The 72089-nt window shown below is 33.8% G+C and overlaps 5 protein-coding genes and 2 long non-coding RNA genes across 9 annotated transcripts; 3 read left to right on the plus strand and 4 right to left on the minus strand.

The window, feature by feature from the left end:
* Positions 1-5061: 5061 nt before the first annotated feature.
* On the minus strand, positions 5062-6282 carry LOC145956051 (uncharacterized). The gene has a single exon (XM_083071608.1). The coding sequence runs from the start codon at positions 6280-6282 to the stop codon at positions 5062-5064; it is 1221 nt and encodes a 406-aa protein (XP_082927734.1).
* Positions 6283-17869: 11587 nt separating this feature from the next.
* On the minus strand, positions 17870-20535 carry PTAC13 (plastid transcriptionally active 13). Its single transcript, XM_020360292.3, has 4 exons — positions 20046-20535; positions 19582-19760; positions 18672-19032; positions 17870-18498 (listed from the first exon to the last, which is right to left on the minus strand). The coding sequence occupies exons 1-4, from the start codon at positions 20445-20447 to the stop codon at positions 18418-18420; spliced, it is 1023 nt and encodes a 340-aa protein (XP_020215881.1). The 5' UTR covers positions 20448-20535; the 3' UTR covers positions 17870-18417.
* An 802-nt stretch (positions 20536-21337) lies between these two features.
* Positions 21338-22068, plus strand: LOC145955539 (uncharacterized). Its single transcript, XR_014432172.1, has 2 exons — positions 21338-21449; positions 21556-22068. It is a non-coding gene; the product is annotated as an uncharacterized LOC145955539 (long non-coding RNA).
* Positions 22069-30212: 8144 nt separating this feature from the next.
* On the plus strand, positions 30213-35525 carry LOC109799549 (putative disease resistance RPP13-like protein 1). 3 transcript variants are annotated; one of them, XR_014432173.1, is made up of 4 exons: positions 30214-34139; positions 34297-34357; positions 35084-35140; positions 35252-35525. XR_014432173.1 is itself a non-coding variant. In XM_083070411.1 (2 exons), exon 1 carries the CDS (start codon positions 30268-30270, stop codon positions 34117-34119), a length of 3852 nt encoding a protein of 1283 aa, XP_082926537.1. In that variant the 5' UTR covers positions 30213-30267; the 3' UTR covers positions 34120-34139; positions 34297-34353. The 3 variants fall into 3 exon arrangements, 1 of the variants encoding a protein (XP_082926537.1); XR_014432174.1 differs by lacking the exon at positions 34297-34357 and having other exon boundaries at positions 30213-34139; XM_083070411.1 differs by lacking the exons at positions 35084-35140; positions 35252-35525 and having other exon boundaries at positions 30213-34139; positions 34297-34353.
* A 9407-nt stretch (positions 35526-44932) lies between these two features.
* On the plus strand, positions 44933-46361 carry LOC145956505 (uncharacterized). Its single transcript, XR_014432768.1, has 2 exons — positions 44933-46009; positions 46225-46361. It is a non-coding gene; the product is annotated as an uncharacterized LOC145956505 (long non-coding RNA).
* Positions 46362-48746: 2385 nt separating this feature from the next.
* LOC114915952 (mitochondrial uncoupling protein 1-like) lies at positions 48747-49629 on the minus strand. The gene is made up of 5 exons (XM_083071609.1): positions 49622-49629; positions 49442-49520; positions 49139-49345; positions 48946-49044; positions 48747-48857 (listed from the first exon to the last, which is right to left on the minus strand). Exons 1-5 carry the CDS (start codon positions 49627-49629, stop codon positions 48747-48749), a joined length of 504 nt encoding a protein of 167 aa, XP_082927735.1.
* Positions 49630-63474: 13845 nt separating this feature from the next.
* LOC109799516 (uncharacterized) lies at positions 63475-70605 on the minus strand. The gene is made up of 4 exons (XM_020360090.2): positions 67088-70605; positions 66519-66774; positions 65031-65249; positions 63475-64881 (listed from the first exon to the last, which is right to left on the minus strand). Exons 1-4 carry the CDS (start codon positions 67238-67240, stop codon positions 64385-64387), a joined length of 1125 nt encoding a protein of 374 aa, XP_020215679.2. The 5' UTR covers positions 67241-70605; the 3' UTR covers positions 63475-64384.
* Between the last annotated feature and the right edge of the window lie 1484 nt (positions 70606-72089).

Raw genomic sequence — 72089 nt, forward strand, 5'->3', positions numbered from 1 at the left:
CTACGCCTACATGTGTTGGTTTGAGGATCTCGGCATGACATTGCCCTTCGATGATTTTCAGATGGGAGTCCTCTGTGCTTTGAATGTGGCGCCGACCCAGTTGCACCCTAACGCTTGGGCGGCCATGCAAGCGTTCCGTAATCTATGCTTATGCCTCGGTCTAACACCTCGACCTCTCGCCTTCCTCTATTATTATATTTGCCGGCCGAGCAAGCCGGTAAAATGGGTGTCGTTAGCTCGAGTGCCGAAGTGTGGATTTCTCCGAGCATTCACCTCTTCTTATAAGGGATTTAAGAGTGGGTTCTTTAAGGTTCGTTGGGGTTCGGATTTGAGACATTGCTTCTTTGACCGGGAGGACAATCCGCTATTCCCCTTCTATTGGACGAGGCGGCCGACGCGCTTCGAGGCGATACCTTTTTCCAAGCTCCCCGCCGAGGATAAAGAAATTGTGGAGCTTCTTAATAATTTGCCGAAGGGCTTACCTGTCCGAGGCCTCTTGGACGTATTCGAAACGTCTCACTTCGAGATGACCTTGCTAGGTATGTTTTTTAGGCTTCGGTAGTGTAGCAGTGTTTTGAATTGATGTTAAAACTTCTTTCGTTGCAGGATTGATGGCCGGAGGGGATCTCGACGTGACCGCCATGCTCGCCAAGCGAGCCAAAGATACCAAGGCTAGTGGAAAGGGTCCACCGGCGAAGTCGGCATTGAGGAGTACGAGGGATAAGCCCTCGCCTGTAATAATTCCGTTGGCCGACCAGAGAAAGAGGACCGGGACCTCTCAGCCACGTCAGACCGACCAGAACGTGGAAACCGATCAGCCGGGCACCTCCTCCAAACGCCAAAAACAAATAACACTGGAACAGTCCGGATGTGGGGGGTTTGCTATCCCGGCCGTTGTTGCAGGGTCAAATTTTTTGGCCCCGGCCGTCCAGTCCGAGAACTTGGTTAGCCCAGACCTCGCTACCGGAGGGGGGCTCCAGTATTTGGAAGGTATGTCTATGGAGGCCGAGTACAAGCTCTTCTGCGAGCTCGACGTGCGGACTTCGCTGGTGGCCAAGCACATGATGACGAGGTCAGCGGCATCGACTGAGCGACTTCAGACCCGGTTAAAGGAGGCCGAGGCAACAGTGAAGGAGGCCTTGGCTGCGAATGCTAAAGCTGCAGAGTCGGCCGACGAACTAAAGAAATCGGCCGATGGCTATAGGAGGGAGGCCGATGACTTGAAGCTGTCGGTGCAGAGGATGAAAGTTGAGGTCGCGGCTGCGGCGGCTGAGATTGCTCGGTTGACCGAGGCGCATTCCAAACTCAAAGCCGAAGCCACCGAAAAGATCCTCGAACAACATGATGCGGGGTTCCAGCAAGCAGTCCGGCAAGCCCAGTACTTCTGTGAGATCCCGGTTGACTTTAACTTTGACGTCAGTCGATATTTTTACGGGGGTAAGTATATCAGTTATGGCGAGTTCCCAAAGGGAGCCAGCCCTGATGACGAGGCTCCTCGCCGAGGCATCTCCATGCAGGGGCCGGTACCTCCGCCTTCGAAGGAAGATGATCCAATTATAGACGTGGTAGGTGATGGTAATCCGGATGTCTCAGCCGCGGTGTAGGAACCGATTCTGGTAGAGTAGGTTTGCTTGCTTTTTGTAACCGGGCCGTTAGTGCCTTTTTGTAACTTGGCCATCGGTGCTGGTAGATGTTAATTTTTTGTAAGTAGCCGCTTTGGTCGGCAATACTTAATTGAATTTGCTTTTCAACTTTCCGTGTTTACGTGTTCAATGATATTAACATAAACCGAGTTGTATGTGTGGCCGAGAGGTCGGATTTTGTGATTTGTGACGGTTCGATGCGCGTTGTGTTTGTTTATACTAGTGTGTTCCGTTTCCGTGAACGTTAGGTCATCGAAGCTTTGGCTTGTGTTTATACGAGGATTATTCGGGTTTTAATACGCGTTATGTGTAATACTCGGCCTGGGGCATGAGTGTGTGTTTAGTCGTCGACATAGTGCTCGGCCCAGGCACATCCTTGGCCGAGGAGGGTACTCGGGAGGGAAACCTGGGGCGCGAGTGCACATTTCAAACTTGACCGAGGATTGCTCGGGTTTTAGTACGCGGTGTGCGTAGTACTCGGCCTGGGGCGCGAGTGTGTGTTTAGTCGTCGCCGAACGTTGGTCGGTGTCATCGCCGTCGACATAGTGCTCGGCCCAGGCACATCCTTGGCCGAGGAGGGTACTCGGGAGGGAAACCTGGGGCGCGAGTGCACATTTCAAACTTGACCGAGGATTGCTCGGGTTTTAGTACGCGTTGTGCGTAGTACTCGGCCTGGGGGGTGAGTGTGTTTTTAGTCGTTGGCCGAACGTTGGTCGGTGTCACTGCTTCCACGCGTAGTGCTCGACCTGGGCGTACAATAAAATTGAAACGATATAATAAGATTTTGGAACTTTTATTAATGAAGTGCCTCGTTAAAAACCTTGCCGACCCAAAACCTTCCTTAGGGAAAAAAGAGTCGGCTAAGGAAAAGAGTGCACCTTACATCAGCTGTAATACATTTTCAAATGAGAAGAATTCCAAGTTCTCGGAATTGGTTCTCACGATAGGTGCTCCAGCTTGTACGCTCCGTTGTTCAGGTTGTGTCGGATTCGGAAGGGACCGTCCCAGTTTGGGGCGAGTTTGCCATGTCTCGGATCTTTCCTTGCCTCGCCTGTGGCTCTCCAGATGAGATCGCCTATGCGGAATTCTCTAGGCTTTACCTTGCTGTCAAATCTTCTTTTGTAACGTTGTTTGGTGGCCTCGGCCACAACTTGTGCTTGGTCTCAAATTTCTTCCACGCTATCCAGGTTTGCCCGGAGCTCGGCTTCGTTGTTCGACTCGTCGTAGTGGGCTCGGCGGAACGAAGGTTCCCCGATTTCCACTGGGATCATTGCATCGGATCCATAGACTAGGCAAAAAGGAGTTTCTTGCGTAGTCGACTGGGGGGTGCATCGGTAGGCCCATAGCACTTCGGGTAACTGCTCGGCCCATGCCCCTTTTGCTTCTCCAAGGCGTTTCTTCAACTCTACCAAGATGACTTTATTGGCCGACTCGGCCTGACCATTCGTCTGCGGGTGTTCGACCGACCTGACCTTATGTTGTACGCCCAAGCCGTTCAGGAATTCATTTAGTTTTCGGTCGGTAAATTGAAGGCCGTTGTCGGTCACCAGAGTGTGTGGGACACCGAAACGGGTAATGATGTTCCTCCATAGAAATTTCTGGATTTGATGAGCCGAAATGCATGCCAAGGGCTCGGCTTCGATCCATTTGGTGAATAGGTCGACGACGACGATGAGGAACTTGCATTGTCCCTTGGCAAGCGGGAATGGTCCGAGTATGTCGGCCCCCCACGTGGCGTACGGCCAGGCTGGAGGAATGCAATGTAGCTGCTCGGCCGGTTGATGAATCAAGTTGCCATGTCTCTGGCATGGCTGGCATCTCTTTACGAACGCTGCACAGTCGGTGTTCATGGTCGGCCAATAGTACCCGGCACGTAGAAGTTTAGAGACGGTCGTCCTCGCCCCTGAATGCAGTCCGCATATACCCTCATGTACTTCTCGCGTCACATAGTCAGCCTCGGCGAGATTTAGGCACTTGAGTAGTGGGGTAGAGAAACCGCGTTTGTACAGCTGGCCGGCGATGACAACGTATCTACTGGCTTGGGTTCTTAATCGCTTGGCCTCGGTCGGTTCGGTGGGTGCGATTCCGCTGGTGAGGTATGCCTTCAGTTCGTCCCACCAATCAGGGGGATCGTCACGATCGGCTAGCTCAGCGTCAACATTTGCTACCATCTCGGCTTCAATGCTGGGGTGGTTGATCTCTTGTTGAATGATCGTTCTCAAGTGGCCCGACTTCTTGGTTGCGGCCAACCTAGCCAACTGGTCGGCCCGTGTATTGTCTTCGCGGGGGATGTGTTCGACCAACACTTCCTGGAAATTCGCCTTCAATTTTTGATAGGCATGATAGTATCTCATCATGTTGTGGTCCTTTACTTGGAAATTTCCGCCCACCTGCTCGGCCACTACTTTGGAATCGGTGCGACACTTGATTCTTGATGCACCCATGTCCTCGGCCAACCTTAATCCGGCCAATAGGGCTTCGTACTCGGCTTGGTTATTTGAAGCTTTGAACCGGAAGCGCAAAGATTGCTCTAAAGTTATCCCTCTCGGTCCTTCTAATATTACCCCTGCCCCGCTCCCTTGGTTGTTTGAGGATCCGTCTACATGGAGGGTCCACCACTGTTGTTCAAATTGGCCGTGAGGATGAAGTTCGTTTATGAAGTTGGCCAAGCATTGGGCCTTGATCGGTCCCCTCGGCTTAAAGGTAATATCAAATTGCGAGAGTTCCATTGACCAGGCCATCATCCTTCCGGCGAGTTCGGGTTTGCTTAATACCTTAGCGATTGGACAGTCGGTATGCACGATAACTCGGTGGCTTTGGAAGTAATGACGTAGGCGTCGGGAAGCATGTACTAAACTGAGTGCCACCTTTTCTATCAATTGGTATCGGGTTTCAGAATCCTGCAGTTGTCGGCTGATAAAATATATAGGAGCCTGGGTGCCTTCCTTTTCTTGCACCAGAACCGAACTGATCGCCTCCTCGGACACGGCCAAGTACACAAGTAGCGGACTCAGAGGATCAGGCTTCGTGAGGGTCGGCGGGGTCGCCAGGGTTGTCTTCAACGTTGCGAAGGCGACTTCGCATTGTTCATCCCATGAGAAGGCCGAAACCTTTCGCAAGAGCTTTGTCATCGGACTGATCTTGTCGCCTAGCCGTGGGAGGAATCGGGATAGGGCGACCAACCTTCCCGAGAGGCGCTGCAGTTCCTTGAGGTTGCTCGGGCTTCGCATGTCTAACACAGCCTGGAATTTGTCTCGGTTCGCTTCTATGCCTCTCGCGGATAGCATGAAACCTAGGAATTTGCCTTTTTTGACCCCGAAGGTGCACTTCTCGGGATTGAGTCTCATGTTGTGCTTGCGGAGCTCACCGAAGATTTCGGCTAAGTCGGCTAAGTGTCCGGACAGAGAGTTGGACTTGACTACCATATCATCCACATATATTTCGATGTTTCGGCCGATTTGACCCTGAAACACCTTGTCATTAACCTCTGGTAGGTCGCTCCGGCGTTCTTCAACCCAAACGGCATCACTTTATAACAAAAGTTGGCGCTCTCGGTTATGAACGCCGTCTTCTCCTCGTCGGCTGAGTGCATCCTTATTTGGTTGTAACCGGAATAAGCATCCAAGAAGCTGAAGATTGAATGTTCAGACGCTCCGTCGACTAGTCGTTCGATACAAGGGAGTGGGTAGGCATCCTTGGGGCAGGCCTTATTGAGGTCGGTATAGTCGGTGCATATTCTCCATTTCCCATTGGCTTTTTTGACTAACACTACGTTGGCTAGCCAAGTCGTGTAAGTGACCTCTCTGATGAACTTTGCATGTAACAATTTTTTCACCTCGGCATCGGCTGCCTTTCTCTTTTCGTCGCCCATTTTTCTTTTCTTTTGTGCGACTGGCCGAGCGTCTCTACATACTGCTAGTCGGTGACATAGGAATCTAGGGTCTATCCTTGGCATATCCGACGCTTTCCATGCAAACAAGTCTCTGTTGTCTTGAACCGCTCGCTTCACCCGGTTCGAATCATTTTCGTTCAGCTGAGATCCTATGTGTGTGACCTGTTCGAGTGTTTGCCCGAGTTGGAAAGGAACGAGGTCTTCGGCTGGCTCGATTCGATCCTCCTCACCCAGGCGTGGGTCGAGATCTAAGCCCTCTGTCATCTGTCTTATTACATTTACGCCTGACAACGTTGACGGGGGCTTGGATGCGGGACGGACCTTTAGGCTAGAGAGATAGCATTCTCTTGCTGTCTTCTGGTCGGCATGAACGGTTATTACCTGTCCATCTCTCGACGGGAACTTCATGCACAGATGAGGGGTCAAGATGATGGCTCGGAGTGCGTTGATGGAAGGTCGGCCGAGCAGGACATTGTAGGATGTGTTCGCATGCACAACGATGTAACGGATTTTGATTTCTCGGGAAGACTTTTGGTCGAAACCGAAGCGAGTGTACAAGTCGATGCACCCCCTCGTCATTACTCTTTCACCAGAAAACCCTACTAACGGTTCGTGATATGGTTCTAGGCTTTCTTCTGGAATTCCTAGTTGCACGAACGTGTTCCAATATAAGATGTCGGCCGAGCTCCCCTGATCGACCAACGTCTTCTTCACGATGCAGTTATGCATTTCGACCGAAATTACCATGGGATCGTCTTGTACAGGGTCGGCACCACGAAAATCTCGGTCAGTAAAAGTGATGGGTGGCATCTTTGGCATTCTTGGCTGGTTCACATTATTCACTGATCGGATAGCTCGGAGGTGTCGCTTTCGTGCTGAAGAGGAGGAACCGCCTCCGGCAAAGCCCCCGGCAAAGCCCCCGGCTATTGTATTGATCACCTTCCGTGTTCGGTCATTGTCCTCCCTGGGACGCTGTGATCGGTCTCGGCGTTCAGCCAAACGGGATCAGCGGCGTCAGTCCCTCGGTGGACGAGTTTCACGAAAATGCTCTCTTTCCGTTGACCCGTGATCTTGGGAGGTGGTAAAACTTTTGAGGTGACCCTGTTTGATGAGGTCCTCGATCTTGTCCTTCAATGCCGAACACTCTTCGGTGGAGTGCCCCCTGTTTCGGTGGAATCGACAATTCTTTGCCTTGTCGGCTCTAGGGGGCGTGTTCGCTCTTTTCGGCATCGCCAGGATTTCTGACGCAAGAGCCTGCTCCATTACTTTGGCCCTGCTTGCATTGAGGGGAGTATACGCTGTATAGCGGGGTCCTCTCGGCTATAACCCTCCTCGGCTCTGGCCTGATTCTGGGTCTCCGCCAACTCCTCCATTTGCATGTATTTTTCTGCTCGACGTCGGAGGTCATTCATATCCACCGGCGGTTTTTTGCACAAACTGTTTACGAAGGGTCCGGGCCTGAGTGCTGTGCTCAGCCGGTCCATTGCCACGGCAGGGTTGAGGTCGCTGATTTCCATATCGATTTTATTAAACCGGTCCATGAAAGTCCTCAGACTCTCTTTTTTCTCTTGACGAACCCCCGCTAAGGCTAGTGAGGTCGTCCTGTACGGCTTGCTCGTTACGAACTGGAGAGTGAATTGGGAAGACAGTTCATTGAACGAGTCAATGGAAGAGCTCGGTAACCTTGTGAACCAAACCAGGGCCCTTCCTTTCAAAGACGTGGGGAATATTCGGTACAAAGCCGAGTCGTCTTGAGTGGAGAGAGTTGCTTGAGTCAAGAAAACATTCAAGTACTCTTCTGGGTCGGATGATTCGTCATACTTCTCGATCGGCATGCTCTTCCAATGGTCCAGCAGTGTTGCCTCCATTATTCTTCTGGAAAAAGGATGCCTTAGGGAGTGAACGGTGGTGTTGGCCTTGTTGGCTATCAAAGAAGTGACTGGGGTTCGGGTGACCTGGTCTGTCGGGGCGTGATAGGCGGACTCTTCCACGAGCGTAGGAGTGGACGGCACGTATGTTTGGTTCAGATGCCGGAGCTCGGCGTTTTGCCGGCGTAGCTCGGCCAGCTCTCGGGCATCAGCTTCTCTTTGCCTTTGGATGGCCGCCATTTCCTCGCGAAGTGCTCGCAAGTCGTCTTGAAAGTTCGGTTGAGTTTGACTGGTGTTCGGCTAAACTTGCTGTATCACAGGTTCCAGTTGGGTCCGAGGCATCCCGTACGGGTAGCGCTCTTGGTTGGTCATGACGGGGTTGCTTTCGGGGTTAGGAATCGGGTGAGTCGTCGTCGATTGTCCTTTGCGCGTTGTTACCATATCTCGGTCTCAGTCGTAGAGTAAAAAGGGGCTGAAAACGTCTCTTCGGCCCCACGGTGGGCGCCAAATGTTCCTGTGTTAGGATACACACTCCAATTATCCGTGTTGTAGCGGGTCGGGTCCGGGGTCTAGGTCTTCTCGTCCTTCTCCGAGTAGTCCGAAATGAGGGAGGGTGCCTGCAAAGACACTCCAACGCTCAAGTAAGTGCTCGGCGCATTAAATGCGGTAGTTGAAAAGTTGGTTACGTACCTCGTTAGGATTCTATTTATAGGACTTCTTATTGGGCCGTGATTAGGGACTAGGCCCCGGGAAATTAGGGGGCTAATCCAATGCATTACGTTAATTAAGCTCTTTGAAATCATCTTGGGGCCGGCACATGGTTTTGGCCGAGCATACCGACGTACTTCGTTCGATTCTCGGGTGATCGGTATGTTAGGGTATTCGGCCAAGTGTTTGAGGGTATCCGGCCCAAGTGTTCGAGGGGTCGGGTATTCGGCCCAAGTGTTCGAGGGGTCAGGTGTTCGGCCCGAGTATTCGAGGGGTCGGGTATTCGGCCAGGTCATCCCCCATACGGTATACATTATTTTAAAAAATTAAATTTGATTTTTTATTAAATAAGTTAAATCAGAATAAATTATAAATAATTTAGACAATAACTTTCGTTGAAGTTCTTATCCTTTCTTATCTCTAACCAATAAGTCTCGATTAAAATAAATAAAAAAGAATTAGCAGAGTGATTGTTGGATTTTGCTGAAAAGGGTTGGTATTGATACGTAATATCTCTTGTACACTCTCCATGCCTCGATGCCACTCACGAGACACTTTTTCGTTTTGCGTTAGACATGGAGAAAGTGGGTGACTTGTGCCTCGTGCCCACTTTCGCATGGCACAATCTCACGCTTCAAACTAATCTTCGCGTGCTTTCTTGTCTTCTTCCTCAACTCAACGCACCATACATTTTCCTTCACCCACACCACTCTTTGCTGGCTTCATCATTTTTAATTTCTTTTTCTCAAGATAAATAATTACCATCTAGAATTTTATTTCTATGATTAATCACGCATTTTTCTAAACTTATTATTTGGCTTGGAGGTTAGTTCATGCCTTAACAATTTAGTTATAAGTAGGTTGTAACATTTGAACCACTGTGCTCACAGTTCACATGCACGCCAACAAACAAGTGCTGTTAGATATGACATAATTAACTACGACATCATATGAAATCCACATGTTCTATTAACGATGGTCAATAGTTGAACTAGTATACAAATTTTAAGATTACTTTTATAGAGGGTATTTTTGCAAACACTAACTTATTTTTGCACACTCATTTGTTCAAAAAAAAGAAAGAGAAGAGATTACTTGACTCTTTTCCTTTCCCTGGCTTGAAGTGTTTCTCATTTGGTCTCAACCGATTGGGGTGTTGCTCTTGAGTCTCGACACATGTTTGCATCAAATGTCAAGTGAAAGCAATGAGAGCAATATGCGGTTTGACGTAGGGCCAAGACTTTGTGTATTGCAACATTATTGTCAATAATTACATTTAAATAATAATATTATAACAAACCCAATAATTTGAATCGCAATTTAATAGGAATTGATGAGATTGGGTGAACTGGATGGAATCCTACCTAGCCTTCTTGTAACATTCAATGTCTCCTTCTTAGAGGAAAAAAACATACAATTTATTTGCACAGAGATTTTTATAATCGTTTCCTCTCTCTTAACACCTATCTTTTTGGTGTTAAACAAAACACACCTATCTTTCCGACTTTGAATTAAGGGATGTTGTTTAGAATTATTATTGAAAATGACCTTATATTTGTTATTAAGTGAAGTTAGTAAATATTTTACATTAATAATATGAAAAAATTAATATTTTTTTATACAAAATATTTATTGACTTTGTTTATAATTAATTTTTCTTGAAAAACTTGGAAGATCCGTCTTTGGTAGAATAGAAGTTAGTACCATGAAGTATGAACCAACAACACCTTTTTGTTTAAAAAATTAAAAACTAAATGATTAACGTGTTTCTTTTTGTCTGTTTCAAGTCAATCCGAAATTTTTGTGTTCTCGTAATGTTATCTAGGTGTATTAGAAGTTAATGATATTGGTTCAATGTCATGTCATGTTGGTTAGCATGTTTATGGTAGTGATATTTATGGCCGACCTAATTTAGTGGCTTAGTGTGCACGTTGAACAGTTAACCTATTTCTCAATTACATAATTTCTTTCTTTACTTTCTTTGTACACATAAACAATAACCCAAAGGAAAAAAGTTAGAATCAAACGAAGATCATGCTTTTTCCGGGGGCATTTCAGAGCTATCTATGGAGAACATAAAGAATAAAAAGTTAACATCCTTAATTAAGAATTTAAGGAATCTATATTCATAGTACTACTAGACCACCAGCGATGATGATTTGAATGATAAAGGTTTCACTCCCACATTTATAGTCCATGTTGTTGTTTGATGAAAATAATGATAAGGATTTAAGGGAAGAAGTCTTTCATGGGTCAAGACAACAAATACTATTTTATATTTTTATCTGTATTAATGTTAGTCTTATGATTGAAAACCCTAGGAAGTATGAACTACCCTGAATTGGTCAAAGGAAAATGCCTTTAGATTCTAAACTTTCTATAAGAGAGTTAATTTAGTTTTATTTTTTCCATACATTTCTACGTCACTCCCTAGAACTTTTGTGCTGGACGATCGAAAAGCAAAGAAAATGTAATTCCCACCTACTAAATCTCATGAGCATCAATTTCATCTATTAGTCAAATTATTTATCTTTGATAATCAATGTGTTTCATTTTAATTAGATTTCAAGCAATCTTAGATTTCCCTCAAATGCTCAAACCATGGAAATCAGAAGTTAGCAACAAGAGTTAAGTTTGTGTTTCGAACCAAATCACAAATATAGATCAAACACTTTTTATTTTATTTTATTTTTTATATTTACAAAAATAATATAAAGTAACTTTTTCATGACGTGATTCCGATTTAGACGTGTATACATGTGGTAATACTATATAGAAAAAGACTTTGTTTGAGATAAATATGGTTTAAATTCCGAAGCCTAGAGTCATAGGTCTTGATCAGGTTCATGGTAATTAAACAATTAAGTGGAAATTAAACCTACAACATAAGAGTTGAGGAGATACATATGAAGAAGAGAAAAGGACATCACTGTTTTTACATATTATAACTCAAAGTATTCAATTTAGAGAGTACTTCTTCTACGTTCTCAATTAAATCTTTTTTCCTCTTTTTATTTATTTTATTTTATTTTATTATGAACATGTTAGATTATACATGCGTAATAAACAAAAAAACTTCTCTCTCTCAAATCATCTAAAGCATCTATACTTCTTCAACGTATGCTATTTATTCATGAAAATCCATCAGATATTAAAGGGGTTCACAATGCTCATGCACATTTTTTTTATATACTTTTATTTGCATATTTTGGTCTTAATAAGACTATTTTACAAAAAAAATCGTAGATTTATTGTGCTACATTCTTTTTCTTCTTCTTGACAGAAAGTAGTTATACTCCGTGTGTATTTATGTTGGTGTTGAAATCCTTTTAAACATATGTTTAACTCAAAGTAATAGCAACTTTTTTCATGTTTTTATACATTAAAAAGTGAGATATTTTTGCATTAACGCAAACGGTTTCTAAGCATTCCTTACATCCTTAGTCTAAAAAAAAAAAAAATTGACAGAATAATCACTTCCAAACATTCACAGAATTACATTATATAAGGATGGTCAATATATCTCCTAATTTTAATTAAATTATTATATATATTTAAAAATATATTATTTTATATTCTTTAATTTTATATATTAAATTTATCAATGATTATTTTCAATATTTGTGTTTTGTTGTTTATATATATATATATATATATATATATATATATATATATATATATATTTTTTTTTTTTTGATGATAACCATTAATATTTTTTTATAAATTTTTTTATCTCTATTCACCTAAGATTTTGGATCTGCCACTTTGTTTTTCACGGTTTTCACTATCTTATCTATTACTTATGACTTCTCTTATTGTTAATGTTAGACATGAGCGATTTTCTTTTCTTCTTCTTCATAATTAGTCTTATTGAAACAGAAATTTATAACTTCTAATAGCATTTGCAATGATATTACTAACCGCTATTTATTCATTACTTATGACAAATGTTCAATACATATTTTTAATATACGAAATTATTATTAATTTTTATTCGGTATGCGATGATTATTTATTTTAATATTCATCTTTTTTTTAAGTAACAAAAAAAATATATCGTTTTATTTTCACATCTTTTGATGATTATTTATCCTCTTTTATCTATCTTGGAGTTAAATTTCTATAAATTTTCAAATTTATTCATTAATAATTAAAATTATTTTCTATATTCAAAAAAAATATTCATCATAAATTCAAATATAATTTATATAATTTGTTATTATTATTATAATAATTTTTTATTATATAAAAATAAATACTTAACTAGTACAATTGCCAAGTTAAAATAATAATTACCAACAAGTGATTAGTACAAATAGTAATGTAGTAGTAGTAAGATCTTAAAGTTTGGAAAAGAGATCCCACCAATAATGACGAATCAAGTTTTTTGAGAAGATTAGTTAATAACTTTTTGACAGTGGTTACTTTTACACCGATAATGTATCTATTAAATTTCAAATTAAAATATTAATTACAATAAAACATGAGAACCCGTTGAAGTAGAATTATATGAAAAATATCACATTCTCCTCAAACGTTGGAAGTGAAAACTATTCTGCAATGTAGACTAAAAAAAATATGAAATAATGTTCCTATCTTCTTTGTCTTCTTGTCTGATATGTTTCACTTGAAACGTGGGAGAATGCTGGTTCCCCTTTGGATTTAGTATGTTCTTATCCTTCTATCGCCTTTCGCGGGACAGTGAAAATGTGTGATTGCAAAAGGCTCAAAGGTCACAACCACACACTGGTTGGTGAAGAGAGTAGGCCCATTTGTCCCTTTTCCTTGAGTTATTAGCTTTATTTGATTTGTGTTTTATCTTCTGCAAAGAAACCTTCGTTACCCAGCAACATCGTATTCGACTCCAATTGTCCAAAAGCTAAACATTAACCAGTGTGTTTAGAAAGGCTTTTACCCCCTAAATTTAAGCTATTTTTATAAGAAAAAAAATGTTTAGGAATTAAACTACATGTTTGGAAAAGATGCTGAAATTTAATTTTAATTTGTTTTTTTTTTTAAAACTGTTTTTTAACATCTTCAAATTTGAATGTGTTGTCTAGGAAAAATTATTTCTCACTTTTCAGTTGTTATTATAGAAAAAATACTATTTGGGGAAAAAATGGTTTTCTATGGAACTAGCTAAAACTTATAAATAGTTTTTTTTTTCTTCGAAAAAATAAGCCTATACCTGCATACGAGTATAATAGTAATTTTATCCTTCTTCCTATAATTCCTAATCTTTGTTCTTCAAGTCTTCAATCCTTTGTTCGATATATGGTTGCCTTTGGTCTTATTAGTATGAGGGAATGTAAATGTCTTTTTCTTTACCTACTCTAACATGGTGGATGTCTTTGACCTTACTTATCCAAGAAGGGAAAAAAAGTATTTGCAAAAACTACTCTAACGCTCAAGTAACTACTCAATCTCAATCAAAATGATGTAATTAATGTTTTAATAAATGCGAACTAAAAATGTCTTTTCATCTTAATATGTTATTATTTATATTAAACCTTTATTGGGCCTGAGCCTATTTAGCAAGCTTAATGGTCATCTACTTACCTTTAATGCCCCATCTTACCATATCTTCGATGTATTCACTAAGATGGTCTTTGGCAAAAATCCAAGGAGTCTTCGATTACCCCCTAATCAAATCTTACCAGTATGCATACCCTTATACTTTTAAGGTTTTATTATTTATACTAAAATCAAAGAAAACCTCACGATGGGTCTCTTTAATTCTCCTCGATAAATGTTACATTTCATTAATGTTTCTGATTATGTCCACGTTGACACATTTTCATCATGAAGAACTTTTGCCTCTTCATTTTCTTTTCTGCAACGAAGTGTTGCTTTTGTTAACATATGAAGAGTTGTTTGTTGGAAATTGTTGATCTTGTTTTGATCTAATAGTTGTTCTCCTATTTCTACTCTTATAAATAAGAGTTCATTTTACTAAAAATGCTTACTCTGGAGCTCACAACTCTCTTTACTTCCTTTCTGACTCTCTTGCTCATTTGAAGGTAAAATGAATAACTCTTCTTCTGATGGTTCATCCTCTTCTTCTTTTTCTAATTTATCCTCCTCTTTTGAGAGCAATCCTCCCAACAATATAAATGAGTCTTTAGTTCCACTTGGGGACCCAACTCTTGAATCCTCTAAGGACACTACAAAATCAAAAATTGTCCCTAGTTTTAAGTGGGTCAACAAGGTTGTAGCTACTTACAACTCTTGATTCAGTGACTCGAGAACTCTTGAAAGTTGTGTCTCTTCTAAAAATCTCCACCTTGCTTGTCGAAGAGGATCTTTTTCCAATATACATTAAATGTTGTAAAATCAATGCATCTCCTAGCCCATATTATATCTTTGCTAAAAAGGCCCCACAAAACAAAACCCACTTTTTCTTTATGTATTTTGTCCTTTTAGAGACCTTAGTATTAGTATCCCTTTCAATTGATTCATTACTAGCGTTCTTAGAGGAATTTGGATCCTCTCCTGCAATATTCTCTTTCCAGCCTCTCTCCAGCAACATTAATAATCATTGAATATATCTAATGACTTAAATTTAATCTTATAAAAATTATTTAAGAAGTTACATTAATTATAAGATTAAATTTGAGCCATTACATATATCCAATTGTTGGGGCTACTCGAAAGCCATATCACTCGAAAGTTACACCTTGAATCTACTCGAAAGAAAGATAAATAAATAGCTACCTACCAAAAGAAAGGATTACAAGCCTTAAACATACAAACTCGAGAATGGGTCGAAAAATGAAAGAAGCGAAAAGTTCTCTGTGCAGTTAAGCAGTTACACTAAGGTAGTTACCTAGACTTGGTCGAAGAAACAAGCAACGTGGAGGAGACAGTTATTGAGAAGTTACCTTGATTCCACGAAATCGGTGTAGTGGTCAGCGATTACACACCCACGACTCATCAATACGAGATTAACCGCTCTCAAGTAAAATCTATAAATATGAGAATCATACCCCTCAAAAAGGGTTGGAAAAATCATACTTGCACTCTCAAGCACTCACTGCCTGCGCATATGGCCTTCGTGCATGGAATTGCTGGGTATTGATTTCTTGATCACATTCCTTTTTCTTTTTCTAGGATTAGTGTAGTTTCTTTAATTTTGTAGTTCGTAAGTTGTTTAATTCTAATATTGTAACTTGATCATTATGCAAACTAGACAATGATTTGTATTGCCAATGTATTTATTGTTCATTCTGTTCAATTAAGTATCTACATGCATGCAAATTATTATTTGATTATCATTCATGAAAATCTGGAAACAAACGTGTATTAATCAATTCTGTCTCATCTATTTCCATTCTTAAGCGAGTTTAACGAATTTACTGTAAGATACCTAAATTGAAACGTTCTCGTGCTAGTTCGAATAAAAAGGATCTATAAACTAATTCCACCTCAAACACCAATGATTATTAATGTTGATGGAGAGAGGTTAAAGAGAAAATATTACAGGAGAAGATCCAAATTCTTCTTAGAGTATGTAAAGTTGTTCTGACTCAACTTCCTCAACTTCATTCGAATAGTTGGACAACTATGCAAACTTTTTGGTATTTATATAAATATACTAATGTCAAACCCATGTCTAATTTGTTTCTCCACCATAATTACTTTTGTCCTAATGATAAAGCCAAATGGGTGTCTCTAGCTCAGCACTATAATCGAAAGCTCCTAAAATCTTATACTTCTTACAAAAATTTCAAAGTTGGTTTTTTCAAAGCTGGGATTCATCCTTCAACTCATTCATTTTTCTTATAATCAAAGCAAACCTCTCTTTCCTCTTTACTGGACTCACATTCAAAGATGATACGACGAGCTTTTTTTGGTTGATTATCTTACCATTGAAGAGTGTTCGGACTTGACTTTTTAAAACTCCTTGCCTTATAACCTTCATTTTAGACATTTGATTGAATTACATAGATCTTTTAAACCCATAAGAAAATATTGAAGGTAAATTTCATTCTTTTGAATTTCTTGTTTACACATTGTTTTGATTGTTGACTTTTTTTGTTTTGGGTATTATGGCTTCATTTGGTGTCAAAGTTGCTTCTTTCCACCAAGTTCGCAAGGAACGTGCCCATACTAAGGTTGTTGCTATTGCTGCCACTATTTTTGGGGGAACGCATCAACCATGTCGAGTGTTCCTCAAGACCCACCACTTGATACCCTACCCCCCAAGTTCAGAGAAGAATCCTAAGGGGAATGGTAATGTGAAGAAAAACCCTAAGCACAAAGTCATTAAACGCCCTGAGATTGAGGTGGAGAAAGAAAGAAAAGAAATTGTCTTCTTATGTGGGGACTCATCCCATACCTCTTTTAATTGCTGTTGACACTTTCCTTTCCCCAAATGTCAACACCAGAGAGCTTTTCAACTGAGGTATCCTGTTAGCGCGAGGTCGTGAGTTCCTCGCTTAAGAAAACTCTATGACCAAGTGATTAATTTTGTGTGAGCTAATGGTTTCATCTCTTAGAATTATTCAAACCTTGTTTATGGAACCCATAACAGAGACCCACCAGTTATGCTCCAAATTAAAAAAATTGGAGATTGCCCTTGCCTTTGCCATTTCCACCAACCACGAGATTCGTGCCAATAATGAGAAGATTGAAGTTCATTGAAAACGGCTTCAAGATTTGGTTGATAGCCTGAAGGAGGAGCTTAAAGAAGCAAATGCGGTTAAGACTAAGTTGGTTGAAGAGCTTAAGGTTTTAAAAGGAGAGTTTGATTTTGTGAATGCTGAAAAAGATAAATTCTTGCTAACTTCACTGCTTATAAGGCCAATGCCGGTTACCAAATATATAATGAGCATGCAAAAGGCTTCAAGCATGTCGTTCGACAAGCTATTCACTTTCTTGAGGTGCCTTCAAGGTTTCAATTTGATCTTAGAGAGGTTTTCTACGAAATATCTTGATCTTGATGATGTTCTTGATGAGGTCACCACCGAAGATGTTACTCCTTATCCCTGCCAAAATTCTCCTGTTGTCAAAGAGACCAATGAAGAGGAAGAAAATATTGAAAACTTTGACAATGCTGAAAATGTTTTAGACAGACGCCCCTTCCTCTCCTTGATTACTTGTTTCTTTAATTTCTTAGACAAAGATGAATGTATTTTGCAAACATATCAATGAAACATCTGCTCTTTCTTTTACCTATACTTTGCTTTTTCTCTTGTTTAAAACTCAATGACCGAAGATTAAACTTTATAAAACGATCCTAAAAACTTTTTCTAAGTTAAAAAATCATAACCGGATAATCTTCATTGTTGTGAAAAAATTTAAGAACCTTTCAAGTCATAACCGAGTGGTGTTCGTTACTTAAAAAGGATCTCAAGAATTTTTCTCTAAGTTAAGAAATTATGATCGAATAGTCTTCATTGTTGTGAAAAATTTTCAGAATCTTTCAAGTTATAACTAAGTGGTGTTCGTTGCTTAAAAAGGACCTTAAGAAATTTTCTATGTTAAGAAATTATACGGTCTTCATTCACTTGAGAATATATGTTACTTACGAGCGTTTGTAAAAGAAAATGAACATTAGACAACATTTGTAAGAAATTATATGTTCACAACATTAGACAATCCAGTAACTGATGATATCTGTTAATTTCTTTCATTTTCCAATTGATACAGTAAAACGTAAGACATTATATCAGGTATCAGTTAATAAAATAAAGAATTAATTAGAAATGACACTAAACCTAAGGCATTAAAAATGAAATACTACAAAGACTCAGAACTCAGAAAAATTCCTATTCTTATTTTTCCCAAAATTAATTCAAGCAACATGTACACAATGGATAAAAAACCTCGGTCATGTCATCATAATTTATTTTCAGTTAACAGTGTACATGTCCAAATCATGCTTTTTAACTCGATCATCACCAAGTTTTTTTAAGATATCAAATTATCAACCCCTTTTAAAGAGTCAGAGGGAATGAGGGATTCAGTCGTGAAATGTGCATTAGCAATACCATAATGCAACTACAAACCTCAGATTTTAGGCCTTCGGTGCATACATCTCAGATTTCAATTTTGGGAATGATGCATCAGCAAAAAGCTTCCACCTGTCCTGCTAGGCTTACTAACAGTAAATTCCTTAACTTTGCATGATTCATAATACACAAGTAAGCTCTTGGTAAGATATAAGAATGCATTTATTTTTCATCCACAAATGCAACTCTTGAAAGCATTTTTTTTAATACCACTAAAGTTATGTAGGTACTAATGCTGTATGATTACCGCCGAACAAGTGAAGCATACCATCAGTGGAGAAAATCTACAGGCATCAGTTTGTCTCTAGAGCAATTTCATTAACGTCTATGTCTGCTATGTTCTCTTTCCCAAATAGAGTGAAATGGACAGTGGCCTGCATCAAAAAGGTTATTTGAGTATACAAACACAGGAGGAAAAAAATTCACATATTATTTACAGCATTCATGGGCATTTTCATTTCACATTGGCATTCCAGCAACTTTAATTAATTAACTTGTGTGTCTCTTGAACAGAAATCTATATGTCAATTTACGCTTGCTCACTCACCATTTTGGTTTTTCGGTTCAGCTTCTTGAGGGTGCCTGTAAACCCTGAAAATGTTCCAGATACAACTCGAACAGTGGAACCTGGAACAAAGAGTTTATAATCTTTCCTAGTAGATGATGCATCTGTAACTGTGACCTGATTAGAAGTTTTTCTAGATCCCCTTTTAGGCTTAGAATCAACAATATCATTTACAACATCATCGAGTTCTAATTCTGTATTTTTAATCTCAGAGTTTAGGGCAGCATTTTTCTCTTCTTCCTCAAAAGCTTGGTCAGTTTTCTCTTGTTCTTCTTTGGCACGTTTGAAGATTGCTTCCATATCTTTCCCAGATACCGGCTTCGGTCTATTGATCTGTCTCTTTCTGCAAATGTGAAAATAATTAGGAGTTTTCACTCAGGCTAAAAAGGAACAGGGAAAAAAAATGCATTAGAGACATCAAATTTAAGATATTCTCAGCATCTGAAATCAATAATTAAAACTTAAATGTTAAAAGTAAATGCAAACTTGAAAGACACTGCCTGTTTGAAATCTTAGAAAACGTTAACAACTCAATCCATCATAACTTAATCTAGTACCCACTATATATACCCCTCAGTTCTCAAAGAAAGTATATCCATCAAACTTGCCATCCAGTAGAGTATAACTTTACAAAATTATACTACAACCATTGTTTAATCTGTCAAATAAACCAAGAAAAACGAGAAATTTCATTCAGATCATTGCTTTCTGAAATTGTTTTCCAGATTGTGGTCAATTCTCTTCGTCATAACTAATGAATTGAAGACATATATTCAACGTCTAATTTCTAAACTACCTTTATGCATCTTGCCTTGCACAAGAACCCAGCTACGCATAAAATGATTTATAACAAAATTCTAAATGACAAAAGGTAGAAGCAGCAGATGCTTACGTGTTTCCAACCTTGGAACCAAGAAAGCCTCCAATACCATCATACTCTCTTACGAAGTCATGTAGTTCTTTGTTCATCACACATCTAAAGAAAACACAACCTGGGAACAGTGGCTTTGGTTTAACAGAGTAGGAACCGTTCTTCAATCTCCTTTTCACATTGACAGATGGAGCATATATCTAAAACCAAACACTACCACATCAATAAGTAAACTAACCTTAAATGAAACATGAAACATCACTTCTCATTCACTCCTCAATTTAATTTTTATTTTCTATCCCCTAAGCTGGTGGGGTTGTTTGCTACAAAAACCAATTAAAATGGCCATTCTCTAAAACAAGATCCTAACATTTTTATTTATTTATATAAACTTATAATTATCATGAATTCTAACCATTCTTCCTTATCCACCAAAGAAGCAGTCACCAAAACAAGATTTTTAAAGCAGAAGAGAAAGCAAGAACCTTAAACTCGATGTCGGGGTAGTTCTTAGCGAGCGAGCGAGCGAGGAGTTGCGCAGTGTCGTGACCCATGACTCGCGAAACCCGAATGACCCACCATTGGGGACCCAACTTGGCGAGGTTGTCGAGGTTGAGTTCATCCATCCACGAACCCTTCTGCTTCTTGGGCTTCACCATGAGCCTCTCTTCCACCTCCTCCCTCCAGTTCGTGCCGCTCTTTCTCTCTCTTCTCTCGCCCCTCGCTCGCCTTCTCTCTCGCGCGCTCAGCTGCTCCGGGGACTCCACGGAGGCCGAAGCCGAGAGGGTGAAGAAGGGCCTGTTTGGGTGGAGACAGAAGGAGTGGGAAGGAAGAGAGTGTGTGTGGAAGAAGCGTGGTGGATTCCATGGTAGAAACACCCCTCTCATATCTTCTTCTTCTTCCACCTACGATGCTCGTTCCTCTCTGTTCTTTTTCCGTTTTCTTTATCTGAACCAGTACTAGGAATTCAAAGGTTTTTTTTTTTTTTTGAAATTGGGATTTCAGATTTACTGTCTAAGAAATAAATGTTTTTTTAATATAAAATGTGTACTTTTAATTATTTTTTTTTATTAAAAGAAATTGCAGTTGGATATTTATTTATTTATTATATTTTTATAATTTAGTTTATGAGATTAGATATTCGTATATAATTCATAAAATTTTGATGGAATATTATTTATAATTTTATATTTGAACAGTCTCATTAAATTATTATTATATATCATATAGGATTTTATTAATTTAATCCTTATTCATTGATTTTTTTAGTACTTCAAAATTTCTGTAACTAGAAAGATTATGACAGTTTTTACGAGTAGAGATTAAAATCCAATAAATATAAATGGTAATTAAGATGATGATATAAATAATAATCTAGTGAAGTTGTATGAATATTAAATATAAATAATATTTAGTTAAATTTTACTTATTATAAATGAACATTTAAATTTGAAGATTAAATTATAAAATTAAAAAAGATAAAAGATTTAATTATACTTTTCTTTTTTTAATTTAAAGAGCTAGTTAAAAATTTAACCAAATAATATATTAAAATAATAATAAACTAATAAAATTGTGAAAGATGTCTTAACAAAACTAATTATACTTTTCTTGTTGTGGGGTGCAAAAGGAAAAAATCTTTAGAAAAGCATCCTATACAGTTGTATAGCATGAGCATGTGATGTGGTACCCACCACCACTGAGTGAGTCAAAGTAAAGAGAGTTGACCGATCTGTTTACCTAATAAAGAACTAACCGAGTTTATTCCAACAAATTCCTTACCTTTCTCATTATCACTTGTTCTTGAGATCATGGCTGCAGCAGTCGTAGGTGGTGCATTCCTCTCTGCCTTCCTTGATGTTCTTTTTGAAAGGCTGGCTTCACCTGAGGTAGCACAGTTGCCGTCGTCGAAGATGGCGATGCATTTCTAGTACTGGACAAGCTCTTAGGGAATAATCTAATTCTTATTTCTTCCTTTTTTCCCATGACGACTAGGAATGGGCAAATAAAATATTTCACTTCAAATTTCGAGTCTCAACATCCTGCTGCTCATGGTGTTTCACAATCAGTATTAGAAATGAACGGAGAAGTGGTGGAACGTGAGGAACCACAAATTGGATCACTTTAGTGCGGTACGAAGGTAACTAAGCTGCTGACGCTGAGTCGGCGGCAGTGCAAGAGGAGGGAGCTGACGCGGAAGTTGCCGGCAACGTCAGAATGGTGCAGGATCCGTTCGGAACAGCGTCGTGGAGAATGGTGATGGTAGTGCTAATGTTGCTGTGGAGGAGTTGACTGCAGATCACGACGAGTATGTTGTTGTCGGTGCTTCGGATGTTCAAAACGGCGTCGTTGCAGAGGGTAAGGTTAGGGGTGACGAGGAGAATGAACGTTTTACAAGAGAGTAATATGATAAATACAAAAATTACTTCTTTCATGTTACCGGTAATAAATCTAAACCGTTTATTATTATATTATTAAATTTAATGATAAAAATTAATGTTTCATGCATGTACTACATTTTATACTGTTTCATGTTAGAATTTTTGTAAAAATAACGTTCATCTTATAAGTTAATTTTGACAGATTTTAACATAAAGTACGGAAAAATGTCCCTCATAGATGAATCATTAATTTTACTCATTAGATATATTAATAAATAAAAAATCAACGTACACAATTATTTTCTCAACTATTCTCAACTGATAAGGCAATCCACATAATCGGTAATTTGTTTTCTCAACTCATCCTCGTCGAACCACCGTGGTTGCGCTTATCCCTGTCGAACCCTATCAAACCACCGTGGCTACGCTTATCCCTGTCGAACCATCGTGGTCACACGCGTAGAGACATCACCGTGGCCACACGCCTAGCGGCGGAACCTAGGGTTTCCAATTTCTTTCCTCTGCTTGTAATTTGATTTTGGTATGGCTTACTGGAGAGAACGAGATTTTTTTCACGGCGACGCTAACCCTCGAACGACGAGGGTTTTCGACGATCCCTCTTCGGTGGAGAGCGACAATGCCTTGTCATCGCGGTCGCATGCGCAGCGGCGTCGTCACCGTGGCTGCACGTGCAGAGGTGGAACCTAGGGTTTCCAATTTCTTTCCTATGCTCGTAATCTGATTTTGCTATGGCTAACTGGAGAGAGCGAAATTTGTTCCACGACAATGCGAACAACGAGGGTTTCGACGATTCCTCTTTAGGGGACAGCCGCAACGTCATCACCATGGCTGCACGCGCAGCAACGTCATCATCGTGGTCGCACACGCAGCGGCGACGTCACTATGGTCGCACGTGCAGTGGCGATAGCGCCACCATGGCTCTCAAATATTTTTGTGATTTTTTTTATTTTTATTTTTATTAAAAACCTATTATTCCCGGTTATTTTAGTGCCTCATCCATGAGGGACATTTTTCCCTACTTCATGTTAGAATCCGTCGTTAATTTTATAAAATTAAGTTAAAATTATAATTTACATTTTAACAATTTAAGAGGTTAAGAATCACACGTTGAAGGCACTGCAAATTCATTCATGATGATTTAGATGAATTCATTAGAAGTATTTAAAAAACAATGAATGAAAAATTATCAATGGTAATTTGACACTTATAGTTATGACAAAATTTTCGGTGAATTTGAATTTCAACAAAAAAATTTGTACAAAAAATTACTTGTAGATTCTAAATTTGCAAAAAAGTGTATGTAGATAATGAATTTACAAGAAACTTTTTGCATTAATTTTTTTGATTTTTTTTGTAAGAAATTTTTATGTCAAATTTCTTGTGAAAAAATTCGTAGAAAAGTTTCTTGCAAATTTTTCATAAGAAATTATGTAGAATTTTTTTTTGCAAATTTTAAAATTTGTAAAAACATATTATCCATAAAAGTGGTAATTGAGAATAAAATCTCGCAAAAAAATTCATAAGAATCATGTTTCCTACAAATTTCTATGCAAAATTCGCATGAAAAGTTACATGTAATAAGATAAATTCTAGTAATACTAATTAAAGTGAGAAACTAGATTGTTATTAGCACTCATTGAAGTATTTTGTAAATAATCCTATGTCGAGACATTTTGTCTTTCTATTTATAGTAAGAAATGAGAAGAGTGGGTGCATGATTATGAGAAAGCGTGTGAACGGAAGATGTTGAGAATTAAATGAAGAAAGAAGCTAGGAAGAGTGTTGTGGAGAAGAAACACTACAAATACAAAAAGTTTTTAGTAACATTTGAAAAATGTTACTTAATTGTGTATAAATGTTGCTAATTTATTTTTGCAACATATTATCAAATAGTGTATAATTCATGTTGCTAAAGACTTTTAATAACATTTTTACACAATAAGACAATATTTTTCAAATGTTATCAAAGTGATATTTTTTGTAACATTTTAATGATGTTACTAAGTTTTTGTTAACTTTTATAAAATGATAATTAGTTTTAACTTAGATATTATTGTAATTATTATATTTTTATGGCTCCTAAACTCCTAGGAATGCTTTAAGAGAAGGTTAAAAAAATTCTTAATTAGTCACCACTAATTATATATCAAATATCAAAATTCATTTATCTTAAATATAACTATATGATTATATATATTCTTTAAGAGTCATTCATTTATTTGATGTGAGACTTTAATTATAGGTAACAATTGGAGATGAGAAAAATATGTTTTTTTTTATTCGATATAGGACTTTGATTTTAAAAACAATTAGAAAGAATAATGTTGAGATAAAAAATGTTATTTATTTGTAATAACATTTTTCAAATAAATGTTGTAAAATAACCTATATAACATTTTTTTACTTGATATAGGACTTTAATTTTAAAAAAATAATTAGAAAGAATAATATTTAAATAAAAAATGTTACTCTATTTATAAAAACATTTTATAAAAAAAATGTTATAAAATAACCTATTTATTTAATATATAATAATATTTTTAATAAATATAAGAAATAAAATGTTATTAAAAAATTAAAATGTTGCGGTGAAACAATCTTGACGAAAGAATGACTACCTGTGGGACTGCATAAGCCATAATGGATTCAAAGTGGATCGAAGTTTAATGTCATATTGCCTTAATGATCAAAATCTTGCAGCGGGTATTGTTTTTGTTGGGTAAGTATGTGTGAAAAATGCCAAGAGTAAAAAGTGATGTGCGAATTAAAAAGAGTAAATTATTGTATCAAATAAACTTTTTTTTGTAATAAAATTAGTTTTAAACTAATAATTTTTTTTTCTTTCAAATCTCTTACCATTCACTTAAATATGTTTTTTGTCATGACTCTTTTAGGGTAGGGATCTAGGGTGTTAACAAGCATATCTCTCCATCTACTAAAGTACGTGGTTTTTCTTTTTACCGATTGTCAAACATCAATAATCATACAAGTTCTATGATTATAAAAAAAATGATAGGAGTACATTTACTTTGAGTTTGAAAATGAATTGAGTTGAATCGAGATTTAATTTAATTAGATTCAACTTGATAATTATAAGTTTAGTTTGAGTTTAACTTGAATTTGATATGAATTTTTTATTTTTTTATTTTTCTCGGTTTGAATTAAACTCAATTCAAGTTTTTAATAGCTTGGTTTATCTTGTTAATTCAAGTTACATGAATTAAGTGTTAAATTTTTTGCATGTTATATATTTTAATTCTTTTAATTAATTTATTAATTGATTTTAGATAAAATAATTATTTAATTTTTTTTTGAAAGACAAATAAATTTATTCTTTGCAAGACTATAAGGTATGATCTCAACAAAACATAGTTATAACTAAATGCATAAATAAAAATTACTTTACCTTGTACAAAATAATAAAAAACTCAACCCATAACTATAAAACTCTAAGGTGTCCATTTCTTATATTATTATTAATTTATAACTATGTTAAAAAAGTTATTTCAAATTTTAATAAGTTGAAATTAAATAGAAAGTAAATTATATATATATATATATATATATATATATATATATATATATGTGTGTGTGTGTGTGTGTGTGTGTGTGTTAAGCTGATTCGTGAATTAAACAAATCAATTATAGAGGTGTCAAACGAGTCAAGTTGACCTAACCTAGTCTATATCATCTAAATATTATTTTAGGTTAGATTAGGTTAGCTTGACCTATATTTTTCTTCAGCTTGCCATTTTTTTGGTCCAACCTTGTTTATGTCAAGTCATAAAAGTCAAATTGGCCTAATTAAAAAAAATACATTTAAAAAAATTAACATAGTTGGTATTTTGCAAGAGTTGGAACTAAGGGAGCACCAACAACAGACAATAAAGCAACATATGATAACTGAAATGAGATAGGAAAAATGCCATAACTAAAAGACTTATTAGCTAGGTAAATACATTTGAATAGTTGAGTGAAAAAAAAATTTATATGACAACAAGAAAGAAGATTTCTTATATAGTGAAGTGGTATCTTGTAATTTTGTGGTTTGAGCAATTGTGTCTTTGTCTTTTTCAACAAACGAAATAGAAACGATGAATCACAAGGTCAAGCCATCAAGGAGGCAATGAGATTATGGGAGCGGTAAATACAAAAAAGTGAAAGATTATAATTGTTATAGTATTATTATATTTTATTCTATTATTTTATAACGCATTATTGTTAATTTAAATTATTTCAATTATTAATTTAACAGGCTAGCCCCACTTGAGCCCATTTGGCTTATCAAATTTAGCGAGCTAGGTCAAAATGACTTGATTCTATTTAAGTCATCATTTTTAATGCCCAACCTGACCTTTTTTATGGGTTGGTCGGGCTAGCCCATCTGATGGAGCTCAAATTGACAACTTTAGTCAACTATATGCAATTTAAGATCGACTCATTTATTTATCAAACTCAATTTTTAACTGAAGTTCAACTAATTAATTCATGAACTAAGTTTAATGAGCTAATTATTAAATCAAGTTTCAAACAATTTTTGAGTTAGTATTAAATTGCCCACCATCACTAAGTACAATTAATACTATGAAGGCCTTGTCTTAAGAAGAATCTATAGTTAAGTACAGGGAAGTTGATCACTTTGATTAAAATTTCACACTTTCTTATTATTATATATTATCCCTTTCCTTTGGGTTATTCAGCTTGTCACATATGCAATTATGTTTTACTATCGTTAGGAATGTTGACAGGATGGGATGGGTCGTTATCTATCCTACCAAATAAATTTTCACTTTGTACCCATCTGCATATCTATGTGGATATTTGTTAAGTGAGTATCTCCATATTTTTTTAATATTCACGAATATTCATAGATATTATTACAAATTTTATAAATAATTTTAAAAAATATTTTAATAATAAAATTTTAGTTATTCTAAGTATTTTTTTTTCAAAAATTAATATTTTAAAAGTTAAAATTTAAATTATTCAAATATTATACAAATTTTTATTAATCAAGATTCATCAATTTAAAAATTAAATTAAATTATTAAAGTACTTTATTCATATAAGTTAAAAAAAAACTTATTAAACTAAAATAATTCAATTCCACAAAAAAAAATAAAGTTTAAAATTATAATATTTCAATCTCACAAACCTAAATAAAAGAAATTTAAGTAATATTATATTTTCATTAACATATGATATATATTTTAAATTTTTAATAAAGAAATTTAAGTAATTTTATTATAATACATCTTCTTACCAAGATAAACATATATGAAGTACTTATCTCATAAGATTATCCTTTTGTCTTATCTTTAAAAGTTGAAATAGATCTCCTTGTCTTTTTATTCTAATTAGTGTTTTACCTGCAAAAACTACTTCAACGATCAAATTAGTCTAATTTGTCCAATCTTTCTTATATTCTAGTATACATACTTTTTTTTATGTTAACTATCATTAGTAGTTTATATCGGTTCCATGACTATTATGTTTGACATATTTGTAAACTTCTCTTTGTTGATGTTGTATCGAGTTAGCATGTTGACCTAGTTGTAGTTATTAGTCGAGATTGGTATTTTAAATCAATAACATTTATAATCGAGTTCATCTTGATGCACCACCTTAGTAATATATGTATATAATTGAGTTCATTTATTCAACTAGATTGGTACAATAAATATTTAGCGGATATCTATATGACGAGTATCTTGATATCCATCTCCGTTTCCATTTATTAGTGGGTACAAATATATCTATTTAAATTATTTGTGAGTACCTATTTAAATATTCATTTATTATCTAAGTAATTTTATCCGTGGTATGGATTTTGTTTTCATCCTTAACTGTTACATACCCCGCAATTATTATATGATAAGAGGAAGATCATTTGGATGAGGTCTTTGCCTCAATAAATAATATAATGGATAGATTGTTCTTGAAATATATTACAGTTCCATTAACCTTTTTGCCTTCACTATATACTAAATCCACCCAGATACATGATCTTGAACAATAATTAATTTTTAAAATCTATAAATTTTCTAAATTTGAAACAAATGGACAATAAAAAGAAATTGTCCGAGTATGTCTATGTTTTGCCGTTGATATGACAAAATTACATTACAAAGAGAAGCTACCAAAATGTTTAGCAATCTAGTAAATGAAACGTTTGTGATCAAAGTAATTATTGAAAAACAAAATAATTCTTTATACAGGTAAAAGAGAACAGTGAGATGAATATTTAGAACCAAAGTATCCACAGTATACCTTTCTAATTTGGAGCAGCGTCTTTGTGTATGAACTCAGCATTAAATTTATAAATTATTAAAAAGAAAATGAAGCATTTAATGGAAAATAAAAGGAAAGTCATATTAGGTTGGCAATATCTATAATTTACAAACCGCGTGAGGACGTGAAGTCAATTAAATGCCTCGTACTATACTGTTCGAGATAATTAATGAATTTTATAAATGTGACCAACTTTATATTAACCGGTGATGAAATTTTTACTTAAATAATATTAAAAAAAAAAAATTTACAAAAGTATCAACTGTGCATGTTTATTTACCAATATAGAACTGTTTACTGTTCATGCTCAGAATCTTATTTTTTTTGTTTTTTCAACTCAGAATTCGGTTCCCGGGAAACCGAATTCTGAGTTATTTTAAAATTTTTTTCTTCGTGTTTCTGGCGCATTTTGGGCAAATGTTGGAAGTGGAACGGCCCGTTCCGGAAGTGGAACGACCCGTTCCGGAAGCAGAACAGACCGTTCTGCTTAAAGACAAAGAGTCCTTTTTTTTAAAATTAAAACGGGACCAGAAAGACCCGTTCCAGAATAAAAATTTTAACATTTTTTTGAATCTGGAACGGCCCTGGAACGACCCGTTCTGGAAGACGTTTTCAGGAAGTAGAACGTGGTTTGGAACGGGCCGTTCTGATTTTGGAACGGTCCGTTCTGGGCACAGTAAAAAAAAAATTAAATTTTTTATTTAAAAAAAAAAGATAATAAATAATATCAGTTATAAATAATATATTTAGATAATCACTTAAGATAATATATTGCGTTTAAAACGTACAATTATCCCTGAACTATAGGGAATATATTCTCTCCGACAATATAATTATCGGATAAAATTTTAACTATTCAATCAATTTTATTAAAATAATATATTTAGATAATCACTTAAGATAATATATTGCGTTTAAAACGTACAATTATCCCTGAACTATAGGGAATATATTCTCTCCAACAATATAATTATCGGATAAAATTTTAACTATTCAATCAATTTTATTAAAATAATATATTTTGTTATAAAGTAAATTTAAAAAATTAAGGGTCAAATTATCACACTTCACCGTCCAAGTGTTCTCTCTGATATGAAATTTCTCGTCCGTCAAGCATAGTTTAAAATAATCTCAATTAATATTTATTCTATATTTTGCGACTTGAAATTATTGAGATTTGAAATTTATAAAACATTAATTACTTTGAAATAAAAATTAAAGACTAAAACACTAAAAGTTTTAAACGCAAGATATTATCTTAAGTAATTGTCTAAATATATTATTTATAACTGATATTATTTATTATCTTTTTTTAAAAAAAAATTAATTTTTTTTTACTGTTTTCCCAGAACGGGCCGTTCCAAAACCAGAATGGCCTGTTCCGAACCACGTTCTACTTTCTGAGAACGTCTTCCAGAACGGGCCGTTCCAGGGCCGTTCCAAATTCTAAAAAATGTTAAAATTTTTATTCTGAAACGGGCCGTTCTGGACCCATTTTAATTTTAAAAAAAGGACTCTGTGTCTTTAAGCAGAACGGCCCGTTCTGCTTCCGGAACGGGCCGTTTCACTTCCAACATTTGCCCAAAATGGGACCGAAACACGAAAAAAAAAAATTTTAAGTAACTCAGAATTCGGTTTCCCGGAAATCGAATTCTGAGTTGAAAAAATAAAAAAAAAATAAGATTTTAAAGCTCAGAATTCGATTGCCTGAAAACTGAATTCTGAGCACGAACAATAAACAGTTCTATATTGGTAAATAAACATGTGGACAATTCATACTTTTATAATTTTTTTAAAAAAAATATTATTTAAGTAAAAATTTCAACCGTTGATAGATCCTCACTTTATCACTTTATTTTAAGTATCCAATACAGTTGTATAGCATCAGCACGTGATGTGGTACCCACCACCACTGACCAAGTCAAAGTAAACTCTATAAAGAACCAACCGAGTTAATTGCAACAAATTTCTTAGCTTTCTCATTGAACTCTTAATATCACTTGTTCTTGTGATCATGGCTACAGCAGTCGTAGGTGGTGCGTTCCTCTCTGCCTTCCTTGATGTTGTTTTTGACAGGCTGGCTTCACCTGAGGTTGTCAACTTTATCCGTGGAAACAAGCTTCACAACAAGTTGCTTCAACAGTTGCAGACCATTCTGAGAGTGGTTAGAGCTGTGCTTGATGATGCTGAGAAGAAACAAATCACAGAGTCCAGTGTCAACGAATGGCTCACTACTCTCAAAGATCTTGTCTACCAGGCTGATGACTTGCTCGATCATGTTTCTACCAAAGCTGCCACCCAAAAGAAGGTAAGAAACTTCTTTTCTCGTTTTTCCAATAGGAAGATAATTACTAAGTTGGAAGACATAGTTGTCAGATTAGAGAATGTTTTAAGACTCAAGGAGAGTCTAAATCTGAAAGAGATTGCAGTGGAGAACAGTGTACCATGGAAAGTTCCATCAACATCTGTCGAAGATGGATCTCACATATATGGTAGGGATAATGACAAGGAGGCCATAATCAAGTTGTTGGAGAATAGTAGTGATGGTGAAGAAGTGTCTGTCATCCCTATTGTGGGCATGGGTGGAGTTGGAAAAACTACTTTGGCACAATTGGTGTACAATGACGACAGTTTGAAGGATATATTTGATTTTAAAGCATGGGTTTGTGTTTCTGAAGAATTTGATATTCTAAACGTCACAAAAATTATATCTGAGGCAGTTACTGCACAACCTTGTAAAATCAATGATCTAAACTTACTTCACCTTGATTTGATGGACAAACTGAAAGATAAAAAGTTCTTGATTGTTTTGGATGATGTTTGGATTCAAGATTATGTTAATTGGAGTCTTCTTAAGAAACCACTTCAACGTGGAATTAAGGGAAGTAAAATTCTTGTTACAACCCGCAATGAAAATGTAGCAACTGTAGTCCGTACTGTTCAAGCTTATCATCTAAATCAATTGTCGGATGAGGATTGCTGGTTAGTGTTTGCAAAGCATGCATGTTTTACTCCAGAGTCTAGTGAGAATTCGATGACTCTAGAAAAAATTGGAAGGGACATTGTTACAAAGTGTAAGGGATTGCCTTTAGCAGTACAATCACTTGGAGGTATGTTGAGAAGAAAGCATGACGCTAGGGATTGGAATGATATACTAAATAGTGACATTTGGGAACTTGAGTGTAACATTATTCCAGCACTGAGAATTAGTTATCATTATCTCCCTCCACAATTAAAACGATGTTTTGTTTATTGTTCATTGTATCCTAAGGATTATGAATTTCAGAAAAATGAATTAATCTTATTGTGGATGGCTGAAGATCTTTTAAAGCCAGGAAAAACAGGAAAATCATTAGAAGAAGTTGGTTGCGAGTATTTTGATTATCTAGTTTCAAGATCATTTTTTCAACATTCAAGAAATGGGACATGGAACAATGATTTTGTGATGCATGACCTTATGCATGACCTGGCAACATCCCTTGGACGAGAATTCTATTTGAGATCAGAAGATATGGGAAAAGAAACCAAGATTGATGTCAAGATTCGTCATTTGTCATTTACCAAATTCAGTCATGCTGTCTTGGACAACTTTGATGGAATAAAATTTTTGAGAACTTTCTTGTCTATCATCCATTTTGAAGTTGCTCCATTCTATAATGAGAAGGCACCATGTATTATAATGTCAAAACTTTTGTACTTGAGGGTTTTATCATTCCGTGACTTCCAAAGTTTGGATGCTTTGCCTGATTCAATAGGTAAATTGATCCATTTGCGTTATTTAAATCTGTCTGGTACAAGTGTTTCTTCACTACCGAAGTCGTTGTGTAATTTATACAATCTAGAAACCTTGAAGTTGCATAATTGCACCAAGTTGACTAAGTTGCCCACTGGCATGCAGAATCTTGTAAACTTGCGTTATCTTGATATATATGGTGTTCCTTTAAAAGAGATGCCTAGAGGAATGGGAAAATTAAACCACTTACAACAATTAGATTTTTTTATTGTGGGCAAGAATATAGAGAATGGGATCAAAGAATTGGGAGGACTTTCAAACCTTCATGGTTGGCTTATGATTAGAAATTTGGAGAATGTTACCTCAAGTGATGAAGCAATGGAGGCTAAGATAATGGATAAGAAGTACGTTGACAAATTATCCTTGGAGTGGTCTGAATCTAACGACAATAGTAGCCAGTTCCAAATTGAAACAGATGTACTCTGCAAGTTACAACCTCACCAAGAGCTGAAATCTCTATCAATAAGTGGTTATCAAGGAACTAGATTTCCGGATTGGGTGGGAAATTGTTTTTTCCATAATATGACATATCTACAGTTAAATGATTGTGAGAACTGTTGTATGCTTCCTTCACTTGGGCAATTACCATCTCTCAAAAGCCTCCATATTTCAAGATTGAATTCGGTGAAGACTATTGATTCAGGTTTTTACAAGAATGGAAATTCTTGTTCTGTGAAATCCTTTCCCTCCCTTGAAGTTCTACAAATTTATAGCATGCCTTGTTGGGAAGTGTGGAGTTCCTTTGAGTCAGATGCTTTTCCTTCACTCAGGAGGCTTGTTATTAGTGATTGTCCTAAACTACGGGGAGATTTGCCAAATCACCTGCCAGCATTAGAATCACTTAGAATTGCTAACCTGCCTTGTTGGGAGATGTGGTGTTCTTTTGAGTCGTGTGCTTTTCCTCTCCTTAAGGATCTCAATATATCTGATTGCCCCAAACTAAGGGGAGATTTGCCAAATCACCTTCCTGCTCTGGAATGCCTTCAGATTTGTAATTGCGAGCAGCTTGTGTCTACTCTTCCAAGGGCTCCCGTCCTGCGAAATTTAGAGATTGTTAAAAGCAATAAAGTAGCCCTGGATGTGTTTCCACCTTCGGTGGAATTTATAGAAATAAAAGGAAGCCCAATGGTGGAGTCCATGATGGAGGCCATCACTGACGTCCAACCAACTTCTCTCCATTATTTATCATTAAGTGATAGTTCCTCAGCCATATCATTTCCAGGTGGTCGTTTACCTGCATCGCTCAAGTCTCTGAGTATCTATCATATTAAGAAATTAGGGTTCCCGTCCCAACAGAAGCACGAGTTGCTAGAATCACTAACTGTATACAACAGTTGTGACTCGCTCACATCTCTTCCATTGATTACCTTTCCAAATCTCAAAACACTCATAATCGATGGGTGTGAAAATATGGAATCTCTCTTGGTTTCAGTGTCAGAGTCACCTAAGAATCTAAGTTATTTTGTGATTCGCCATTGCCCTAACTTTGTTTCATTCCCAAGAGAAGGATTTCCTGCGCCCAATTTGACTTCTTTCAGTGTTGGATTTTGCGACAAGTTGAAGTCGTTGCCTACTCAGATGAGTGCTCTTCTTCCAAAGTTAGAGCATATTTATATAAGCAACTGCCCGGAAATTGAGTCGTTTCCTGAAGGGGGTATGCCACCTAACTTGAGTAGGATTTGGATTTCCAATTGTGAGAAACTAGTGAGCGGCCTAGCATGGCCATCGATGGACATGCTTACCGATCTCATCATCGGTGGTCCGTGTGATGGCATAAAGTCCTTCCCAAAGGAGGGTTTGTTGCCTCTCTCCCTTACGTCTCTGTATTTACAAAACTTGTCAAGTCTAGAGATGTTGGACTGCAAGGGGCTTCTCCATCTCACATTCCTCCAAAAGTTACAAATTGAAGATTGTCAAAAGCTGGAGAATATGGCAGGTGAAAGGTTGCCTCTCTCTCTAATAAAATTACAAATTATTTCATGTCCTTTGCTGCAAAAACGCGTGAAGCACCGTCAAATTTGGCCTAAAATTTCTCATATCCCTGACATTAAAGTTGACGATAGATGGATTTAGTGACGAAGGATGATCACCAGGTAATTCTCCTGCTTTGTCCTTTTCTTTATGTTTAACTTAGTTATTGCATTCAACAAGTCATGGGTTAGTTAAACATATATTATTTCTTTTCAATGAATATTGGTGTATCGTTAAACGTATTGTAGAAATAACTAATGGCCTTTTTCTATTTTGCAGTTTTTTTTCGACTCCTCATAATAAGAGTCAAGATTTTGCTTAGTATTATAGTGAATACCAGGTAAATATTATCTTAGGATAGATCTCATTACACAATATAAATTTAACTCTTAAAATTATGATAAAGTTGTCTTGAAAGAAACCATGATTTTTGTTTTGGCAAATATGTGTGAGAACAATATACTTTCTATCTTTGAATATAATATGTATTCCAATTACTTAACTAATTAATTTCCTTTTCTGTCTAAATATTAATAGCATACTATATTAAAAAAAAAATCCTTGTTCTAGTCAAACAATATAACATAAGTGACATTTTTTATTGACCGAGTGTGAATTCAAGTGTCCTATATTTGTTGTTTTGTTCGGAACTTCGGATGAAAAACCAAATTGTAATTTCTATCATAACAACTTATACAAATCACAAAATACATTGAGCAAGAACTTCTTTTTCTAAGACACTTTTTAACATATTTATATAGACTAATATAAGTAATACAGACACAATATATTATTTGTTAGTCCTAGCAATTTATTTTGATTAGAAACAACGACTCGAGAAGTTTGAAGGATGCATGATGGCTGATGGGTATGGTCATTGATCTTTACCATTTTAATTGAACTACTAAACCACAAATATTATGGAAATCAAATACATTCCAGGGATGAAACTCCACTACAGCAGCCCAAGTTTAATTAATTCATGATCATGAATTTTTCTTTTCATTCTATTCAAATGCTATATTCTACTTATATTTCTTTTTCTTTCTTTTTTTTTCCTTCGCAGGAGACACAACTTCTAACCAGCTAGACAAACATTATACAATTTTATGGTAGCAAAAAAGTAAGTATATATTAAGCAATGTTCTTATTTATGTCTGACAAATATCCGTAGTTTACCACTGATTCCCAAAATAGATATAAAAGTTTTTACATATTTTGTTTGTGTTCGCAGAAAGGAGACCGAATCTCTTATGTATGGAATGTGTCCATCCCACTTCAATTGATAAATGCATTAATGTATTGAACAATGTTTTCATAGTTGAATATGTAGCAATAACACATCACTTAGTGTAAGGGGAAAAAAGAAGTGAAAGTGAAAAGAAAAAAAAAACAATTTTAAGTTATTTTTATTGGTTTGAAAAGTTGACTGTACCAAATCATCTTAATTTACAAAGATATTGTAGTAACTCCCTTTTTAATATAATTATGATAAAAGTTAACAAATTTATCGTTGATTAAATGATGTGAAATATTACGGTAAGCACTCACATTATTTGCACTTATTTTCAATTTTCAAAGTTCATATTTTAGTGAGTGGTACAATTTATGATAATTATGATATAAATTTCAAAATTAAATTAGAAGTATTCTTTCTCATTTTTTCGTTTTTGTTCCTTGTTAGCATGGTATTTTAAGTTGGACTAACGGTCTTTGTTTAAAGATTCAAGCAAATTACTACTTATTCATTTACACACAATACAATTTAAAGATTGCTAATAGAATGAAAACACACAGCAAATGTTTATCCACTTTAGAAAGGTTTATACCTTTTCGAAATGACAAAATAATTGCTATTTATACAATATTCATTATAAAATAATTTTTTATAATTTATAATAATTGAAAAAATTATAATATTATCAATATCAATCCTGTTTTTGAGACATTACGACATTACGAAAAATTATTAGATTTTATTCTTCTAATTCTATTTATATGATGTATGGTGCCTTTCCTTGCCTTCACCTTCTTACTTTTACAGGGATCCAAAGGCGGGAGTTTATTTCTTTTCTAAACTTTCAATATCATTAATAAGATAAGTCAATAATTTAAAATTACCGCCACAAATATTAATTAAAATTTTTAAAATCAAAATTAAAATAAAATCTAATGTATTTGAATTAGTGTATTTATTTGGATTAAGAAATAATATATGTTTTATTAATTTTTTTAAATAAAGGGTTTTATTTTAATTTTAATTTTTAGTTTTTATTTTTAAATTTGAATTTAGTTTCAGCTAAACATTTTTATCCTGTTATACATTTTATGCTTTAAAATACAGGTGTTTAATTAAATATTTTTATTTTCATAAACTAATTTTGATAATCACAATTATTATAAGTATAGTTAATAATATTCTTCAAATAATGAATGAATTCAGAAAAATAAATGTTATTTATTAAGAATAAAATTTTAAATTAACTTAATTATAAAACTGTGAAGAATGATTTTTTAGTTGTTCAAAGATTTGAAAAATCACCCTATTAACTTTCTTTTTTTATTTTCCAAAGAAAACTTTTTAATGGCAAGTGAATTGATCTTCCTTTTTTCTATACCTTCTTTTTATTTCTCTTCTCGGATCAATCAAATTCATTTTTTCTCTTATCTTCTCTAGTTTTCTTCTTTTTTATCTTTTAATTTCTATAACTTTAATTAAATTTAAAAGACAATCTCAAATTTCTCAAACTTTCATATTTTAATGATAACAGAAATTTTTTAAGAGAAAATATAATTTGATTCTACCATGATAAAATTAATTTTCAAAATATATTTATATGTTAAAATTTTTAAATTAAATTATATAAAAATAAATATTAGCTAATTTTTTATATTTAATAATTTTAAAATTAATATTAGATAATATTTAATAATTTTAAAAATGTTTTTGAATATTCAATAATTAAAAACATGAAGAGATAAGAAATAAGATAAAATATATAAGTGAAATAAGAAAAAAAATATGAAAAATTTCAAATTCTTACTTTTTTAGAAGTATTTGAAATTCTATTTCAAGAAATTTCATACATGCTTGAATTTCAAATTCTTTATAAATTCTCCATCCAAACAAGGTATTTCACCTCAAAGAATTTAAAATTCTTCAAACAAATGAATTAGTCTATTTAAATTCTCCATTCAAACACACTATAAGGTATTAACTCTAATAGATGTTGTTCAACTTCATTTATGATTTTTAACAATGAAGTTGTGTGTTTAATTGTTTCCCTTGATAGATCAAACCTTAAAAGCTCATAAACTTACTACTTCTACGAACCACTATATAATTTTATGAGTTTAACCTTTTGACTCCTCGTAAAGTACTATTTGTGGTTTGTTACTTCACTATTTGAAAAAGTGTAAATTTTTTATACAATTTTTTTTTATCACTTTTTTGAATTAAAATATCTTTATCCACCTATCTCTAGTTTTCTAGAGATACGTCTTCCTTTCCAAATACATTGTGATAATGTTGTATCATTATCCTTTAACAACAAACTATTTATCCTCTATACAGATCACATATGTTTTTATTGCCATTAATAACTCTAAATTTTATCGGAGAACAACAATTATTGTACAAGCTCCTTAGATTTGGGAAACTAGACAGTTGGATCCAATAAAACTTGAAAAAGAAATGCGAGACCAAGAAAAGGACTAAGATGAAACAATTACGGAACAAGAAGATGGTGATTATGAGGATAATAAAGAAATATCATATAAATAAAATGACTTTAGATAACTAATCTTAAAAGCTCCATGCAATCAAAGGTCCATGACAGGCAACAAATCTCAAAGCACTTTAAGAAGTGAAAAAAGGGACAAAACTTAATTCCTAGGATGATAGGGACATGGTGATAAGACCGACTTGCAAGAAGCTAGAATTGTGGAAAGAAGTTAAATCTAACATAATAGATGTAGGATTCTGATAACAATCCATACCTAGTTACTAGGCCCAAGAGGAGAATCAAGAGGCCCACATACCTTCCTCACTTTGTGTAATTGGTTATAGTCACTCAGGATGGATAAGATACTATTACGATATTATTTGGTTGTAAATGTCACATGCATTATTTTCATTGTACTAGATTCCTTTTCCCTAAATTGAGTTGAGCGAAGAATTACCAACATTTTGTATAAACAATGCAGAAATGAATGAAAATGGTAGAGAATTAGCAAACTATTCCTTCTTTAGCATTATACTAGCCATTGTAGAATAATAAGAGACGAGTAATACTAAAAATTGTGTGAACGTAGTAATTCACTGTATTTTTATTGAATAAGAAATAACCTTTAAATAGCCATTGTACAATGTACCGAATTAACAAGACGATAACAAAATATCTTATCAAAACAAATCTTATCAAAAACTATTTTTATCTAAAATGAAACAAATAACTCAACAGACTAAACAAACAGTTTAGAATAACTAACTCTGATATCTCTAAAATTTATGATTATCTAACAAAACTCCCCCATAAGCTTAAATTTCTCCTTCTTCTTTCATTCCAAGTAACTTCCTTAGCTCCTAAAATGTTGTTGCAGGCAATGGTTTTGTAAAGATATCAGCTACTTGCTCTTTACTTCCTACGTGTTCGAGCTCCACGCTTCCTTCTTTCACTTTCTCCTTGATGAAATGAAATCGGACGTCAATGTGCTTACTTCTTTCGTGATTGATTGGATTCTTGGCTAACTCGATTGCCGACCTATTATCTACTCGGATCAATATTTTCTTAGCTTTCATAATCTCCAGTTTGCTTAGCAAGGTTCCAAGCCAAACTGCATGTTGGACACTCCAAGATGCTGCTACATACTTGGCTTCACACGTTGATAGAGCTACAATTGGTTGTTTCTTTGATAGCCAAGTGAAAGCCGTGTTTCCCATGAAGAATACGTAACCAGCTGTGCTTTTCTGATCATCCACATCTCCACACCAATCACTGTCCAAGTATCCAATAAGTCGGTAGTTGTCCGACTTAGTGAAACACAGTCCAAATGACATCGTCCCTTTCACATACCTTAGTATCCTCTTTAATGCTTTCTGCTATCTATAACCCTTCACCACAAGACGAGCTTTGTAACGCTCCACTTCGCCATTTTCATTTGTCTTCCTTTTGTATACCCACTTCAAACCAATTGGTCGAGTTCCTGTGGATAAATCTATCAGCTTCCGCGTCTCACTCTTCTCAATTGATCCGATCTCCTCATCCATTGCTTTCTTCCATCTCTCATCAAGTACAACCTCTTCAAATTTTATATCTTCTGTTCCTGTCAATAGACATACTACATGTAACTCGTCAGTGGAATTGTAGATGTCTTGGTCCGAGTTCTAAGCTGCTCAGGTTCATCATCTTCCTCGGAATGCTCATTGGTCCTATCCGAGCTTCTTCCTATCATCTCTGAGCTCTTTCTCTTAGAGTTCGAGCTCCCCAAAGTCTTTTCAGAGTTATTCCAGCTCCGCTCACTTTCCTCATCTACCTGGACATCTCGACTTACCAGAATTTTGCCTGTAATAGGGTTGTACAATTTGTAGGCCAAGCCTCCAAAGTTTAAATTCCCAAAACAAAAATGCCACATCATGGCTTCATCCTTCACGTCCAGCTTTAAGCACTTATTTTGAATGATGTTCAGCTCCAGTCTATACATCCGATTCTTTTTCATCTCTACTCGGGCTACTAAACGATCATGCTTGTCCTTCAAATAAAGTACTCGATCCTTCATCAGAACCGAGTTGCCTTTCTTCATCATCTACCCCATGCTTAAGATGTTGCTCTTAAGCTCGAGAACGTAGTAGAAATTCCTTATTTCTCCAACTCGTCCATCCTTCTGCATATGCTTGATGGTTCCATGCCCTTTTATCGCCACCTTGGAATCATCCCCAAATGACACGAATCCAGCCTTCACCTTGATGAGTTCGTTGAAGAAACTTTCTTCTCCACACATATGATTGCTCGCTCCAGTGTCCAAATACCAGACTAAGTTGTTTAAGCAACCCGAATCAAGCTCAGCCTCTGACTTCTCATCTGAGCTTGGAAGCTCAACTACTGATCTCTCTACGCAACTCAAGTTTAGCTCAACCTCGGAGGCACAGCTTGGACGTAGCTTGGTCTCCGAGCTCTACATCATCATCAAAATTCCTGCTTCCTCGTCCTCTTCTTTTGTGAGAAGATTCTTCTCTTTGTTTTCACTTCGACTTTTAGCTCGGCAATACTTTGCTATGTGACCGTATTTGTCACAATTGTAGCAATTTTCCGATCTGCATTCCTTTGCGTAGTGGCCGTGTTTGCCACACTTATAACATTTCACCTCCGACCTTGGCTGACTTCCTTGGCTACGATCACCTCGTCCTTGTCCACATTCCTTTGCGTAGTGGCCGTGTTTGCCACACTTATAACATTCCACCTCCGACCTTGGCTGACTTCCTTGACTACGATCACCTCGTCCTTGTCTACCTTCATGATCACCTCGTCCTCTACCTCGTCCTTTACCTCGTCCTTGACCACTTGATCTTCGGCCATGGGTGTTCCGAGTTTCATTCAAATCAAGTTGCGCCTGTAATGCTTGATCAAGAGTATCCTTCATCTTCCTCCTCCTTTGTTCGTGGGCTTCGAGTGACCCAGCGAGCTCTTCCACTGAGAGAATTGACAAGTCCTTTGATTCCTCAATTACGCATGCAATGCTCTCGAAATCATCCGTTAATGATCTCAAGATTTTCTCCACAATTCTACTTGCTAGCATTGACTCCCCATTCCTTCCGAGTTGATTAGCCAACTTCTCCACCTGAGTTATGTACTCGGATATCCTCCATCTTCAAACACTCAAACTCTCCTCGGAGAGTTTAAAGTCGGATCTGTCTGACACGGTGGTTACCTCTGTGCGCAACCTCCAAGATCTTCCATGCTTCCTTTGAAGATGCAACGTTTGCAATCTTCTCGAAACCTGATTCATCCACGACATTGTACAAAAAATACAAAGCCGATTTGTAATATCCCAAAATTTTATTCAAATGAAAAGAGTTATTTATTATGTGAATAAGTATTTTATTCCCGTATTTTACTATTCATGTATATGTATTTTACTATTTACATATACGTATTTTACTATTTATGTATACGTATTTATGAATAGTATTTTACTATTCATATGAATAGTAATTTTGAAAAAAACGTAAGCACTTACGTAAAAACTCAAATTATTTGGATGAATAGTATTTTACTATTCATGAATAGTAATTATATTATTATTTTAATGAATAGTGCATAGTGCATAGTAACTTCAAAATTTCTATAAATAGGGACCTAAGGATTTTGAAAATTCATAACTAGAGAGAAGAAAAGTTTAGAGAGAAGGAATTCTAGAGAGATAGAAAGAGAAAATAAGAGAGAAGGTTCTGCCTAGGTTGTGAAAAGAGGAGGAGAATAGAGAAGGTTCTGCTCTAGTTCCGGTTCCGGTTTAAGGAGAAAGAGAGGAGATTCTGCCCAAATTCCTATTTATCCAGGTAAGGGGGGAGTGGGAAACCTTGCTTGGGGGTGTAGAAATAATTGTTAAATAGTCTGTTTGTTGGATTGGCTCCCGATCCCTTGTCTGTTGTTTGATTATTTGAATATATATTATTACTGTGTTTTGTTTGTACTACTTGATTTTCTTGTTGCGGTAATTAATAATTATAATTAATGGATAACTTCACTTTTACTATTCTAAAATATTCATTGAATGGAAGACTAAGCCTCCTATTAACTTATAAATTAAGACTTATTATCTAAATGGAAGGCCGAGCCTCCTTATTTTCATTAAGCTTCCTATTTTACTTAAGGATATAATTATACCAGGAAATATAAATTATATGATCCCTAAAGACCTTTGAACTATTGGACCCTTGACTTAATGACCTTGGACTATTGAACTGTTGGACTGTTGGACAATGGACTATTGGACTATTGAACCTTTGGACTATGGGACTATTGAATTATTGGACCTTTGGACTATTGGATTAATAAAATATAATATAAGTATGAATTATGCTTATGATATGGTATATTATAGGAAATTCTGTAACATGTTAAATGTTAAGTTTATGATTGTATGACATGCATCATATGCATATATACTCCAGGTGTGCCGCTGAGGCCGCATACCCACGACTAACAAGGTGTACCTTTGGGTCACCCATGATATGCTAACAAGGTGTGCCTTTGGGTCACCAATGATGTAACCAGGTGTTCCTTTGGGTCACCCACGATATGCTAACTAGGTGTGCCTTAGGGTCACCAATGATGATATGTGAACTTCCGTATGGCGCCACATGCATATATTTATGAGTTGAGTCTATGACATCATTGCATGATAAATAATTATATATGATAATGATTATATGTGTGTGTGCTATTTAACTTTTATTTCTTCATCTACAACTGAGTGAGATGTTTCTCACTCCCTTGTTATTTTTTTTTTTGTATATGTTTAAATTTATGTTGCAGGTAATCATCATCATGAGGATGTTGGTGATGAGGCCTAAAAGCTTCTTGGGGCATGCTCTGATAGGATGTGACATCGGGTTTAGCTAGGATTTCTCTGATGTCTTTCTTGTTCTAAAAACATTTTCTTTTCTTGTGTAATTTAATAAATTATAAGTTGATTCCTAACTAGGAGGCACTGCCACCTTTACTGGGATTAATTTATAATCTTTGTTTTATAATAACTTCTTAAGTTTGATATTTATGTGTATGAATTTATGAATGTGCATCTTCTACCTTATGATACTTATTGTTTTATATCATTCTATGAAAATCTTTTATAAATATAGTTTATGTTTATTAATGATTTTGGGGTAGAGGGTGTCACACGATTTGTCTTTTACTCGTGTCTTTTTCAATGTGGCAATCTGAGCCACAGATTGGTCTTCATCCTCCTCGGGTTCTCGAAATCCCTTCTCCACTATGTCCCATAGACTTTGGGAACCCAACAGGGTCTTCATCTGTAAACACCAATTGTCATAATTGGTTTTCTTTGACAGTTATGGTACAATCATTCCATTAACAACATTTGCCATTACTCTCTCTTTCTTCTTTCAAAGCACACACACAGGCGCACACTGTTTTCCTCTCACACTCGGCACTCAGAGCATAAAGCTCTGATACCAATTTGTAGAAAATAAGAGAGACAACTAATACTAATATTTGGGTGAACGTAGCAACTCACTGTGCTTTTATTGAATAAGAGATGGCCTTTAAATAGCCATTGTACAACGTACTGAATTAACAAGACGATAACAAAATATCTTATCAAAACAAATCTTATCAAAAACTATCTTATCTAAAATGAAACAAATAACTCAACAGACTAAACAAATAGTTCAGAATAACTAACTCAGATATCTCTAAAATTTAAGATTATCTAATAACCATTAGTATCCTACCAACCAGTGCGACCTGCCCTTTCACCATGACTAGACACAATACCAGAAAAATGGCTTAAGGATCTTGGTTTAGTTACTATAGATTACACTTCTTTTTCCATACAATTTAAGTGCATGCCTATCCTATGGTGTTACATGCTGATGTACCACTCGCCTCAACCCAACAAACCAAATGACATTTCTAGACACATGTTGCCTCAACCCTATTTCACTTAGCCATTTTACTTGACCCAAAACCTCATCTCCCCAACCCTTCCATTTCTACCACGACTCTACCACACCCAACCCTTGAATCCCTGCGTACCCAATTCGACACCCTCTTCCATGAACTTTACCAACTTCCACCCCACCGTAACATTGCCCACCATATACACCTCCTCCCAAACACTACCCCTGTTAATGTGTGTCTTTAAAAAAATAACTGAATTAGAGAAATAAGTTACCACCATGCTTGAATTTAACATGATTCAACTAAGCTAGAGTCTATTTTCTTTCCTCGTCCTCCTTGTGAAGAAAAAGGATGGCAGTTGGTGTTGTTGCGTTGATTATAAAGCTCTAAATGTCGAATATAAACTAATTTTGGTAATCACAATTACTATAGGTATAGTCAGTAATATTCTCCAAATAATGAATGAATTCAAAAAAAGAATTTCTTTTATCTTCTCTAATTTTCTTTCCTTATATCTTTTAATTTCAATAACTTTTGTTAAATTAAAAGACAATTTTGAATCATTCAAGCTTTAATATTTTAATGATAATAAATAGAAATTTTTTTTTAAAAGAAAATGTATTTTTTTTATTAGAGGAAGTGTAGGCGCTAGCGTAATAAGATGTTGTTCAACCAAATGAAACATATTGTCCCATAAACTAACATTTACTCTATATCATTTATGATGTTTAACAATAAAGTTGTGTGTTTAAATGTTTCCATAATAGATTGAACCTTAAAAATTTCCTTTAAAGACTCGAACTTTCTGGCATTGAGTAGTCTCTTCATTGTAAATAATAACAAAGAATAAGGACAAAAATTATGATGTGTGGTGACTTTGCTTTTGCTTCAGTTTCTTACTTTTATAGGGATTAGAACATGGGAGTTTACTTTTTTTCAAACTATGAGGATCATTAACAAGATAAGTCAATAATTAACAATTATCATCACAAATATTAATTAAAAAATTTTTAAAATAAAAAATTAAAATAAAATTTATTAATTCACACTTTGAACGTATTTGAATATAATGTAATTATTTGGGAATAAATTACTTTTTTACCTGTAAAAAAAATAATATTCTCTTTTAAAAATAATATATGTTTTATTAATTTTTTTAAATAAATGTTGCTTTTAATTTTTAAATTTGAATTTAGTTTCAGTTAAAATTTTTATCCAATTATATTTTTTATGCTTTAAAATACAGGTGTTTCATTAAATATTTTTATTTTCATAAACCCTAAATTGAAAAGCTTATTAATACAGTACTCAATTGAAAATGTTTTACACTTTACATTAGTGGGAGTAGTGTTGTTATTTGTTAGCTCCCAATTGGTTATAACCTTCAATTGTGAAGGTTCTTTTGATACGTACAATTTAAAGATTGCCAATACTAACAAAACGAAAACACACAGTAGATGCTGTATGATTTGGGATGCCGCATGTAATTCTTATATGCCAAAATAATATATTGATTTTTCTCCTAATTTATAATGATCAAAAGGAAAAAAAAAAAATATTGGTATAAATATCAATTCCTGTTTTTGAGACATTACTAGTTAAGTTGAATCGCTTATGATAAGAGGATGAGATGAGAAGACATTATTATTATTGACACAAACATCGATAGATAACAAATATAAATATTATGATAGTTCTTATTTTATTTTATTATATTATTTTTTATTTTATATATATGATAGTATTGTTTTAAACTTATAGTCATGCCAGGACAAATGTTCCGTACACATATGGCCTTTGTTTTGTGGTTTTGTGAATGTAACATGGAGTAATTAAAAACCTTTGGTCAGGATGGACAAAACAAAGAGATGAAGTTTTAAATTGAACTATTCAAGATTTATTAGTTCTAAGCGATAGTTGAAATTCTAGATATGCCTTAAGTTGATGGAAGGTTGTTAGTAAACTGAGGAAATATATATTGTTCTGACAGGTTTCTGGGTGGGTTGAAGAATATAATTGGTGATAAGAAAATAATTTTAGTTGAAGAAAATAATTGTTAGTACCAGCAGTCAATATAACTTTCGTGGCAATAACTGAATAGAAAATATCAAAACCCATTTACCCCTTGCACTTGCACAGTTGTAAACAAAATATTAACACTAATTAAAGCATTTGATAAATAAAAATATTAACACTAATTAAACACTTGCGTTCCTCTCTGCCTTCCTTGTTGTTTTTGACAGGCTGGCTTCACCTGAGGTTGTCAACTTTATCCGTGGAAACAAGCTTCACAACAAGTCTTGCATTTATGTTGACGATAGATGGATTTAGTAACCAAGGATGATCACCTGGTAATTCTCCTACTTTGTCCTCCTTTTATTATGTTTAAATTAATTATCGCATTCAACAAGTCTTGAATTAGTTGTTTAGTTTCAAATATGATTTGTTTTGCAAGTGTGATGATAGAAAATTCATTTGTATACTATTTCTTTTCAGTGAACGTTTTTGTGTTTTTTTAATTAAAACGTACTGCAGAAATGACTAATGGTTATTTTCTACTTTGCAGTTTGTTTGCAACTTCGTGTAGTAAGACCCAAGATTTTGCTTAGTATTATGGTGAATACCAAGCAAAGATTATCTTAGGATAGATCTCATTGCAGAATATAAATTAAACTCTTACAAATATGATAAAATAGTCTTAAAGAAACCATGATTTCTGTTTTGGCAATTATGTGAGGTAACAATATACTTTCTATCTTTGAATATAATATGTATTCCAATTACTTAACTAATTAATTTCCTTTGCTGTCTAAATAATAATAGCAGACTCCAATATTAAAAAAAAAAAAAATCCTTGTTCTTGTCATAGAGTATACATAGGGTGACATTTTTTATTGATCGAGTGTAAATTCAAGTGTCCTATATTTGTTGTTTTGTTCGGAACTTTGGATGAAAGACCAAATTGTAATTTCCATTATAACAACTTATATAAATCACAAAATACGTTGAGTGTGAACTTCTTTTTCTAATTTATCAATCACCCTGAAATAATTAAACAATTAAAAAGTCTATCCTCTTATAATAATAGTACATGATGACTTGCATTGAAAACACATTAAAAAAGCTGTCTAATCACTCTCAACCAAGAGTACATAAGGATAGTTACAATGACTAACATGTTAGTTGTGTAAATTTGTGCTTTATATTCACATTATAAGACACTTTTTAACATATTTATACAGACTAATATAAGTAATACATACATAATATATTATTTGTTAGTCCTAGCAAGTTATTTTGATTAGAAACAAGAACTCAAGAAGTTTGAAGGATGCATGATGGGTATGGTCTTTGATCTTTACCATTTTAATTGAACTATTAAACCACAAATATTATGGAAATCAAATACATTTCAGGGGTGAAACTCCACTACAACAGCCCAAGTATAATTAATTCATGATCATGAATTTTTCTTTTCATGCTATTCAAATGCCATATTCTGCTTATATTTCTTTCTTCTTCCCCCCCCCCCCCCCCCCCCGCCCCTTTTAAGGAGACACAACTTCTAACCAGCTAGACAAACATTTTATACAATTTTATGGTAGCAAAAAAGTAAGTATATATTAAACAATGTTTTCATTTATGTCTTGAAAAATATCCGTAGTTTACCACTGATCATGATTCCTAAAACAGATATAAAAAGTTTCTACATATTTTGTTTGTGTTCGCAGAATGGAGACCGAATCTCTTATATATGGAACGTTTCCATCCCACTTCAACTGAGGAATGCATTAATGTACTGAACAATGCTCTCATAGTTGAATATGTTGCAATAATACATCACTTAGTATAGGGAAAAAAAGAAGTTAAAGTGAAAAGAACAAAAAAAAAATACACTTTAAATTATTTTTATTGGTTTTAAAAATTGACTATACAAAATCATCTTAATTTAGAAAGGTACCATAGTAATTTCTTTTTTAATATAATTATGATAAAAGTTAACAAATTCATCATTGATTAAATGGTAATGTAAAAATATTACTGTAAGCACGTACACTATTTGCGCTTATAAATAAGGTTTCAATTTTCAAAGTTCATATTTTAATGAGTGGTGAAATTTATGATAATCATGATATAAATTTCAAAATTAAATTAGAAGTATTCTTTCTCATTTTTTCGTGTTTGTTCCTTGTTAGTGTGGTATATTAAGTTGGACTAGCGGTCTTTGTTTAAAGTTTCAAGCAAATATACTACTTATCCGCTTGCACACAGTACAATTTAAAGATTGTTAACAGTATCAAAATGAAAACACATAGTAGATGCTTATCCACTTTAGAAAGGTTTATACCTGATTTGGAATGCTACGTGTAATATTTCTAAATGACAAAATAATCACTATTTATACAATATTCATTATAAAATAATATTCTTTTCTAATTTATAATAATTAAAGTAAAAATAATAATATTATCAATATCAAACCTATTTTTGAGACATTACTTGTTTTAGTGGAATCGTTTTCAAGAAGAGCCAAGGGTTGATTTGAAAACAACTATTATTGCCAACATTCATGAAACAATGACAGATAACAAATATGAATATGATGTTTTTTAATATGTAAATGTGATAGAGTATTGACTAACATTTAGTCATGCCGGGACAAATATGTTCCCGTGGACTTTATTGACCACTTGTAGTTGAGAGTAGAAATTGTATTCATTTTCAAATGGCATGTTTTTAAAATGAGCATGTTTAGATAAACTTTTTCAAACACTTATAGAAGAAATAATATTAAAGAAGAATGAAATTATTTTTTTCATTATTTATAATTAACTTATGCAAAGCCTAAAAATTAGTATACAACAATTTCTATAAATTAGTTTATGCATAAACTAATTTTGGTTCATTAGAAAACATCTTTCATTTTTCCTTCATGTATTCTCTTATAATTATTTATAAAGAAGTTTATCGAGTGCAAAATTCATTTCAAATTGAAACAACTATTAACACACTACATATAAAACGATGAGGCAATAAAAAATAAAAAGTCAAATCAACAATGGTTATTCTTTAGTAAATGCTAAAACATTACCACATCAACTGGGGAGTCAATACAAACAGCAAAAAAAACCCTGCCCCAAGAACAACAAAGAGATGAGTAACAACATTGTCAGTGAATCCTCGAATTTTCAAAATAGTCTACATAAAACAACATAGTTATTTACAATTATAAAGAAGGAGAAAAATTTGATCCACAGTGCTAGGCCTCAAGACACTTTTAAATTACCTGCTTCACTTGATCAAAGCTGGCTAATTCAGCAGCATTGATGACAGCATTTCTTGTTATATTGGGGCCAAAACCGGTCCAAAGAGCCTGAACTCCTTCCTGTGTGTAGATGTGGGTTAGAATAAAAATAATTACAACAAAAATGAACCAAATACATCTTTCTCTTCAATAAACTATATTGGGTTGCACAGACCTGTCTCACAATTGTTGAATAAGCATTTAAAGATCCAGAGTAGCGTCTGGGAACACCATGAGGTAATTTCCCTTCTGCTTGAAGTCTAACATTGACCAGATCAGTAGGATTTACTGCAATTGCCACAGCACCTCTTGACAATACAAATTGAAGGAGTTCATAATTGGGTAATTGCGACGAGTATTTAGATAGGAATAACACAAGTTCCTACCATGAAAAAGTAAATATTCATAGATTAGAAAATAAATTCATATAATAACAAATCTACAAATTATTCCCAATATTTCCAGCATTGGGCTTTACCAGTTGTAAATGCAGCAAGAATTTTCTTTGACAATGGAACATCTCCAACATGGTCCTTTCCCACATAGAAAGTCTTAACCTGTTAACAACACATGTGATGTACAACATAAGATAACACAATCAAACAGTATATAAACTAAAATAAATGAACTATATTCAGCAACAATATTCAAAACTCACTGGCTCATATATGTTGGATAATCTTAAATTTCTAGAGATATCCGAGATATCCGAGATATTCGAGATATCCAAGATATCCGGGATATCCGATTTAGTTATCTGGAATTATTTGATTTTGAGTTATTTGGTTTCAGATTAGATAAGATAGTTTTTTGGTAAGTTTTGATTTGATAAGATATTTTATTATCTTCTTGTTAATTCAGTACGTTGTACAATGGCTATTTAAAGGCCATCTCTTATTCAATAAAAATCACAGTGAGTTGCTACGATCACCCACAATTTTAGTGTTACTCGTCTCTCTTAGTTTTTCTACAAATTGGTATCAGAGCTATATGCTCTGAGTGCCGAGTGTGAGGGGAAAACAGTGTGCGCCTGTGAAGGGGGAAGAAAGAAGAAAGAGAGAGTAATGGCAAAGGTTGTGAATGGAATGACCGTACCACAACTGTCAAAGAAAACCAATTATGATAATTGGTGTTTACAAATGAAGACCCTGTTGGGTTCCCAAAGTCTATGGGACATAGTGGAGAAGGGGTTCCAAGAACCCGAGGAGGACGAAGACCAATCTGTGGCTCAGATTGCCACATTGGAAAAGACACGAGTGAAGGACAAATCGGCTTTGTATTTTTTGTACAATGCCGTGGATGAGTCAGGTTTCGAGAAGATTGCAAACGCTGCATCTTCAAAGGAAGCATGGAAGATCTTAGAGGTTGCGCACAGAGGTAACCACCGTGTCAGACAGATCCGACTTCAAACTCTCCGAGGAGAGTTTGAGAGTTTGAAGATGGAGGATAAGGAACAAGTATCCGAGTACATAACTCGGGTGGAGAAGGTGGCTAACCAACTAGGAAGGAATGGGGAGCCAATGCCAGCAAGTAGAATTGTGGAGAAAATCTTGAGATCATTAACAGATGATTTCGAGAGTATTGCATGCGTAATTGAGGAGTCAAAGGACTTGTCAGTTCTCTCAGTGGAAGAGCTCGCTGGGTCACTCGAAGCCCACGAACAAAGGAGGAGGAAGATGAAGAATACTCTTGATCAAGCATTACAAGCGCAACTTGATTTGAATGAAACTCGGAACACTCAGGGCCGAAGATCAGGAGGACAAGGACGAGGTGATCATGGAGGACGAGGCAAAGGACGAGGTGATCATGGAGGTGATCAAGGACGAGGTCGAGGACGAGGTGACCATGGAGGTGGACAAGGACGAGGTGATCGTAGCCAAGGAAGTCAGCCGAGGTCCGAGGTGGAATGTTATAAGTGTGGCAAACTCGGCCACTACGCAAAGGAATGCAGATCGGCAAATTGCTACAACTGTGGCAAATACGGTCACATAGCAAAGTATTGCCGAGCTAAAAGCCGAAGTGAAGAAAAAGGGAAGAATCTTCTCACAGAAGAAGAGGACGAGGAAGCAGGAATTTTGATGATGACGCAGAGCTCGGAGACCAAGCTACGTCCGAGTTGTGCCTCCGAGGTCCAGCTAAACTTGAGTTGCGTCGAGAGATCAACAATTGAGCCTCCAAGCTCATATGAGAAGTCAGAAGCCGAGCTTGATTCAAGTTGCCTAAACAACTCGGTCTGGTATTTGGACACTGGAGCGAGCAATCATATGTGTGGAGAAGAAAGTTTCTTCAACGAACTCATCAAGGTAAAGGCTGGATTCGTGTCATTTGGGGATGATTCCAAGGTGGCGGTAAAAGGGCGTGGAACCATCAAGTTTATACAGAAGGATGGACGAGTTGGAGAAATAAGGAATGCCTACTACGTTCCCGAACTTAAGAGCAACATCTTAAGCATGGGGCAGATGATGGAGAAAGGAAACTCGGTTCTGATGAAGGATCGAGTGCTTTATTTGAAGGACAAGCATGATCGTTTAATAGCCCGAGTGGAGATGAAAAAGAATCGGATGTATAAACTGGAGATGAACATCATTCAAAATAAGTGCTTAAAGCTAGACGTGAAGGATGAAGCAATGATGAGGCATTCTCGTTTTGGGCATTTAAACATTGGAGGTTTGACCGAGCTATCAAAGAAGGAGTTGGTGCATGGACTACGTGGTGTTGAGTTTGACAAGAAGTTTTGTGAAGCGTGTGTACTTGGAAAGCATACAAGGACAAGTTTTCCGAGCTCGTCCGAGCACAAAGCGAAGGAGCAACTTGGGCTGATACACACTGACTTGTGTGGACCAATCTCTCCAGCATCTTTCAGTGGTAAGAAATATTTCATCTCTTTCATAGATGATTTCTCTCGAAAGACCTGGGTATATTTTTTGCAAGAAAAATCAAAGGCATTTGAAGCTTTTAAGAAGTTTAAAGTCATGGTGGAGAAAGAGACTAACAAGCAAATTAAAGCTTTGAGGTCGGACAGAGGTGGAGAATTCACATCGGCAGAGTTTATGGAATACTGTGAAGAGCAAGGTATAAAGCGTCTTCTCACAGCTCCATATTCACCACAACAAAATGGAGTAGCTGAAAGAAAGAATCGTACTATTCTTGAAATGGTCCGAACCATGCTTAAAGGGAAGAATATGCCTGAGAAGTTTTGGGCAGAGGCAGTACAGTGTGCTATATATATACAGAACAGGTGCCCACATTCAAAATTGGATGATGTGACACCTCAAGAAGCATGGAGTGGACAAAAACCGAGTATACGTCACTTCAAGATCTTTGGAAGCCTTGCTTACGGTCATGTTCCAGCTCAGCTCAGAACGAAGCTTGATGATAGGAGCAAGAAGTACATTTTGATCGGGTATGATGAAAAGGCAAAAGCCTACAAATTGTATAACCCTGTTACAGGTAAAATTCTGGTAAGCCGAGATGTCCAAGTAGATGAGGAAAGTGAGTGGAGTTGGAGTAACTCGGAAACGACCTCGGGGAGCTCGAACTCTGAAAGGGAGAACTCGGAGATAATAGGGAGAAGCTCGGATAGGACCAATGAGCATTCCGAGGAAGATGATGAACCTGAGCAACTTAGAACTCGGAGCTTGCAAGACATCTACAACTCCACTGACGAGTTACATGTAGTATGTCTATTGACAAGAACAGAAGACATAAAATCTAAAGAGGTGGTACTTGATGAAAGATGGAAGAAAGCAACGGATGAGGAGATCGGATCAATTGAGAAGAGTGAGATGGGAAGTAAAGCTGAGCTAGTTGAGGAGTTTAAAGAAGTGAAGAGGGAGTTTGTGATGACCGATTTGGACATCATGAAGTACTTTCTGGGTTTAAAGGTGGACCAAAGAGCAACGGGTATTTTTGTGTCCCAAAAGAGGCATCGGCCACCTCGACGCAGGGGGTGCTGGACGTTGCATGGCTCGCGGGGCCATGGTACACAGAGGAGTATCGCGCTCTGGTGGAAGAAGCATCGAAATGAAAGAAGAAGGAGAAATTTAAGATTATGGGGGAGTTTTGTTGGATAATCTTAAATTTCTAGAGATATCCGAGATATCCGAGATATTCGAGATATCCAAGATATCCGGGATATCCGATTTAGTTATCTGGAATTATTTGATTTTGAGTTATTTGGTTTCAGATTAGATAAGATAGTTTTTTGGTAAGTTTTGATTTGATAAGATATTTTATTATCTTCTTGTTAATTCAGTACGTTGTACAATGGCTATTTAAAGGCCATCTCTTATTCAATAAAAATCACAGTGAGTTGCTACGATCACCCACAATTTTAGTGTTACTCGTCTCTCTTAGTTTTTCTACAATATAACCCAATTCATAAACCTGCATACAAACATTGATGATGTAACCCTGGCACAATGCCCTTCCAGAGAGCTGAAAGACCTTCTTCTCTGGCAATGGTTGCCACTTTTCCCAGCATACCCTTATATTTAGGTAAGGAGACTACATCATCAGCTACAGCTTGTTTTTGAAGTTTAAGCCTAACTTTGGCAGTGTCCGAAGGAATAGTACACACCTATTTCAAATGCAAGAACTTAATGACTAATCTGAGACTCTGAGTAAATAGCCACAAATGAGTATTTCGAAAATCAGTATGATGACTAACAAGTGAGCAGGATACAAGAAACACACCAAAAAATCACTCACAAATATGTAGCAACACACATCAATCTCCAATAATAGGAAGTCGGGTCAGGACGAAAATCAACATATGTCAAGAATACTGTTGCCATGTAAACCTCAGATAATGCAAATGATGCTTCACACTTACGAGAGAATTTAGAGGATTATTCAATTTTTAAAGTATGTAACTGTTGTGCTACCTAAGATTAAATACATAACAGCTACATCGATACATAGTATTTGGATGACTGGTTAGGAAAACAGATGGGAACAAGGGAAACACAAAAATATTTCTTCCTTGGGAGTTTAAAATAAAACGAAAGAAACAAATTCAAGAGGTGGAATGGTGGAAACTTGAGGGGTAATGGAGTTCGATAGCATTTGCTCACCAATCATCAAACCTGTGGGGAACAATAGCTTTCTTTCATTCGTTTCCTTCTCTTTTCTGTCCATTCCCACTTGTTTGTTCCATTCGGTTAGATTAATAACAAAACATCCAGAGTTTATTAGCATTACCAAGTCAAACATTTTGTCAGGGCATATACAAGTCATCACATGTTGATCCTTGAAAAACAAACAGCTTGCAATGCATACTTTTCATCATGTCAGAGCAGTCAAAATCCACTGTGACCACCATTGACTAACAAAGACTATTATTAACATAAAGAGATAAACTCAAACGCAAAGAAAGAAGTTATTTTTTTGTTTGTTCAGCACATCTCAGAATTTTATGAAGTATCACTTATTTTATAAGCTCTTTTTAGACAAAACAACAAAATCATATCACATAAGCAAAAGATCCCTATACATCTATCAAAGACTGATCCTGTGTTCGGCTTAGCAGTGGAGGGAGACATTCAAATTCACATTTGGTGATGTCTAACGAGATTCTCACCAAAACACAAACTCTGCATTGAGTGAATAACACAAACTTATTCTGAGATGAAAATTTCGAAAACATAAATCACTTAAAACTTACTCTTAACCAAAAATCAATTTTACAAAATCCAAAACAATGCTAGCAAACTATATCACCCAAATACGAGTAGACTAGACACAAATTGAAAATTGAAAACCATCACCCATTCGAAAATTATATATCACTAAACTCAGTTAGACCATACTCAGACACATTCAACTGAACTCTGAGTCCCACACAAACATTGACTTGATCATCCAAATAAGTACTCTTTTTTTGTCTGTAGACATAATATATGCAATATCTAATTTGTATTTCGAGAACATGACTTTTGCTGGTCATACATTATTTTAGCACAGCATAAATCAAACACAGGAGCACCAGATCGACCTTGTGTCCCAAATTAGTACACTAGCACCAACCACGGTTTGTTAATGTTACACAACAAAGGAAAAGACACTGAGAACTATGAAAGCCAGCAATGTGAGAGGGGAAATCAGATCAACATAAAAGATGGGTCTTTCGTAAGATCATGAAAAAAGAGAGAATCCCCAGAAAGGAAAAATGAAAAAGAAGAAGACCCAGATAGAGTAACTCAGCGAAACATGCAGAGAAAGCACTGCTGGCAAAGGTTTTGGAGAAGGAGAGGTCGGATTTGGACTTAGAATCTGCCACCATGGTGTTTTGAAAGGCTGAAGCTCAGTTCCTGTGTCTGGAATTTGGAAGTGTGTTTTGGATTTTGGTGATTGGTTTCTGAATTAACATCTATTGTGTTGCAAAATGCAGCATTTCCTTAAGCTGGCACCGTCCACTTGGGAGAATAAAATGAGCGCATGTTGCACGCTTCCTTGTTTAGTGTTTATGTTTTGCAATACACTGACGAGGCTGAGTCAGGGATGAGTTGGAATTTTCTGAGTTTAATTTCTACGTATTATTTGTTTGGAATAATTAATTAAAAGTACATAAATAAAATTTTAAAGTACTTATTATAAAATTGATTAAGCAGGATATTCAAGGGCAATCATTAAAAAACCTTTTTTTTTTTTTGGAAAGTATGTGACAACTAGAGAGCAATTTAACTTTCAAGATCAAGTTTTTCTCTTTTTTCACCTAGAGACCAACATGTTTATGTGTAGTTAAACTCTCATTTATTGGAGTTTGATGTTACCTAACTCATTCTCATATATATTTTCTAAGTTATTAATCTTAGTTATTATTCAGTTTTATTACTCTACCTTCTTTACTCAATGCTTGTTAGGATTTGATCTCTTTTAACTTGAACCTTGGATTTAAAATTGATTGGAAAACACTTGTGAATCTTTGAACTAAAGTAAAGCAACTAAGGGTGCTTATCTCTTGGAATGAAGTAAATGCTATTAGTTTTTCTTAACCTCTTCTTTTAAAGCTTGTTTCTTGGTTAAGTTATTCAAGGAATTGATAAATTAATCAAGAAACTTAGATTCCAACTTGTAAGGAATTTAGGGTTGATTATACTTGTGAGCGATTGATAAATTCAAAATTGTGAAATATCTTCAATCATGTTGCTACAAGAAGGACAAAGCAGTTAGATTCATTACCCCTTTGAGGACAACAAAATATCTTGAAGCACTTATTTAAATGCTCTGGTAGCAGTCAATTACCAAATTTCTTCATTACCCTTACCATTTATTAGTGTGAAATAAGGTATCTTTCTCATTCTCTTCAATTTTTTCATGACATTGTTTATGGAAACAAGCCAGAAAGTTGAGTGTAGCTCTTAGTTTCAAGTCTTATACAAAAAGTAAGGTTTCTCTCTTTCTCTTCTCACAAAACAATAAAAGAGATATTGTCTTAATAATGATGGCTAACTGATAAGTGCTTTAATTTCTTTTATCTTAAAGCACTTATCCGATTTTCCTTGACTTGAAAACTTGATTTGTCGAAGATTTAACTTAAATTTTGATAAGTGTTATGTTGTCACTGAGTTTATGGCCCAATTTGGAGCATTTATATCAATTTTCAATAGCTTGAGATCTTGTTTTGAACTCAAAATGTATCTAAATTGGTAGGTAACCATATTTTATCTTTGAATCATGTTTTTAGGTGACTTATAAGCATTTGGTTGTTATTTTATAGTTTGGGAGAAAGTTAGGAAAAAAGGAAGGAAGCAAAGGACAAAGAGGTGAGTTCAAAGTAAAAAGAATTTTTGTCTAAGTCTCCATGCTAAGCCTTAGATCCATGCTTAGCCTTAGCTTGGCAAAGAGTCAAGGAACAAACTTCAATCTTCACGCTAAGCGTGGACATTGTGTTGAGCTTCAATGTTCCAGAAAGTCACTCCCTTCCAGACCAATCCTTCATGCTTAGCGTGAATTGTACTGACATGTCATTACTCAGATAAGACAAAAAAAATTTATGACCTAAAAGGGGGAATTTCAAGGACAGAAGAGGGGAGGAACCTTTCTTGGAGTCTAAGTGGCTGATGGAGGACCATCCAAGGAGGCTACACACTTGAAGGCCATTAGACCTTTAACTAGGTCCATGGTTAGGAGGCTGGAGGAGGCTTCTACAAAGGAGGTGCTTCTTAGTACTTTGCTCTTCATGAGCATTGAGTATGATTCCTCTTATTAGTCTCTTAGTCTCCATTGTATATACATTGTATGATACTTATACATAGTAGTTGCTTGTATAGGTGTAATTTGCCTTTGTATTTATGAGGCACTTTCTTCCTTTTATTTTAGGTTATCTTTTAGGAGTTTAGGGTATGTTACTTGGAGACTTTTGCTCCATTTGACCTTGTATTATGGGTCATTCATTTTTTTTATTTTTTAGTAGTAAAAGTGGGGTGACAAATAGAAAGGTGTGTAGGTGCAACTAGTAATTGGGCCTAGATTGGGTCTAGGCCAAATTTTACATATTGGGCTTGTTTTGATCCATATTTTCCAAGGAATTGATTTAGCCATGTCTCACCTTCATATGGTGAACCTAACTAAACCAACTCCAAGTTTTTGGATTGGATTAAATATAGAAAAAAGTAAGTGGGCCACCGAGCTTGTCTTCCTTGGCCGAATTACTTGGTTGCCTTATACACTTGGAAAGCTTGTGCTACAAGCTTCTAACTTAGCTTGCTTCCCAAGCTTCTAAGTTAGAAGCTTGCTCCCCAAGCTTCTAAGTTAGAAGCTTGCTCCCCAAGCTTCTAAGTTAGAAGCTTGCTCCACAAGCCTCCTAAAAATCTAGGACGGTCAAGCCAAGCTAACCATGGCTCTTTTGAGCCATAGTTAGCCTAGCTTGCACCATAAGTTTTCTCACCCTATATAAACCTTTTTCTTACTTTTGTAATCACTTTTGAGGATATATGAGAGTGAATTCCGAAATTGTTCAACCAATTTCTCTCTTCTAAAAGTCTCAACCTTTTTGATATTCATTCAATCCTCTTATCCTCTTGTACAAGAGTGTGGTGAGGATTAAGTGACTTATCTTTATTCCAAGGAGTAACACCTCTTGAAGATAGTTCTTCACCAAACGTTGGTGAAATCCAAGGTTTCTCCTCCATTGGAAGCCTTGGAAAAGCTTGAGAAGAATCAAGGGGCCAAAGATCTAGGGAGAAGCTTGAAAAGGAATCAACATCAATCCGGTTCCAAAGCAAGTCTTCCATCAGTGGCGGTTGGAGAGCTTTGGAACCATCAAGATCAAGCTTCTTCCTTTCTTTATCATTTTATAGAGTTTTACATGTCTATATGTAGCTAATCTCACTTTTGTTGGGGTTTGATGTAACGCACAGTTTATATATATATATATATATATATATATATATATATATATATATATATTCTTATACACCTAATATTTGTGAGAAATGTAATTAAAAAAAAACTGCTTATATTTTACATTATTAAATATTCATTACAAACTATTCTAGTATTATACAAAGTACCTATTTTACATACTATATTTTTTTTATTACCTTCATGATAGTAATTACATTGGAGGCTGAAATAAGTTTATAATGGGATTAACATGGTTGGCGGGTGGTAGGAAGAAAGTTACAATAATATGTCCATCTATATGAATTGGATTTTCATGGTTAGGGAAGAAAAAGAACGTAGATAACCCTATTCCTTGGAACGTAACAGAATTGTTGATAGCGTCAACACCTCAATTCCCTCCGGGAAAGACGGCAGTAATCACGGCTGTAAAAGGACCTGGTATGGCGGGAATATCCATCTATTTTGTTATATATTAAATTTTTCAAAACAAGAAATAAGGAGTGAGAACAATTATTAAATAAATATATTTAATTAAATGAAGAACAAGATTATATATAATAACATAAAAATTAAATAATAAAATTTGAATCATTTTAATAGTGACTAGTCAGGATAAATGAACATTATTGTAGTATCAACCAAATGTTAACAGAATATTTTATCATGAAAGATTACTCATTTAAATCCCCAAGGTCAAACCTCCAGCTATAAATAATTCAAACTTTATCTTCTATGGCCATAGAGCAATATTTATTTTTAAAATGAGTCAAAGACATTTTAATAAAATTATATTATAATTAATTTAAAAATAATAACGCTAAATAAATATGAGAATTTATCATTATTTAAGCTTTAATTAAATAACATATACGTAAATAAAATATATTAAGAGCCCCAAATAATTAAATGGCAATGATAATCATTATAGAATAATTAAACAATATAAAATATGGACATATTAATAATTATTATGGATAACAATAAGCATAGAATAAACAAATAAATGAGGTTAGGGACACCTCACTAGAAAAAAAATAACATAAATAAATAAATATAGGAGTATAAAAATTTAAAGAGATAAAGTTCTCCTCCCCCTTACCTTGAAGTATACACTTATTAGGATTCTATTCTTACGTTGGGGTTTCTCTCGTTCTCTCTTTTGTTTTTCTTTACCTCGTGCTTCTTACAATTTTAGTGAAACTGAGGCCTATTTATAGGCAAATGGAAGTTGACTGAGTTCACTACTTTGGGAAGAATTCTTATCCCCGTAATGATTTCAGCTTGTTTTATACTTATCCCTCTTATCTTATATTTACTGCTCTGAACTGTGAACGTAATGGCTTACGTTATTTTGCCTCATCCGTACTATACATGTATATATTCCCTGCCACACTGCATATATATATAAACCTACTGCACATGTATATATCTGCTGCCACATAACTGCATAAGTCCACTGCACATTTTTTTTTTTACTCATTACTCACATAATACTCACATACGTAATAGGGTTCACAATACACGTTTCCTTCCGTCCTCCCCACTTTCACATAATTGTTTATTAAATAAACATGTAATTTATATTAAATAATTTGTTATGTTATTATAAATATCTATAAGGTCATATATATATATATATGTATGTATTTAAATATACTTACTTATATATATATATATATGTATTTAATGCTTAAAAATATTATTCTAAAAAAATATATATGAATTATAACTATTTTCTAAAAAAATAATAATATAACCAATTTTATTTATTTTAAATAAGATAATTGAAATTTAAAAGAAATATTATTTTAAGAATATATATATATATATATATATATATATATATATATATAATGTTGTATTACAAATTTAGAATATTACATTTGATATAACTAAACACATTTTCATGTGTAAACTTTAAGTGATTAATCTTAGTTGTTATTCAGTTTTATTGCTCTATTTTCTGTCAATAATGCTTGTTATGGTTTGATCACAGTTAACTTAAACTTGAGGTTTTTAAGAGATTGAAAAATGATTTTAAACCTTTGAATGGAAATAAAGCAACTAATGGTGTTTATTGCTAGGAATAAAGTAAACGCCATTAGTCTTTCTTAAGCTCTGGTTTTGAAAACTGGTTTCTTGGTTAAACTATGCAAGGAATTGATAGGTTAATTTAGTAACTTAGATGTCAACTTGTAAGGGATTAGGGTTGGTTATTTTTAAGAGTGATTGATAAATTCTAAATGATGATTATTGTGAGCTTAGTGATAAACATGAGAGGAAGGTTTAATGAAGTCAAACCCCAACATTTATTAATATTGTTTTAGAATCAAGTTTTGCACCCTAAGTATTTACAATATTGTTTTAGAATCAAGTTTTGCACCCTAAGTATTTACAAAAATACCAAAATGAATTCTTATAACATTTCATATTGTTTGCTTACATTATTTACTGTAACAAATCAAATTCTTTTTGCTTTTTGGTAGCTTAGTTAGTATAACAAGTGAATTTGTGAAGTGTTGCACAAGTCCCTTGGGAGACGATACTCATACTTTCATTAAACTACTTATACGATTTGGTACACTTAGCAATGATGATAACAAATTTGTAGAAAGTTAACTATAGTCTTTAATTCACACTAGTAGGTTACTTACAATCTTTTTGTTGTTATTTTGTAGTTGAGAAGAAGGTTGGTAAACATTGAGAGAAGCAAAGTGACAATTGGTGAAGATTCAAGAGAGAAGAAATCTTTGCCTAAGTCTCTACGCTTAGCCTTAGTCTCACGCTCATCTTAGCCTGATTGAGAATCATTTGAGAAATTTCAAGTTCCACACTAAGTGTGGAAACTCACACCCATCATTAACCTTCTAGAGGAGAATTTGAGTTCCATGCTTAGTGTCATAATCCCATGGGCTTTGTGCTAGTTGATCTTTGTCTTACGTTAAGCATGCAAATTAAAGCTTAACGCTAGAATTGCTGACATAACATATTGAGATGAGAAAAAAGGTTTTATAACCTAAATGGGGGATGTTTGAGGGCAATCATTAAATAAACTTTTTTGGAGAGAGAGTGTGATAGTTGGAGAACTCTTTAACCTTCAAGATCAAGCCTTTCCTTTTTTTCACCATTTATAGTGTTCTATGTGTCTATGTATAGCTAAACTCTCCCATATTGTAGTTTGATGTGACCTAACTCATTTCCATGTATATTTTCTAAGTTAATAATCTTAGCTTTTTTTTCAATTTTATTACGCTATCTTCTTTACTTAATACTTGTTATGGTTTGATCTTCCTTAACTTGAACCTTGGATTTTAAAATGATTGGAAAATACCTGTGAACATTTAAACTAAAGTAGAGCAACTAATGCTGCTTATCTCTAGGAATGAAGTAAATGTCATTAGTCTTTCTTAAGTTCTTATTTTTAAAGTTGGTTTCTTAGTGAAGTTATTTAAGGAATTGATAAATTAATCAAAGAACTCAAGTTCCAACTTGTAAGGAATTTAGGGTTGATTATACTTGTGAGTGATTGATAAATTTTAAATTATAATTTGCTTGAACTTGTTTGTAAATATGAGAATAAGGTTTGCTGAAGTTAAATTCTAAGATATTTTATTATTGTGTTAAAATTAATTATTGTATTCTAAGTGTTTGTAAAAATATCAAAAAGACTTTTTATAACATTTATTTATATTCAAGCACTTTATTTCGTGCAATCAATCAATATTTTCATTTTTGATAGCTCAGTTTAGCATAATTAGTGATTTTTGTCAAATATTACGTAAATCTTTTATGAGACGATGTTCATATTTATCATTAAACTACTTACAATTGTATAATTTAGTACACTTGATAAGGAGATAAATGGAAATTTATCCCTAATTTCTTTCCTATCTTTCCAGTTTCCATTATTCTAATTGCTGACCAACACCGACAATAATTGAATAGGAACTAGATGGTATATCCAAAACTGTTACAAAAATTAGGAAATTAAAAAATTATGTAATTGTTAGCCACTAACTTGCAATAAGAGTCAAGTTGTTTTATATATTTTCTCTTAATAAATACAAATATAGTATGAAATGGTTGATAGATAATTTTGTATCGTGAATATATGAATAGGAGTTTAGTTCTTGGATTTGTGTGTAAAACATCTTTTCAAAGAGGTCAACCTCTTAATGGATAGTAATCATATTGGACGGTATATATAATTCTGATTCAATGTTTACTCTACAATCATGGCTTCAAATGATACATTATCTGACATAGATTTGAATATTGGTGTAGAAGACAAATTTGCTTTTGATATCAATACAATTTCATATTCTCAAACACCGAAGACAAATAAACATGAAGAAGGTATGACATATTGATACAATTTTAAAAGTGGCCAGCAATGAGGAACTTAACCATTTATAGTGCTCTACTGCAAAAAAAATAAAAAAAATGTTGACGGAAAATTGCATAAGCAAGATACAGTGTTATGGTGGCTTTTAGTTTCTGTGAGAACTGTTCTGTTTATTCAACGTTTGTAAACGAGACAAGGAAAGCGAGATGCAGGATGTGTCTCAAAGGAAGGGGAAGAATTGTGGAGTGGACACGAGAATTCAAATTGATCTGGATCAAATTCGTGAAACCCCTTTGCATCAACGAACAACCATTCGATCTTTAGCATGTGCCCTGAATATAAACCTAACTTTAGTGTTTAGGCTTGTAAGATCAATGGTTATATGATGTCATTCCAATGCAATAAAATCACTATTGAAAGAAGAAAATAAAAGATCACGGTTGGAATTTCGCTTGTCAATCCAACATTTAAAGTTATGCACAATATTGTTCATATGGATGAGTAGTGGTTTTTCTCAAAAAAAATAAAAATAAAAAAACAGAATTATTATTTGCTGCTAGATGAGGAAGAACCAAACCGTACTTTTATAAGAAAAATTACATTGGAAAAGTTTATGTTTCTAATTGTTCAAGCCCAACCATGATTTGACACATAAGGAGAAAAAAATCAATAACTTTGATGAAGAGAGAAGTCATTAGATAATTTTTTTTTTTTTATCGAGTAATAAGTCCTAGTGACTACAAAAGGAAAATGGCCAAAATTTAGTGGAAAAATTATCAGTTACTTAAATACTAGTTGATACTTATTTCGATTTGGTTGTAGTCACATTTTCTATTAAAAATGTTGGCTCTGTCGAAACTTCTATTTTTATTTCAGCTAGCTATTCTTATTCATAACAAAAATATAGTTTGTTCTTATAAAAATATGGTTTTTTCTTATAAAAATATCATGCTTTTGGTTGAAAATAGGACTAGTGTGTTCATAAGTTAAAGAAGATGACACAATTAGGTGTTTAGAGTTTAGAATTTAGAATTTAGAGAGAATAATGTGATTTATTCTATATAAAAATATAAGCTAAATGTAAAGTTATAGTTTATTGAATATAGGATAAAAGAAAAATATTGATTAAAATGTAGAATTACCTTTTCATATATTATAATAAACTTTTTTTTTAAATCACATTTGAAGTGATGTTAGTATGTTAATATTCATTATTTTTATCAAAATGTTGGGACCTTTTCTTGTTGTAACTCTCGATATTTAAAAGTATATCAGTAAAATTTAATATAAATTATATTGTATGATAAAAAAACTGATCTCTTCATTCATTAAAAACATCTGGAAGTTGTTGATTTGATCAGGATATTTATTTTTCAGTAATGACTATAGATGTTTTAGATGAACTTTTAGCTTTCATTGAATTCTTCCATGAATCATGTCAAATATTAAGGACATTTTTTTAATCATTGAAAAAGTAATAAAAAGCAAACATATAACATTAAATTAAAATATTTTGATAGATAAAATAAAAAAGAAATTATTTATAAATTTTTACAAAAATATATATAAAAAATAGACCTTATATATACTTAAATACTATTATAATTTTTTTTTTAAATTTGAAGGATTAAAATCATATTTAAGTTAAAAAAAAATTATAAAATTAAAAATCAAATTACAAATCGTAATATGTACAAACTGCAGAATACTCAAAAACAAGAAGCATTTTTACTTCGTATACATATTAGATAACCAAGTTGGATATGGTTGGTCAGAAAAATCAATGTTTTCTAAAAAGAAATCTATATCACTTGAATCAATGTCAGCAGTGTTAGAAAATGGTTTGTCCAAGCTCTGAGGCCTGTCAGAAGTGTCAACATTATCCAATGTGCTCCTTACATCATCCCTCTCATTTGCTTTGTCTGAGTCACCTTTGACAGGAGAAATGCAACTACTTCCCTCTGTATAAGCCATTTCTTTTGAAGGGTTAACTGTAACTTTCGGTATTGAAATCACAGTGGGAGTAGCATCCGCATTACATGTTTTCACTGGAGAAGTCTTGATAGGAGAAACATGTGTACCACTGGGAGAAGAATCTGCCCTGGGAGCTGGAGCTGGAGGTGTCTCTGGTGATTTGATTGGAACAGAAAATGAATGTTGATTCAACAAGCATTTGGCAACACTGGATCCTTGAACCTCGGATCCCTTCACGACTGATGATTGACCTACAAAAAAAGAGTTGAAAAGCTACTTCATTATGGACAACATTACTTAACAGTATTTTTTGACCTGAGAATGGAGAGTAAAACTGTAACTGATGACAATTTGAAAACCTAGCATATACTTAATAGATGTACCACCTAGGAGACAATACCTTGAACATTATTTTTTCTACCGGGAGGTCTACCACGAGGCTTCTTTGAAGCAGCTGGGAGGCCCACTGCTTCACTATCTTTTCTCTTCCTGTCAGATGCACTGATCATGGGTGTAGACAAATTTCCTGTTCCCACATTGGTATTGACAGGCATGGGTAGTGACATTATATTAAACACATTTGGCGAAGGAAGAGGAGTAGTACTAACGGTAGAAACACCTAAGAAGGCAAAGCATATAGCAATGTTAATACATCTTAAGACAACCTGAAAAGTGGATGGACAAGTCACCTTTCAATTTAATTGAAACTTTATCCTAAATACGTTATGGTGAACTCAACTATTAATTGATAAATTTAGTTTACACATGTCAAATACAATAGTAAGTGGCCCTAAGTAAACATCAACCTCCTAATACTGATACAAGTTTTCTTATCAGTCATTTATAAGTGACAAAAAAAAAAATTGAAATCTAAACTTTGTTCTTAAAGTAATTAAGATATTTATTTGCTCAAAGCTTATGGCATATTATAAATTCCAGTTTGAAACCACAATTACATTGCAACTAAACTTTCATACTATTGTAATCCACTTAAGTGATGACAATGCATCCACAAATTAACACCTAAACTCAATTTGAAGTCATCATAACATACATAACTAAAAACAATAACATCCATAACGTTGACTGTTACCACAATTTAAACAGTTTTAATAATCAAAATTAGAGAAAAATTGGTTTCAAATTGAACCTAAACTTTGTTCTTTAAATAACAGATATTTCTTTGATCAAAACTTATGACATGTTTTAAATTCTAGTTTGAAACCATGACTGCGTTGCAGCTAAACTTTGTAGGAATAAAACTATAATAAAGACCATAAGGTTTTTTTTTTTTTTTAAGAGATTATGTGTATAATTGACCACTTCTTGATTTTACTAGATATAAAATTGAAGATATTATCCCTAATCAACATTTAGGATTTTGTCAATATAATTTTAATTTAATAAATACAAACGATTTTTTAGAGTATCTTTTTAAATATCCAAAGTTATTTACATATTTTAGAAAATTTTACATGTTATTTTATAAATATTTTCTAAAAATATTTTTCTAGATAAAACTTTTAGATTTTGATCTTAGGCCTCTAAAAATTGAGTTTTCAATTAACAAATAAAATCCAAAATCAAATTTACGCTTCAACAAATTTTCATGCAATATTGTTACCCACATAAATAATTACAATAATGCATCCACAAACTAATCCACAACTCAATTTGAAGTCATCATAATATACATAACTAAAATAAGAACATCCATAACCTTGACTCCTACCACAACTTAAACAGTTTTAAATAGTTGCAATTTTAATAATCAAAGTTGCAGAAAATTGACTGCAAATCAGGCTACCACATTGAAACCGATCACAACCAACATTTAAAAATTAAAACAAGAACATTCAATAATGACCTATTTTTCATCCTCATGTACCTGGATGAGTTTGGGAACAAGCTCCTGGTTGAGGAACCATTGCATTATTTGCGTTCATCACGGCAACATTCGGTGGGGGTGGCCTTGGAAAAGTGTTGTGCGTGTTCATGGCATTCTGAATGTGTCGCAATAGAATCTGACTCCTGTTTCTCTCTTGCATTACTGCTACCCTTTCTTGATCCAGTAATGCCTTATGTTCCTTCAAGCATGTATACTCATCCAACATCTTCTCCAAGCTTAGAAAACGCTCCGAAGCCTATAAGACAGTAAAATTAAAATCAAAATTTGAAAATTGCTACTGGATCAAGAACCTTATGTATATTTTGAGTCTGAGTGTATATTCTAGTCACTGAAACTATTCTCATCATTTTAGAAACATATGTTTTACTACTTATCTCTACTTGAAAGGAAAAAGAGAAAAAAATCAAAATATATATCTAAAATATTCATATCTATGTTTTTATATTAAAATTATAAAAATATAAAAATAAATTTGAGAATGGGAGAAGAATTGTGATTGATGATTGATGTGTGTAAGAAGGAAAAGAGAAAAAAGAAAAGAAGGGGACCTGAGTGTTAACCAAAAGAGAGAGAGCGTCTTTAGAGAAGGAGGAGTGGGTGGTGGAAAAGTTGTTGTCCAAGAGATATTGATTAACGATGATGGCAAGTAGATTGGGTGAGAATGACTCACTGTCACTGTTTGTGGACATTGTGTTTTGCATTGTAAACAATGGCAAAGAACCACAAGAATTATGGTCGCAGTCGCAGTCACAGTCGCAGGTGAATTTGCAATCGCTCCACTTTGTTGCTTTTATAAGACACACAACGGCGGGACTTTTTTTCGTTTCAAAGTCTCAACGTAATTTATTTTAAATTACTGCCAGAATATTAATTCAAATTTTTAATATCAAAATTACAAATACATATATTAAAATTGGCAAAAACACAAAAATCTATTAGTTGATAACGGTCTTATCACTACGAATCTATTTAAATATAATTTATTTAATTGGGAATAGATGTATTTTTAATTAAATTCTCGCTTAGCTGTAAAAAAAATTCTTAAAAAATAATATATAAAGTATTAAATATTATATTGTGCTAAAGTATTTTTTTAGAGACTTTTCTTTAACGAATGAATTTTTAGGAATTTTTTTATCTTCATATCTAATTTTAATTTTGTTATGCAATTTTAACATGAACCTATATATTATGTGAGAGTGTTTTTAAGAGTTTATTTCAACGAGAAAATTTGTAAGATTTTTTTTAGTCCCTTATCTAATTCAATTTTTTTATCATAATTATTTATGAATTAAATAATAATATTTTAAAATAAATTATCAAAAAATAAAGATAAATTTTTTTATAATATAAACTATTATTATAAATCTAAAATATAATTTATATATTTAAAAATATTTATGTATATTAATTTTAAATGTAATTTATATATTTAAATATAATATTTATTTATATACATAATAGATTATAAATTTTTATTATATATAATAAATATGCATGTACGTTACATATGCTAAAATTCTAGTAATATATAAAACACAAAACTATATTGCATGAAAATATTTTTAGGGACTTTTCTTCCACCAAAAGATTTTTAGAAATTTTTTTAACTTTGTATCTAATTTGATTTTTGTTTAGGTTAAATTACACTTTTAGTTTCTTTATTTTCATTAACTTTTAACTTTTAACTTTTAGGTCAAAATATGGAAAATTGATCCTTCCATCAATTTGGTATTCATTCATCATTAAATTTTGACATTGTTTGTTAATTTATCATTACTTAAGTGATGCAATATTTAGTGATTAAATATTTTTAGTTTAATGGGAGGATTAAAATTTCGTATTATAATATCAAAGTGATTAAATATTTTTAGTTTAAAACAGAGGAATCAAAATTACGAATTGATGAAAATGAAGAGACCAAAATTACAATTTAGTCTTTTGTTTATCATAATTATTTATGAATTAAGCTTTAAAATTTTAAAATAAATTATAAACAAATAAAAAAAATTGTGTCACAATATAAATTATTTATCGTAAATTTATAATATAATTTATATATTTAAAAATATTTATTTATTCAAATTTTAAATATAATTTACAGGGCTGTATCTAGGAATTTTAGGGCCTTAGGCAAAAATTAAGATAGGAGTCTATGTTAATATAACTTAATAATTTTTTTATTTTTCTAAAATTATTTATTAAAGTTTTATAATCAAGTAATTCTAACACCTCACTCTCAATAGATAATATAGCTAACTCATTCAATTTATCTTGTAATATAGTTGATCTTAAATATGATTTAATCAATTTTAATTTTGAAAAACTTCTTTCAGTAGTCACAGTAGTTAATAATATTCTACAAGTAATGTTAATAATATTCTATAAGCAATGTATGTATTTAGAAAAGAACATGATCTTTTTATATAGTTCAATATTTTTATTGGTGTGTTAATTTCATTTGTTAGAATTTCTTTCAATAACTTTAATTCTGAAAATAAATCAAGACCATCAATATCAGAATGATCCTCAAAACTCAATATTTTCAAGATTGATACAATATTTTTACAATTCATCTTCCCCTCAAGTTTTAAATTTTAAAAAAATCATATTTTTATATTCTATAAATTGTTCAAATCAACTCTAAATAGAAGAAATAGATTGACCTAATATATACAAAAAATAATTAATGCAAAAAAATCTTTTGCAGAATGAGCTATCTCATCATTATCAATGTCATCAAAATATTTTTTTCCTATAAATCTTACAATTTTCATTGAACTTAGGCTCTATATCCATTTCAATAGCCATTTCTTAGGCTCTATTTGACATATTTTACTGATTGGCTAAAATAAAAATAACAAGAAAAATAATTTTTAAAATTAAAAGAAGATAATAATGAAACAATAAAACCTAGAAAGGGAAAAATTATCTGTGAATGAAAATTTCTTTAAGCTATGACTATGCACTGTCGCAGCTATGAGTATCCAAAATCAAACCCGTAGTGACAATCACTTTGCGTGCACCTATAATGATAAACAATAAAAAAAAATGAGATCTAAAAATTGTAATTTGTAAATAAAAGTACTGTACTAAATTATTTTTTCTCATGCATTAATAATTAATTTACAATGTTTTAGAAGGGTTGATCTTGGCTTTTTAAAGACATGCAAGAAATCATGGGAAGAAGAAATCTTGTCACAATGACAAACTTCAATTTCAATAAAGGAGAATATGTGGTTATGATCCCCAGGATGACCCATGAATAATTCACAATGCAATATCATGTAAGAAGTGCACTACAATGGATTGTTAATAGTGATAACTAAGAAAATGCGTTGATGTTATTGAACCAATACCCAGAATTATACTAACTTAGTAGTTTTAAGGATCTTATAGAGTAGGAATTAACCCAGAAAAGAGGCAGAGTAGGACCATATTGCTCCCAATCAAGCTCTCAAATTAGACGCGAAAAATAAATTGAGAACGAGAATGGAAAGAGAATGAGAAAGAGATAGACTAGAGAGGAAGCAAAGAAGTTGAAAATCTATCATCTATAAAAAACAAAAGGAAGTAGTAGTGACTATTGAGTGTTGAGTAACTTTTCATTTACAAAAACTAATAAATGGGTTATGGTCTTTTAAGTAATTTTAATAATAAGAAAATAAGAAATATAAAAATATAAGATATGTGTCTTATAAAATATTGGGCCTTATCTCAAATATGATTAATTTTTAAAAAACTAATTTATATAAATAATACTACTATTAAAGAAATTTGGAGGCCTTATAAATTTGGGAGTTCTAGGTATTGATCTTAATTGCTTTATTGAATATCCAGCCCTGATAATTTATATATTCAAACATAGTATTTATTTATATACATAATTTATTTTAAATATACATATATATATATATATAATAAATATTTAACATATATATATATATATATATATACTGTATATACTAAAATATTAGTTAACGGTTGAAAATCTCCTTTCATTTTCCATAATCTCTTTTTAATTAATTATCTTTAATAAAATCTGTTTATATTTATTTAAAATATCCTTTCATCTTCCATAATCCTTTTTTCTCTTTTTAATTAATTCTTTAATGAAATCTTTGTTTATATTTATTTAAAATCTTCTTTCATCTTTCATTATTATCTTTTTTCTTCTTTTAATTAATTATCTTTAATGAAATCTTTGTTTATATTTATTTATCTAGAGACCACCCCTCTTGAGTTCTTTCTAACGAAAATTGTAACAGAAAATCTGTTATTTCTTCGACCTTTCTCTCTTATATCTATATTATATTATTTGTTTATCTTATTTCATCTATTACAATATTTTTTTATCTTAAACCATCACCTATAAAATCATCTTCTATCTATATTCATATATTATATATTAAAAAGAATTTAATTATATGATATAAATAATTGATTACAGTTATATATATTGAATTTGACTTATATGATGCAAAAGTTAAATTACTAGTTATATTTAAAATTTATATAAATAAATATTTTGAAATAAATAAATTATATTTAGATATATTAATTGTGAGGTAAGATTATCTTTATAATTATTGATACTTTATTTTAAAATTTAAAATAAATATAATAAATATAAATTGACAGGACAGAAGTTGTGGCTGTCTATGCAATTTGTCTAACAGTGCCCATTGTGTGTTTGCATCCTAATTGTGTATACATACTAAACATGCATATGTAATGAGTTAACACCTAATTCTGTCGTCTTCTTTAACTAATAAGAACAAACCAGATTTTTGCTATCAAGCACATTCAATCATATACCAAACATGCATTTATCATTAGCAAAAATAAGAATAGCTAACTGAAATAAAAATAGAGGTTTCGACATAACCAATATTTTTAATAGAAATGTGACTACAATCTAATGACTTCTCTCTTCACCGAAGTTATTGCTTTTATTTCCTTATGTGTCAAATCATGGTTGAGCTTGAGCAGTTAGAGACATAAACTTTTCCAATGTAATTTTTGCTTTTACAAATACGGTTTGGTTCTTCCTCTGATCTAGCAACAAATAATAATTCTCAGTTTTTTTTTAGAGAAAAACCACTTCTCATCCATATGAACAATATTGTGCGTACTTTTAAATGTCGGATTGACAAGCGAAATTCAAACCGTGATCTTTTATTTTCTTCTTTCAATAGTGGTTTTATTGCACTTGAATGACGTCACATAACCCTTGATGTTACAAGCCTAAATCATAACTGTATCTCACTTATGTAATTTTTCGTCAACATTTTTTTTTTGTTTGCAGTAGAGCACTATAAGTTCCTCATAGCTGACTACTTTTATCTTTTTTTCCCTGACTTGGAGGTTCTACAACTTCCATGTTGTCTAGGCTTCCATTCATGATTTCTGTCAAAAAAAAAAGTGAGATACTAAAATAATATAAATAATTTTAATTTCAATAAAAAAAATATAACTTACCCAAACAGAACCTTCAGTTTTTAATGGAGAACATGTTGCAAGACTATTTAAACATATTTTTGTAAATTA

Source organism: Cajanus cajan, chromosome 3 (assembly GCF_000230855.2).
Source record: "Cajanus cajan strain Asha chromosome 3, NIPB_CcT2T_4, whole genome shotgun sequence".
Classification (NCBI taxonomy): domain Eukaryota; kingdom Viridiplantae; phylum Streptophyta; class Magnoliopsida; order Fabales; family Fabaceae; genus Cajanus; species Cajanus cajan.

What these genes read in the sequence shown, in the direction of transcription:
- LOC145956051 (XM_083071608.1), bottom strand. Translation starts at nt 6,282, where the DNA reads ATGGTAATTTCGGTCGAAATGCATAACTGCATCGTGAAGAAGACGTTG.
- PTAC13 (XM_020360292.3), bottom strand. Translation starts at nt 20,447, where the DNA reads ATGAGAGGGGTGTTTCTACCATGGAATCCACCACGCTTCTTCCACACA. An exon ending in ACCCCGACATCGAGTTTAAG is followed by an intron (nt 19,761 to 20,045) that starts GTTCTTGCTTTC and finishes GTTTGGTTTTAG; the next exon opens with ATATATGCTCCATCTGTCAA. An exon ending in GGTTCCAAGGTTGGAAACAC is followed by an intron (nt 19,033 to 19,581) that starts GTAAGCATCTGC and finishes TCACATTTGCAG; the next exon opens with AAAGAGACAGATCAATAGAC.
- LOC109799549 (XM_083070411.1), top strand. Translation starts at nt 30,268, where the DNA reads ATGGCTACAGCAGTCGTAGGTGGTGCGTTCCTCTCTGCCTTCCTTGAT.
- LOC114915952 (XM_083071609.1), bottom strand. An exon ending in TCTTGCTGCATTTACAACTG is followed by an intron (nt 49,346 to 49,441) that starts GTAAAGCCCAAT and finishes TTTTCATGGTAG; the next exon opens with GAACTTGTGTTATTCCTATC. An exon ending in GCTTTGATCAAGTGAAGCAG is followed by an intron (nt 48,858 to 48,945) that starts GTAATTTAAAAG and finishes TGTTTTATGTAG; the next exon opens with ACTATTTTGAAAATTCGAGG.
- LOC109799516 (XM_020360090.2), bottom strand. Translation starts at nt 67,240, where the DNA reads ATGCAAAACACAATGTCCACAAACAGTGACAGTGAGTCATTCTCACCC. An exon ending in CTCTTTTGGTTAACACTCAG is followed by an intron (nt 66,775 to 67,087) that starts GTCCCCTTCTTT and finishes ACTGTCTTATAG; the next exon opens with GCTTCGGAGCGTTTTCTAAG. An exon ending in TAGAAAAAATAATGTTCAAG is followed by an intron (nt 64,882 to 65,030) that starts GTATTGTCTCCT and finishes CTTTTTTTGTAG; the next exon opens with GTCAATCATCAGTCGTGAAG.